This window comes from Ochotona princeps, chromosome 27 (genome assembly GCF_030435755.1).
Source record: "Ochotona princeps isolate mOchPri1 chromosome 27, mOchPri1.hap1, whole genome shotgun sequence".
Classification (NCBI taxonomy): Eukaryota; Metazoa; Chordata; class Mammalia; order Lagomorpha; family Ochotonidae; genus Ochotona; species Ochotona princeps.
The window spans coordinates 7,205,326-7,277,414 of NC_080858.1; the positions used below are offsets into that span (position 1 = coordinate 7,205,326).

The following is a 72,089-nucleotide window of genomic DNA, read 5'->3' on the forward strand; positions in this document are numbered from 1 at the left end:
ATAAGTATCTGAAAAGGAACTAGAAGACCCATCATCTGAGACAGAAGAATGTCACCAGGTTCACAGGCAATCCACAGCAATGCCTAGCTAGATGCACCACCCTCAGAGACAATGCTCCCTCTTTCCATTGTCGCTGAAGGATTTGATGAGAGAGCGAGAGAGAGAAATGATAACTAGAAAATGGCCCTGCTGGATCTAGCTTGTGAGACCACAACTCCTCAAAGCGTAAATCAAAACTCACAAACAAAGCAACCAAACAACACAACACACAAAGCAGTCCATTCATACCAACATGGGACACTAAGACATGCTGCCCGAGCTCAGGGTCATTTAATGCCACAGCCAGACCCATCCATTTATGATACCGGACAATGGCTCTAATGGCACCTGCACCTAGAACCCTGAGATCTGCTGTGCCAACTCTAATATTATCCCTATAAGCTCATCCTGTGACTAACTCCAGTCTCCAAGGCCTTCCTTGTTTTCCTGCTCTTGAGGTGCTTCACTATTCAACTGTGCCTCCCCTCTCCTGCAGCCACAGTGAGGCCCGACCGTACTAGCTAGGCTCTGTCCTTCAGTCAGTGGACTTCACGTTCAAGCTCACGTGAAAGAGGGCGCACACACTTTGTTTCACATCCAGACTGCCCTGGGTTTAGATCCCTCTCTGTTACCTTAGGCAAGGTCCTTCTTTGTGTCTTTATTTACTCTGCTATGAACTGGAGATCATAACTAGATCTCCTGCATAGTTTCATGATAAAGATTAAAGAAATGCAGGCATATGTAGATGTGAATGTATATGTACATAGTATTATTTTCTTTAGAAGTGCAAATACACTTTAAAAAGTTCATGAAAAATAAAATTCAAAGATGTTTATCTTGATGTAGAAAAATTTTGAAGCCTGTAGTCTTTCTATAATAGGCATTTTCCATAAAATTTTGAAGACTCTTTGCCATGCCTGAGGTTGTTGCCAAAACAAGAGTCTGCAAGTTAAGAATCCATCATTTGGGGGAAATTCTCCAGGCAAAGAGAATAACAACCCCAGGAACAGAGCAAGAGAGGGCAGGAGTCTCCCTGCAAGGCAGCCCCTTGGCCTGGACCAGATGGTGTTCACACAACAGGTGTGTGAGACAAGTGTGTGTTCTTTGGGCATGTGGCAGAACTCTCAAGAGACCACTGGGACACCTGCATGTATTTGTGTCCAGGCTCCACTCCCAAATCCAGCTTCCTGTTAATGCACACCCTGAGAGCAAGCAGAGAATGGCACAGGGAGCTAGGTCCTGCCCCCCATTGGGGAGACCTTGATGCAGTTCTTGGTTCCTGGCTTCAGCATAGTCCAACTTCAGCTGTGGCAAGCCACTGGTTAGTGAATCAGCTGAAGGCAGCAGTTTCTTGTACTTCCTCAGCTTCTCCCTGCCCCATCTTCCAAAGAAATGAAATATTTAAAAAAAAAAAAACTCATTTCCGATCCTCTTCTCAGTGGACGCATCCCACTGCAGAGTCTGCAGACACGGCTACCTATGCCTTGCTGCCGTACCAAGTTCTGACCAAGAAAGAAAAACAAACTCTCTTCTGTGGGAGCTCGCAGTTGAGATTTTTCTTTTTAAGACAAAGAGTTGAGGCGTGCCCACTTTATCTTGCCTTGAACGTGAATGTGAGGCCTGACACTGCGTGGGCTTTATGCAAACAACATTCCCAACAGCGGGAAGACAGTAAGCCTGAGATGACGGTGGAAGATAAGGAAGAATTCACCTGGCTCCTTGGTGGCACTGCCAAACTGCTGAACCTACGCCGGCAAACACCGAACTCCAGAGTTCTTTGTTAGGGAGGCAAGAAAAGAAAAACAACTATTGTTTAATCTCCTGTTTGTCAGGTTTCTGTTGTTGCCTGCCCCATAAGCACTGCTCCCAGACACAGTGGGATACAGGCCCGAGTGCGCACGCAGGTGAGAAGTCATCCAACGCTTGCTCGAATCCCATTGCTTCTGCCAATGAGTCCCTCACACTCTAGCACTGCACACAAGTGGCCACTTCTCAGAGTTGCCCAGAGATCAGTTAAGCAATCACATTTCCTAGAACCAGCAGGCAGGTGGATGGCTTCAGAGGGTCACAGACACATCGGATCTGCTGCTCCTGGCTCAGGAGCCACATCAACAGGCTCCTGAGTCCACAGGAGAATGTGAAAGCGATCTTGCTTTTGCATTCTCAAAGATGTCATCCATTCATTGCTATTGTGCCAGAAAATTCAGCAAGTCAAGTGAGGATCATACACTTTGCTTCTCAATCTGAGATCCTTGGGTCTCATGACAAAACTGTTGAAATAGCTTCAGAGGCTGCAACATGGATATTTTAAATAAGGATCCCAAGGGACTCTGGGACCTCTCCTCATAATATTTTTCACACTTCTGTTGATTCCTTCCACACGGTTCACTGAGCTCCCACCAGGGCCAGACACTGTAGTAGAAGCTGGACTTCCTGCTGTGGCAAGACAGACCAGGCTTCCACCCCTGGGTGAACCATACAGGGAAGGGACAAGAAAATCAAGGGGGAAAGTAGACACCTGACAGGAATTTCCAATAGAAAGTTCAACACAGAAATGAAACATGGTGACATGATGGAATAGGGCATGTGCATTTAGTGTAACAGAGGGGAAAAAACAGCCACAGAAAGCCCCACAAAGAAGAAAATGTTCAGATTCAGTCCTCAATGAATGGACAGGCTGCCTGGTCATAACTGTGAGAAGAAACCTCCAGAAAACCGCAAGGCAAGGCCTGAGGTGGGCATGGGTGAGAAAGAGGAGAAGAGAGGAAAGGGTGGCCTCCAGGGAGGGGTAAGAGATGGGTTAGAGCAGATGCAGATCTTGCTGGCCAGTGTAGGAAGTTGGAAAGAAACTATTTTAGGGGAAGCTGGTAAAGGATTTTAAGTAGCAGGGGAGAGATATATGTGTCAAGGTGGCATAGGGCTGAGGGTTCCCTAGAGAAATTGAGCCAACAGGAGAGAGAGATGGAGACCAAGGCATGAGCTCATAGAGCTGGACAAGCTAGGAAATCCAAAATGTATGGAGCAGGTTGCAGTCAGCCTGCACGTGGGGAAGAGCTGATGTTGGCGTTTTAAGGGTGAAATCTGCAGCTAGAAACCCAGGCAGGATTTCAGCTTTGAGGCAGAGCTGCTTCCTTATTTTAGGATACCTCAGGCTTTACGCTGAGGGTCTTCAATGAAGTGAAGCCCAGCACATGCTGAGAAGGAGTTATGCGCTTTGCTCAGAGGCTGTGGATCTAAATCCCAATCACATCGAAAATATACCTTTGCTGCAATCTACAGGCTGGGTCTGCTTCAAACAGCTGGGCTCTGCGGCTTAGCCCAGTTGCTACATAAGGTTAACCACCAACCCTTTTTGTGATGAGTTTCATGCAGTACCAGAGTGTGAGAGGCCTACTGTTGGAAGCAATGGGATTCGAGGGGTATGTATCGAGTCACCTGCTTTTCAATCGTCAACCTCAGATGCACAAGACCCCAGGCTTGGCCTCATTCCTGCATGGCTCACTCAACCTCAGAGCTCCATGTGCCCTTTGCCAGCCAACCTCCCGTCATGAACTCTGGCTGCTTGTCACTCCTCCAGTCGGCCACCATTTCTTTTCAACTGTCCACTTGCTCTGTTCTGCTTGGGTAGAACTTCCTGCCCCATTGCAACACTGACAGCCTGTGAAAGCTTTCTTCACTTACATCTTAGCATTTACTAACATGTCTCTCTTTACAATAGTTCAATCAGAAGAAGATCTTTTGGAACAGACCTGTCATGGTACCATAAGTGCATTAACATGGAATTCCATTCAATCAGGTGTAAGTCATGCAATGGAAAGAACCCATAAGCCACATAATGACATTTTGGTCAATAATTCCAGGCATCTATGACAGTGGTCCCATGAGATTACATAACCTAGTGACATCACAGTCATCTTATCTTGTACAAGCAGATGCAATGTTGTTCACATCACCTGACAGGGCCATCACCTGACAGGGCATTTCTCAGAATGTATCCACATCATTACATGATGATGCATGCTTTTCTCTAAGCCCTGGCTATTCAAAATGTGGTCCCTGAATTTCCCATCATCTGGGAACTTGCTATACATACGGAATGCATGGCTTTCCTCCAGACTTCCTAAATCAGAATCACACTTTCATAAGATCCCAGGTGGCTGGCATGTACATTACAGCTTGGAAAGATCGCTGTGAAGCCATGGTCAGCAGCCACAGATGCACAGAGGAATTGCCTTGGAGGTTTACAAAGTGTGATGTTGGAGTCCCAGCCTCAGAGATCTGATCTGATGTGGGACCAGCGGAGGGCACCTGAGTGAAGCCAGGAGTCTTTCTCATTCCCCCTTTTCCTCTTCTTCCCTCTCTCCCTCCTTTTCTCTTTAGAGGCAGACATAGAGGAGTGAGCCCTCTCCCCCTGATTTAATCCCCAGATGCCTGCAGTGGTTAGGGCTGGCCAAGGCTAGAGCCAGGAGCCCAGAAATCAAATCTGGCTTCCCAAGTGGGTGGCAGGCACTCAAGCACTTGAGCCATCCCTGCTTCTTCCCAGCATGTGCTTTGCCAGGAGAGTAGAACTGGATGTGGGGTTGTGCCCTGAACCTGGGCATTCCCATACACCATTCAGGCATCCCAGCTGGTGGCTTACCGCTGGGCCAAACACCTGCCCTAAGGCATGATTCGTAAACACCAGTATGCAGAAGGTCATCTGTGGAGCTTTTCAGTGGCTTTGACTAAGTCTTTAAAAGATCCTGCTACAAGAGGTCTGGGTGGCTTTCAGGAACCTGCATTTTAACCCAGCATTCCCAGTGGACTCAGTGTAGGTGGCTCCCAGAACACACATTAAGAAACACTATATTAAGAAACCGTTGAAGGAAAAAAGAAGAAAAAAAAAAAAACCACTATGAGGATGCCAATTAATTTGGCTGCTGACTGATGTGTGTTGGGCGAATCTACTTAATAATTGCATGTCTTCTGAAAGCACAGCAAAACAATGTGGATTTCTGATGATTATCTTCTAGATCACAGATATCCTCCTGTCAGAAGTTCTGCTGGCTGCAAAGATCCTATAAAACATCCTGTAATCAAACAAAGGCCAGGGTCACGAACAAGCCTGTACTGAGGAAATCATAGACACAGGGAGAAATGTCTTTCTGGGCTAGAAAAGGAATTCTGCTTTGCAACTGCCTGCTTTCTGGTAAGTGAGGACTCAGTCTAGAAGGCCCTTCTTGTTGGGGGGTGGAGAGCGTGCCTAAAAACAGCATGACACCCATCACCACACAGTGGCCACGCCACCGTTGCAGTTCTCTCTCCTTCCTGGCCCCAACTCTCATTCTTGTTCTCCAAGCTCCAGCTGGGCTCATAGTCTGTCTATTGCTATTTCATTCCTCACTAATTGTCTTGTAGGGGATTGCTTCATTGCCCTAACGGGGTTGTCCAACTGCTTACAGACAAGGATGATGTCCGGCTAAGGGCTCTTATTTCCCACAGTACCCAGGACATCACTGGATACACAATAGAAACTTGACAAATAGTTGTGGGATTGAATAATGGCAATTAACACATCACACTGTCTTCCTGAGCAGCTTCATTCATTATGATGAGTGATCCTTAAAATGGCAAGGCCATGGTCAGTGCTGGGAGGTTCTGAGATACCATCTGCCCTTCAGTATTAAAATAGCAACAAGAGAGCAATCAAGTAGTTTAATTGCACTTCAAAAATTTCACAGGAATTATATCATTGGATCCCACGACAATGCTAAGAGAAAAGTTTTGTTTCTTTCATTACTGTTGTGGTAAAAGCATTTCACAAGGGATCTACCTGCTTGGCAAACATGTAAGTGCACAGTATGGTGTTGTTAAGTCTAGGCATCTTGCTGATGGGAACTCTATATGCATCAAACATTTCTCCTTTACCCACTCTCCCAGTCCCTGGTAACCACTGTTTTACTCTCAGTTTTCATCTATGCGGCCATGTGAAATCAGGCAGCCTGTCTCTTCCAGGAACCTTCACCCATCACAATGTCCTTTAGGTGCATCCAGGTGGCCCTGCAGATCAGGATGTCCTTCTTTTAAGGACTGTGTAACATTCCAGGATAAGCACAGACCACACTTTCTCGAGCCTTGCATACATCCACATCTTGGCTACTCTGAGTAGCACTACAATTAACATGAGGGTGTGGCTATCCCTTTAGGAACCTGATGTCAACTATTTTGCATATATTCATGCTCAAAAGTGGGATTGCTGGATCATTTGCTGGTCGCTTTTAAAAACAGAGGAACACTAAATGCTGCTTTTCATAGTGGCTGAATCCTATTGAACATTCCTATCGAACGAGTGTAAGGTTCTCTAGGTCCTCGCCAACCCTTAGTGTTCTCTTACCAACACCTTCTGTTCTGGTTTATGTTTTCCTTGTGATTAGTAATGCTGAACATCTTCCTAGCAAGTGTCTTTGGATCATCTGCATGTCTTCTTTGGAGAAAATGTTCATTTCTTTGCTCATTTTCTAGTTGGGCTGTGGAGTACTGGAAGTGCCTAACATATTTTAGACAGGAACCTATAATAAATATGCAGTTGAAAAAATTTCTCCCATCCTATAGGTTGCCTTTTCACTCTATGGAATGTTTCCTTTGCCAGGAAGAAGTCTTCATTTGAAAGGCAGAGAGACTCAGAAAGAGAGGAAAGAAGACAGAGAAATCTCCTGATCCCTGGTTCACTGTCCACATGCCCACAAGCTAGAGTTGGGCCAGGTTGCAGCCCAAGTCTCCCACCAGGGTGGCAGTGACCCACCTCCTTGACCCATCACCACTGCCTCCCAAACTGAACAGTTGCAGAAAACTGAAATCGGGGTGAATCTGGAAGTCAAAGTCAGATACACTGATGTGAGATGAAGCAGCATGACGTGGGACGTAACACACACCTGCCCCAGCTGTTCCTACATGCGTGAGCCAATCTGGGCCAAGACAATCTGATTTCTTTCTTGTTCATCTGATACCTTTCTTTCTTTCTTTTTTCTTGCCTAGTTCCTCTAGCTGGGACTTCCAGTAGTGTATTAATAGGAGTTGCAGGAGTAGGCCTCTTTGCCATTTCTTGATAGTAGAGAAAAAGAAAAAGTTTTAAGCTTTTCACCCTTGAATATGGTATTAGCTGTGGACTTTTCATTTACGGCCTTCATTATGCTGCGGTAAATGCCTTCTCTATCTACTTTGTTGAGAATGCTCAGCCTGAAAAGGTACTAAGAGGGGTTTTTTTTTTCCATTTAATTTGCAGTTGGACAAACCAGGACTGAGATATCAAGCATGATGCCATTAAGTTAGTGGCACCCAGGTATAAACTGAAAGAATGATCCTTGTTCTGAAAGAAGGTAGCTTGGATGCTGAGCCAGTGAGTGGAGTGCCCCTCCGCCTCAACCAGGTGATACTATGTGGGAATTCCTTCAGAAACTGAGGTAGAGACTTACCTGAGGGAACTCTTGGCACATCAAATCCAAAGCAAAGGCTCAAACCAGGAGAATCAGAAGCAAGGTAAATAGAAGGCATAAAAAAAAAATTCGCCCAGCGTACATACAACTGACAACCTGCAGGGAAAGCAGCACACTCACTGTGCCTCAAGAGACAGTGTCGTGGACAACTGCAAAAATGACTCCAGTATTTTGTAGCTTCTTCATCAAGAGGTGGGCTCTGCTTCATTACCCCCATGCATTTAGTTTATGACTTAGAAGGACCAACAGAATGTGATGGAAGTTACAAGAGGAAAGTTCCATACGTAGGCATCAACAGACCTGACAGCTTTCACATGGTTGGCTGATGAGACGTATGCCCAATCCGCCCCCATCTTCCCAGGCAACAACCAGGCAACCACGAAACATGGAGGGAGGCTGTACTCCTTCCTACATGGGCCTCAGCTCAGCTGCAGACTGATCACAGGCACGTGAGCAAGCCCCGGGGCTCCCAAGTCAGCCTCAGAACAGCAGAAGCACCCAACTAACTTGGAGTTCAGGAGCAACATGAAGTGCTCACAGTTTTATTCTGTTTGTTTTTAAAATTTACTTGTTGATTTGAGTTATAGACAGAAAGAGAGAAGCACATACAGAGAGAGAGAGAGAGAGAGAGAGAGAGAGAGATTTTTCCATCTGCTGGTTCACCTGCCAGACAGCCACAATGACCAAAAATGACCCAGACCACAGCCAGGAGCCAGGAACTTCATCTAGATCTCATACACGGGCACAGGGGCCAAAGCACTTGGGCTATCTTCTGCTGTTTTTTCCAGGCCATTAGCAGCAGGCTAGATCAGATGTAGAACATGAACTGGCTCCCATATGGGATGCTGCCATTACAGGCCCCAAGTGGTTGCAGTTTTAACCAGCTATTTTTCAATTATTATTATTCGCCTACAGGAAAAAGCTAACTGATAGCAATAAGAGACTCTAGAAACGACAGAATGAGATTATGAAGCTGACGTGCCACTTACAAGCAGCAACAGCCACTGAAAATCAGAGCAAAACTAGACACCAGAACGACACTCAAAATGTCAGAGATAGCCAAACACATCAGCTTTTTGTGTTATAAATTACCTGCTACCTTCAGTATTTTTTTTGAAGTGCATACAGCACATTTCAGACAGTAACTTATTTTTGAAAGCACCAACAGACAAATCACAAGTAGCTGAAGCAGTGGCAACCACTTGATTTGTTGACAACAAAGACAGTGAAATTCATCCTTTCTCTCAGTGCACTCGCTGCACACGGCTCAGCTGGTAACAAGCACCTGAGGGAGCTCCTTTCACGCACGCCAGTGGCTGGATTCTGTTCTTTCAAGTTCAACTGTAACCCTTTCCCCATACGCAGCACCCATCACAGTGGAGCTCCACTTTTATCCTTTCCCTTAGTTGTATCATGAAATAAGAGTTCTGGTTTGAAGGCCAAGAAAAGAAGAACAAAGACAAGAGGAAGAAATTGTTATGTCAACATTCGTTCGGTTATTGAAGACTGGCATGCTTGAGCATGTCTCTTCCAACCTTTCTTCCAAACCTCAAACCACCTCAGATTCTCTTGCTAGAGGGTAGAAGAAAGGATAGGGGAGTTCATAAAAGATAGAAGCCACATCCCCATCAAATCCCACAATGACTGTTTTAGAAAATAATCACACAGTGAACATTTCATACTGAAATTTTCCCAGGCGCTGAGGTGTCTAATTAAATATTTAGTATCTCAGAAAAATATATTTGTGGGGGAAAAAAAAATCAGTTTGAGGAAGATCACTTCTAATTTCTCAGAAGTATGGTGAAACTAATTCTACCTTTCTGGGTATGCTGGAGTTTCAGGATTATCTAAGATAAAAGTTAACCTGGAATCGTCCACCCTTCCATGCCTGATGATTCCATATGTGCTTGGAAATACACACAAACTCCCTAAACTGCACTTCTCCCACTTTCTAACTCCAGCATGCATTTCCTATCATTCCCATCATTCCTAAAAGGATGTCACATTTTCTCCTCAGTCATAAGCAGTTGGCCAAAAGCATCTTGCCCATGCATCTCTACATGTAAGAAATAGTACCCAACTATTTGAAGTCCTTTTAAATGTCATTTCTTCATTGAAATCGGAATCCCCATCTCCAGATCGATTTGTGGCTGGGAACAGACATGTGACTGAATCTAGCCAATCAGAAATACCCATTGGAGACTCTGAGTGTGAAAAGGGCAACATGAGAGGTGGCTATCAGAAGAAGGAATCTTCTGGCAGCAGCGGGTAGAGGTACTGCCTGATTCCTCAAGGATACCAGGATCTGGGCGCCTAGCTTCCCAGCTCTCACTGGATCTGAACTGGAATCAACCAAAGAGGCAGCATTATTTCACGTACCTCTGAAAGAACATTTGATACTGTTAATAAAGCAATGAACCAATGTGTTCTTCCAACTTGGAACATTTACTGTACACCTTTTTTTTTTTAAAGATTTACTTTTCATTTAAAAGGCCAAGTTACAGAGAGCGAAGGAGCAAGAAATACCCTCAATCTACTATGGCATGCTTCCCAAATGGCCACAACAGCCAGACCAGGCTGGTTCTAAGCTGTGTGTCATGAGCTGCTTCAGGGTCTCCTGTGTGTTCGCAGGTGGCCAAGCACCTGAACCATTCTCCACTGCCTTTCAAGAGCAGCAGGACTTGAATTGGCACCCATATTGGATTTCTGGGTCATAGGCAGAGGCCTAGCCCACTAAGCCACAGTGCTAGCCCAACAAAGCATCTTTAAAAACTCTGTTAGCCTATCAACATAGGTTGTTATCCTCTGATACACAGGTTAAGTTGTTCACATTCACATCCTGGCTTTTTGGAATGACTCTTAGACTCCGAATCAACCTTGTCCATGTTTTTGCACCTTCTATTATCCATCAGGAATGGCAGTGATACAGCATTTCCTCAAAGATCCCTTGGCTGTCATCACTAGCAATGTATGCCAAGCCATAGGAGTTGGCGCTGTCAGAGGTGATCCAGGGACTGGCTATGACAGTTGCACGTGGCCACCATTCGGCCAGTACGTGAGCTGCTGTCCAGTTATGGAGGTGAACATGTTAGAGGTAGGCATGTGACTGCCAGGATACTGTCATTGCAATGATATGTTACAACTCATCCACCAAAAAAAAAAAAACTAGATTAGTAGTGCCTACCAGACCATGAAATGGAGCAAATACCTTTCTTCCTGGCCAATAGCCTCCAGTATCCACCAGCCTACCACATTAAGACTATAATGTGTGTTCAAAGTACTTTACTGAGGGGGGTGGTTATAATAGGCAGTCTCTGAAGAGATGCACAAAAGGTATAATTTTAGCTAATTTGGATCTTCACTTTATGACAGCAGAGAAGATACTTTAAAACTTAAATTCTCACACACATCATCTCTCTCAAGTCTCCCAGCCCAGGCAGCTTCTGCTCTTCCTTCAGAAACACACCACTGCCTCCACCAGATAAAGCCTGGCACTTGTTTGTTTTCTGAGTTCTCCAGCTCAAACCATATCCTGGGTCTCACTTGGACTGACACTGATATTCACTTATGTTTAATTTCGTGCCCACTGGGTGAAAAACGAGCTTCCGGTACAGACAGAGAGAAGACTATGGAACACCAGTGACAACTGTGGATTCTTTGCATGCACTGGTGATTAAGTAAATCTAGTTGACATGTCTTACCTGCAAATCACAGAAAACTCAAATAAGTAAGTTTAATATTTATTATCTCACTTAACAGAAATGTAATAGATCAATCCCAAGGTGTCACAGGAATGGCTTTGGCTCTAGCTTTCTCTGTAGTCAGGCCCATGGCTCAGGCCCAGAGCTCCATATGCAGATTCAGCTGTGTCTACAGAAACAAGCGAGAACAGCCCGTGCTTCTCTCAGGAGCAAGGAACCTTGGACTAGTCAGCTCTTCACAACCACAACAAAACACCTGAAACCAGATTCCTATGAAGAAAAGAGGTTCATTTACCTCAAAGTTCTGGAGCTGAACTGCATGATCGTGATAAAAACATGCAGCAAGTGGCCATGTCTCCCATGGGAAGCAGAGAAGAGGGGCAAGAGCCAGGCTTGCTCTTGTTGTAACAATCCCCTCAGGAGAACTAACTTACATCACTATAGACCTAAATACCTCTCACTAGGCCCCACTTATTTCAGGTGCTACCACCCTTCAATTCTATCACCTTAAGGGCCCAGGTCTCTAACACAATGGAGAGACATTCAAACCTTATCTCTTCCCATCATTCCCTTCAAATCATCTAACAGAATCAAATGACCCACCCATACCAAACCAACCACAACCAAGGGAATGCAGTCAACATAACTGATTTCAGGCCAGGCATTAGAGTTCTCTGTCTCCACTAAATATGATCATGCAGATGGGGATGGGTGCCAGAATAAAATCAAGTTCCTCTTAGGAGGAAGGAAGGATTGAGCGAGATGAATCTAGGTAACCAATAGTGCCTACTAAGAAACCTCTCATGTTCTTATAGATAGTACAGTCATAAAGGCAGCTGGAGAACTTTATATTTCCCTTATTTCTCCCTGGAAATGGGCACCAAATGTTTTTTCTTCAATGTATTTTTGTGATACATATTTGATTTACCATGGAAAGGAGTGAAATGAAGGAGTTAATGACTTCATGTATTCCTCACATCTCTCAAGAAACTTCATCTTGGATACCCTAACAGAGTCCCTTCAGCAAACAGTTGAATTATTCATCATTCTTTCCAGGTCTAACACAAACCTAAGCTTGAACCACGTGATTTGCATGCAATAACAAAAGTTCTTTGACTTCAGATACTTTCCACAAATGTCACACAAAAGCCGGGACTTTCCAACTGGAATTTGAATGCTCTTAAGAATCACGGGGTGGGCTGAGGTGAGACAAAATTACAGTCACTAAATCAGGCAAGCATCGTCTAGATCAGACCTCAATCAGATCTTCATCATTCGTGTATGTCCAGCAGATGGGTCCTCATTCCTAAAGAGAGGTGGGCTACGGACTAGGCAAATAGCACTGCAGTTAAAATATCACTTGGGACCCAACATCCCACATCAGGGTGCCTACTTGGAGTCCAGGCTGCTTTGTTTCCAAACCAACTGGCTGCCAGTGCACATCCTGGGAGGCAGCCGAGGATGGCTCTACTACGTGGCTTCCCGTAATCCCATTGGTGAGAGTCTGATGGTGTTCCAGACTCCTGGCTTCAGCCTCACCAAGTCCTGGATGCGGTGGGCATTTGGGGAGCAAACCAGTGAACAGAAACTCTGTGTCTATGTACCCCTGTTTCTTTGCCTTTCAAGAATGTGAAATAGATGGAATTTTAAAAGAGCATTAGCAGTCTGAAAAATTTCTTAGGACATCGAAGCTTCAACTTGTTCACACGAATATGCACATAAATACTAAGTATAATTGATATTCTCAATTGTATCTGATCACTTTTCCATCATCCCATTTAGAACATTTCCCCTTCTCATCGTGGCAGGTGTGTTTATGGACTAGCCCTATTCCTGCCCTTTCATTGTTCATCATTATTCTATCACTTTCAACTCTCATCTCTCATTCCTGACCCCAGCCTCGAAGTCTGTTGTTACATCTGAGAAGTCTGAAGATACACAGCTACCCAGAGGGTCAGACTGACTCTCCCCGAAACTCAGCGCTGCTGACTCATGGGATGCCACAGGGATTATAACAGCACAGCTGAAATAACTGTCCAAATAAAGATGCTTGGATAGCCGTGGCTATTGAAAAAGACAAAACCCTGCTGCAAATCAATTAGCTACCCCTGATTTAGCAGAAATCCAGTGTGGCCTTCATGCTGGGAATCAGGTAGACTGGTATTTCCTGAGCTGACTTACACAACGCTAATATGCATCAGATAAAGGAAGGAAAATATTAATAGAGTAGAAAGTCAAACACAAATCTTTAATCTTAAGGTCATTTTTATCGTCTCATTATCCCAATGAGTTATCAAATGCTAATCTAAATGCCTGAGGAGGGAGTCATTTAGATTAAGATCTCTCCTGTCTAATGTAGAATAATGGTCAAGCAGAATAGAAGCATTTAATTAAACATTCCAATAGGGTTTGACAGTTCATGGAGGAACTCCACCTGTGCTGTTCTGCTGGCTCATGATGGTAGCCTCATGCAGCATGAATAAATTCGGACCCGAAGAGTTTCTGTGCCTTTTCCCATTTCACGGAACTAACAGGTCTGTGGAAGAGCCAGCACTAGGCCCTGGACTCACTCCCTCTGCCAGCTGGTGTCAACAGCCATTCATGACCAAGAGGCATACGGATCTCCTGACTTCAGCACATGCAGCACAACTTGCAAGCCAGCAGGTTGTGATACAGAGATGCAGATGCTCCCTGCTTCCTAAGGAGCCTGCCTGTCTGAGAAGCACAACAGAGCATCCTATGGCTTCATTGAAGAGCCTTCGGGAGAATTTAATGAATGAGCAATACTCCCAAAGAGACTTGGAAAGTGCAATGTGCTGACAGTTGGCCGCGTTAAAACAGGGAATGTTCATTGCCTGTGGAAGCAGTGATAGCCTTTGGTTTCCTCCCTGATTTCTGCTATTTTTACACTCACTGAAACTCTTGTCACTGCAGCCCCATCCTCCAAATCCAGCGTGACACCTCGATAAATATAGGGTGGTCTGTCAGTCTCTTTATAAGTGACACGTAAGGTCACGCTGTTCTATGATCTGCAGTTAACAAGATAAAAGTAGCTTCCACTACTCTTGGCCCTTTGCCCAAACATGTTGCCAACTTTTATTTTTCCAACAGCTTCTATTAGAGCTTGAGAAGGGCTCCATTCAAACACTCTTCCTGCCAAGAACTCGAGGCCAAGACCTAAGATGACTGAAGAAGACAGCGACCGTTGACGCCCAAGCCTTTCCAAGGACAGGTCTTTTAACAGGCAGAGCAACGTTGCCCACATTTAGGGCTCCAGCTTTGGGCTGGGAGTGGGAAAGAACACATATACAGATGCCTGAAACACCATGTGAGAACTCATCTACAGAATTGTAAGAGATAGGATGTGTGGATAAGATGTATGTTCTAATGTAAGTCTTTGTTTTTCTGAACCAATATAGCAAATCTATTAAGCTCACAACACCATGATGAAAAGGAAATACACTGCTACCATAAGGAAAACGCAGCATTTAAACCACAGCTATACTAGGTTATTTTGAGGGGAAAATGTGGTTTTTTAAAAAGTGACTGAAAACGCATTCAAAGGCTTTCTCATACAATTGCATGTGGCTATCAAGGGAAGCGAGTGAGAAATTGAATCAGGTTTGACACTATTCTGCCCAGCTCATCTTCCATGACTGAAAAACAGTACGGCAGGAATAAAAGCAAGTTCAAGACATGTAAGGTTTTGGTTGGTTAGTGATTCAGCTATGATGGAACCAGCCTGACTTTCCCATTAACAGGAAGCCTTTTTAGGGTGTGGTAAAGTAATATTCTCCACTTTGGCTACATTATCTGAGAATAGAGCCTTTTCTGTGTTACAGATGGGGAGGTAAAATGAATGCACACAGGGCTTGTTCTTTGATAGCAAAAGTAATTCCTTTCTGATCAAATCTAATTTATGACACAGGATATTTTTAAGCAGCATAATATTTAACCTGGTATTATTTTCACTGTTCAGGAATTTCTTCTATGTATTGTTATAAGATAGCAATAAGCATGTGGCTTTCTTTAAAGTTCCCAGAGTATAATTTGATACAAGGTAGACTTGTGATAAATGTTGACACAGACTCTGAGATAAAGCTGGTTGTTGGACTGCCCCTCAGTAGTCAGACCACAAGGTCTGCCAGAAAGAGGTTGTTCTTTCCCATTGGCTCAGCTGAGTTAGGACACCTTAGAATGAGCATTCCAGGGCAGGTGCTCAGCATGCCAGGATCAGTGAGCCATGCTTGCCCACCTCTTCAACTGAGTGCACAAATCCCAGGAAGTCATGTGCATCCATGGGAGATTAAGGGTCCCTAGCAGACACCAGACACGTTAGCCAGAGCTAACAGCCAACAGCTCACAGTGACCCAAAGTTGTCTCTGACTGAAGAGGAAGCGAAGAGTTTGACTGTAAGTCCCAGTTCTGATAACAACCCCTCCTTATCAGAAAAGTAAGGCAGCAACCTGTTGTGAATGAAAGGATGCTCTTCTGAAGTCATAGCAATGCTACGTTTGTGACTTCAACACTGTTTGCAATTATTATTATCAAACACAGAGGCACTGGGGATGTTTTTGGAGACTTCATTTCTGGGATGCCAACAGAACAAATTTTTAAGAAAATCAATATGGTAAGTTAAAACAACGGGCTTTGAAAGGATATTTTTTTGGTCTTCATTTGGAGAGGCTCTTCAGAAAAAACAGTCATCTCCAAGGGGAGGAAAGGTGCTACACCCAGAGAAGAACTATGTGGTGGTTTCACATGGTGATGAAAAACTGTTAGCCAGGATGCTTTATAAACCAGAGGCACATCGGTCCACACCAATTCAGCTAAAGAAAACACAGTGGTCCCTCCCTCCCTGAGCACGTGAAGGAATTAAAGATACTGTTTTCAACCGGTGACCAGTACAACTCAAGAAAGGACTAACATGTTCCTTCTTTCTTCCATTCTTTCCCTCCCCTCCCTTCCTGGCTTTCTTTCTTTTCTTTGTTGTTGTTTGTTTGTTTGTTTGTTTACTACCTCCTCTTACAAAGATCTAAAAGGGACAGATGTTCATGTTGGTATTGCCACTGGACCCTGGAGAAGCCAGGTGCTGGGAGAAGTTTAGGATCCAATTTGCTTGGATTAGACCTGACGTTTTTTTCAGTCTCTTTCCCCAACACCCAGTGTTGAGGTAAAGACTTGGGGGACCATCCGCACAAGTGCTGCTCTAGCAGAAAAAGAAACTGAACCTGTGAGAACTGCGAAGGGACGGAGAACCAAGGGCAGCACTCCCAAATACAAACCAGATGCAAGCAACCATGAATCCAGGGCACCGCTCTGCCTCCAGCTTATTTTTAGCAGAAATGTTATGGAAGTCATTTCAGTTCCATAAATAAATTTCCAGGATTGCCATGAACCTCACAGCATGAGATTTTTGCATAGGAGATAGGAGTGGAAAAATAAGATTTGGAAATAGTCTGCAGTGTATTGGGCGGGGGTTGACCTAGAATTAATGATTCTCTCATCTAAATGCAATCCATCTTTAAATGACAGGGCTGTTTACAGATTGGGGATGTGTCGACCCCCTCAAGGTTGGAAAGTAACATAGCCTGACAGAATCTTTGGCTTTCATGTTTCGGGAGTACAACGAGAGAACCCATATTCTTCTTAGCTAAAATCAACCCAAGGTATTAGAGTTTGGATGTGAACCTGGCCTGCCCATGCCAGAGGAAATATAAATGCCTTCTTTCAGGTTGCAACTGAAATCATTATGTCAGCAGCCCCAGCAGCACTTTGTAAAGAAGCAAGCTTCTCAATGTTTGGAAATCTGGGGAGATCTTAAAGCTCTGGACTCATCAGACTTACAGCGCATGCCCCACAAACCCGGCCCTCCCTCGATTCTCTGCCTCTTTGGTTTTACCACCCGTGGTTCGAATGAGATGAGGAGAACGGGTAGCAGTACTGCCCAGACTGTGTATTACAGACCCAAAGTACATCCTGGTGCACCTTGACAACGAGATTCTTTCTAAAGCATGGGGTTTTTGCAACTGTATCGACCACATTCAAGTTCCTGTTCATTCACGGCCTCAAGGTCTTTGAAAGAGCAATTTAATTGCTGTAGGCATGTATCTTTCCTATTAAGAACAGTGACCAAAACATTCAACCTTTCCTTAGGAAAAAAAAAAAAACTTCCTTTTATTTAAAAAGAAGAAAAGAAGGAGGGAGATGAGGAGAAGGAAGAAGAGAAAATGATTAAGCAATTGCCACAGGATTGATCTCAAGGTACTTCCAAGAGTCCTCTATCTCTGCTCCTCCCCCACCAGCTGACCAGGCCCCAGAGAGAGAAACACAAATGAAATACAAATAAAATACAGGGAAACTATTCAGGACGGCCTGTCACACTGTATGTGAAGCATGGGGGCAAGAGATTTCAGAAGCCGTATGTCAGAGGGGATTCCAAATCCACCATAAATTTTAAAAGAATATACTTATGAAATATTCCCAGTCAAAGATCAAAGAGTTTTGTATATGAATCTTGGAAAACAGATCTAAAATAATTGAGTTTGTCCTTTCATCTCTCAAAGGGAGCAGGCAGGCACAAAGAATCACAAATCAACATGATTCCACAAATCTCTTCTTCCCGACAGGTGAGCAGAACCCACAGCCAAGATGGATGACTTTTCATTGGCTTGTTTTTTTCAGCTCATGAACAAGTCCACTGGCTGACAGCTCCCCTCTGGCAAGTGGGAAGTAAAATAGCCACCGCTTTAGCAGAGCTGATGGTAGAACGGATTGCTATAGGAATGGAGTGGCTGAACTTTAAAGCTCTGTTTCTGTTTATAATTTTTGAATACAAGCTGAGAAATGAAAAGCAAAACCAAGATGAAGACAGCACATCAGTGATACTAGAATGAAATTTGTTTATTTCCTTCTTTTTGCACAGAAGTCATAGAATTAAACATTCACATCCAAATGGCAAAATTATAGTGAAACACCACAATGCTGGATTATTTCATAATTTTCAAAAAAACCAGGTAGCAATTCAACTCTTATTTAATTTTTATAAATATAGGGAGTAAAAAGAAATAGCTTATATCAATTTAATTGACTTGGGGAAATATTTAGAATAACATGGAAATTTTATATTCCTCCCCCAACTATGTTTATATTAGATCCAAAAACTGAGGAAGGTATTTAAAATCACAGAATAATAACACTTTCTGTTTATCAGGGATTGTCAGAGTTGTTTATCAGTGCACATGCCTATGTGTGTATGCACACACACACACACACACTCCATTTTTAAAATACCACTTTATGATTACAAAACAGCAAACAGTATGCTCTTTATCTGATATCTTCTACAAAAATAAATAAGATTCTCTTGTGTACTGCTTACTAAATATGCCCCCATAAAAAAAAAGCTCAGACCACAGTAAAAGTTCTAAATGTTTACACCACTCTGTAGTCTTTTGTAGCATTTAAGATAATTAGTTATTCTGGAGCAGATGGGATCTCTAATAAAAACAGCTAAGTGGGAGAAATGGAAAGACAAAAAGGTAAGGTGCAGCCGTAATTAGAAAGGCAAAAACATCCTTGGCAATACACAAGAGTAAGAGCCTAGTTATACCTAGTTACAAGTCTCCTTGTAAGAATAAGCTGCAAGAACTGGACAGGATTGAGCCTCCTGAAGAATGGACCTCTATAGAACCCTTTGTGTCAGTCTGTCGCCTCCCTGGCCCACAGAGTCCATCAGACCCTGCTGGGGGACAGGAGTTCCAAGACTAAGGGAAAAATCAAGCGATTCCTCTCAACTCTCACAGGAGACAAAGGGCCTCCCGCCAGTCTGGGAAAACAACTGCCCCATGTCCTAGAGACACCTGATTACGGCCCAGCAACAGGCCTCCTATTCTGTAGCCATTGCGCACCAGTCAAAGGGCAAGGGCGTTAATGCTGCGAACAGGCCACAGCAGCAGTAACAGGGCTGCCACCCTGCTTCTCAGGTGGACTCCAGCAGAATCTCAACATAGGGACTGCATGGGACAAGCAGGGAAAAGCAGGGAATTCCACTTCCCTGAAAGCGCGCGAGCGTGCACGACCCAGAGAGAAGACAATCCGCAGTCCAGTCGGGGTGCTGGGTACCCATAGCCGAGATGGCTGGCCCGCCCCACCCCCCCAACCGGTCGCCGTGGGGGGTCTGCACCTCTCAGGGACAGGCCCAGCACACAGGCAAGTGAAGGACCATAACCACCATGGACAGCTCTCTGCCTTCCCCTCGCCAGCTCCACGCCGGCTACAGGCGCCCGGGGAGCCACCCAACAGGCTGCATTTTGCGTCCTGGACACAGGCCAAGTGTGCCACAGGCTGTACCTCCGCAACCACTCAGCGAGGGATGGTGCTGCAGAGACACAGCGAGTGGGCACCTGGCTGCACAGCCAATCCCCTCAGGGAACCACGGGATTCTCCTAATCCCACAGAAGGAGTTGGCTGGCGGGAAGATTGGGCTCTGTGCCTCTCCCTTTTCTCCGGTCTCCCGCCGCCCCCTATTCCAGTTGTGGCTTTGCAGGTCGCCTTAAAGGAAATCAGACAGACTGGCCCGAGGCTCTGGCAGCAGTAGGCTTTGTGCGCTCCTGAAGGGGAGCTGGCTGGGAGACACCGAGTGCCCGGGCTCCAGCTCCAGGGAGTGGACGATCCGCACCCGCACTTTTGAGTCACAAACTGACCTCAAGGCAGAAGGGAGGAGAGGAAGTGTCCGCGCCCACGGGCCCTTGTCTTCAGATCACACAATCCCCACAGTCGGTTGCCAGCTCTCCGGAAGGAGGGGGCGCTGGGTGGGGATTCTGTTCCCTCTACCTCTGGCCTCAAGTGCTACGCTGGGGCAAAACCCACTCAAAGAGGCAATCAGGCATGCACTTTTCGGAGCCCGAGAAGACCCAGGAGAACTGCCGAGAAGCTTCCAGGCCTATGTAGCAGCCCAAGACCCCACAGAGTTAAGCCCTCTTCTTCCCTCATGGTCTTTGCCATTGGCCACCCAAAGTCTGTCCCAAGAAGTGGAGGCTGGGAGGCTGATGACAACTATCCTGTTACCCTAAAGTCTCCCAAGACTGCTGTCTTCTCCCTGATATATGGTCAGAGGGCACCAGGAGGTCCCCCTGGGAGCTTGGGGACAGCGACTTCCAGGCTCAAATGGAAGAAAGGACTGTCAACTCCAAGTAGAGGCTCCAGCGGCTGGGAGTGGGTTAGCAGTAATAGGTCCTACGCTGATTGAAGAATCCCAGGGGAAGACGGATGGGTGGTGGGGCAGCCTGATTGGTCAGTGGATACCAAGCACAGGCTTTGCTGCATCGCACCATGTCCCATACAAGGATTACATGTTAATGGGTACTTTCAAAACAAACAAACAAAGAACTGAAAAAAGTTTGAAGAGATGATTCCCTTCAGCAGGGGGCCGTGCCAGGGCCAAGGGCTTCTGTGGCAGCAGTCCAGGTTGGTTTTGGGAGCATGGGTTGTTGTGTGAGCCATGCAGGACTGGAAACTCTTCCTGGGGTCTCACACAAGTCCCGCCCAGGTGCCTATGTCAGGGAAGCAAGAGCTTGGCCCAGCCAAGAACATCTGGTGGACATCAGCCCAGCAGATCAGGAGCAGAATATGACAAGTTCTCTCCCTCATGCGCACATACACACACACGTATATACCATGCATATGAACACACAACACACATATGTACACACACGCACAGGCCACCACAGTGGGAAGATGACTCAGGTTTGTTTTGACTATTGTGAACTTGGGAGGTGCACAACCATGAGACTTTGAAGAATTCATTCCCTAAAAGGGCCTTCTCAGGCCACTCTGGTTTCAGCTCCTCCCATGAAAACTGCTTGCCTGCCAGGTTTTCTGCTCCTATGCTGTGTGGAGAAAACAGAGCATCACCCAGGACCCAAGGAGGGGTGAAGGGTGTGCAGCCCATGGCCCACTTTCCCAAAGACAGGCTGCCCCAGGGCCCATGATAATCCAGGTGCTCCTCCTGGAGGCAAAAGCAGACAGCCCCTGCTGGATTTTCTCATTCCCACCTAACTACAGAGACTCCAGAATGAAACACACCCTTTCCTATCCATCTTGGCGACTGAAAGGCCTTGCGGATCTTTTTTTGGCCACCCTAGAGGTGAGCTGGCAGCAGCCTCCTCCCAGCGCCCAAGGCAGGTGTGTGATCAGAGACACGTCTTCATGAACTCCTGGTTGGATTGTGCAACTGCTCCCTATGGCCCAGAAAGAAGTCTGGAGAGAGAGCAGGCATCTGGCTGCTGGTTCCTAATGCCTTTCAAAGATATGGCTTGCAGCTAGAAACTGGCAAACACTTCTTGGGGATGCTTCCAGGTGCACTGTTTAAAACACAAGACACGCATATTTGGTTTCCAGTGGTTATCTGTTGCTGCTGTAGGGTGAAAGAGGGGAGACAGAAGGGTGAAGACAATAAATGGAAATGATAGCTTAATAAAAGGAAATACCCCTGGGGAGGTGGATCCAAAATGCATTTAAGAGGAATTCCTTAATGTTCTAGAGAACTTCTTTGAAAGCTGGGATTTGATACATTGTTACCAGGGCTGGGAGGTCAGAAGACCCAAGTTTCCTCACCCACTAGCAACACAATTGCGGAGCTGGGGCTCTTACAAGCTGTCTTCACTTGGAAATGCTTCGGATTAAAGGGTGTCCTTCAAATCCTTCCATTTGCTAATGTGCATTTACATGATTGCAAGGCCTAAGCCAACATTTCAGTTTCCTGGCACTAGTTCGGTCTCCTAAGCCTCCCCTGGTGTGTCCCAAGTATTATCATGGGAGTCTTGCTCAGTTAGACTAGGATCTAGGATATGATGCCAGAAAACATCCAATTCAGCAGAGGCACAAAGTCAGGAACCTGGGTATATATTGCAGGAAATTTTGACTGTAATAATCAGGACAGCTGTGAACCAGCACCTGGCTTTCTCATAACTGCCCGAAACCGGCACAGCCAGGGCTTCTTAGAAGTTCATTTACTGTGGACTGGGTTTTACTTTCTCGAAGAACAACCAAACTCCCTCTGGAAGAAACAGCTGAGGAGGTCTCCCTGCTTTGGCCAGAGAAGCAGAGAAAAGACAGTAAAACAGAAAAAAAAAAAAAGGTGAAGTATTCCACTGTGAGGAAGCTTTGGGATTTTGACTATGTAAATATTATTTATTTTTCCTGTGTCCATATTTTCTATTTTTGTGGAAGAGAGGAAATTCTAAATATAGTTGATAGATGTTTGGAGTTAACACTATGGGGGACGAGGGGGGGAGGGAGATGATCTTGTTTAATTAGTAGCAACAGCCACAGAAATCAAGGCAGCCCATTGATGCCGGTACTCACCGTGTTTTTGCTAGTGTAATGAATTTATTTACAACTGACGTGACTTCATATTTTCAATCTGACTTTCTGTCTTAACCTTTATTGGAGGAGTGTTGATGTTTAGAGGCTGCGTAGTTTGCAACTTGGCTAAGAACTCCTGGGAGTTATTTATTGTGGAAGCAAATAATATTATTTTAATGTTAGACAACTTGCAAGTATTAAATGACTCATTTGTGATTTACTCTTTTTTTTTAACAGATTCATCCCTCACCCCCGCCCCTTCAGATCTACTAATTACGTTAAAGGCTCCTGCATCTTTGGGGGAAAGAATTCCTTATAAATCAGAAGGTGTTAGAGTTCAAAGGGTGACATTTCTAAGTGCGGACACCTAGCCTTGTCCTGCTGTGCAAACAGGTCCAACATTTAGAAATTCCTCAATGTTCAAGGGAAGCTGTGGAAATTCCCAGTTTTTTTTTTTTTTAAGGTGGGAGGAAGCCAAGTTTTTGAAAGTATGGAGTTTAAAGGAGATAGTAACTTCTGAGCAAAGTGCCCCCTACATCTCCCCAAACACCTGAAGTACCCGGCAGATGTTAGCTGCTAATCAGTTCCAGCGCGCCAGGGCAGAAAACGCAGGTCGGGGAGAGGGTGTTATTTCAACTACCCTGGGCAAAACCCCAGGGCATCGGCAGCAAGCCAGCTCAAGAAGGGTTACCGGGTCTCTAAGCCCCACTAGCTTTCCAGACGGCCACACAATGGACCCAGGGGGCTGTCTTCAGGAGCGAACGAATGCCTCCAGCGGTTCCCAGGCCCTGATGCGCCCAAGAGAAAGATCAGCACTGGGAGCCACTCCCGCTACAGACCCCACTACCCAGCACCTAGTCTGCGGGCAGCGACCCGGTGTCGCAGTCTTAGAATCTGCAGCAACAGAGGCAGGGAATGGCCGAGTAGGGAGTCCGAGAAAGAGTAGGGGATGGGGGGCATAGGTCGGTGGGCACATCAGTGGCCTCAGCGGGTCCCACGGGGAAGTGGTGGATGGGCTCCATCCCGCGCGCTATGGTCCTGGACGGCACCAGAAGTCCCCAGCTGTTCCGAGACAGCGAGAAGCGCAGTCTTCCACTCGAATTCCGAAACTGCCTTGGCTCATACAGGCACTCCGCTGGTTCCAGGAAAGCGCCCGGGAGCTGAGTTCCCAGGCAGATACTAGAGCTGCAGTGAGAGCTGGTGGGGCTCCTTAGACTCACAGGCTGGCGCCCCGTGTCCTCTTCCCCTCGGCGCCCGGGTGCCCCGCCGCCCGTGGTCCTCGGCCCTGGTTCCTTGGCCGCCTCCTCCTCATCCGGCCGCCCCCGGCGTTCTCGGCGCCCGCGCGTCCAGCCGGGTGCACCCGGGGCCGCCAGCTGCCCGGGGCGGTCCGCACGCCCTCGGGGACCTCGGCTCGGGGATCCCAGGAGCCGGGCCTGAGCCAGCAGGGCCGGGAGGCAGCGGGCAGATCCGCCCACGTCCCCCGGCGGGGTCCGCGCTCCGGGGTGGGGCTCCGGGCAGCGCTGGGGAGCTAGGGGGGGTGGAGGAAGAGAAGGGGGACGGCCAGGCGGGAGGAGGCAGCTTGGTCACCGCCGCCCGCGGAGCAGTCCCAGCTTCGGGCTCCTGGTACGCTCACTCAGCAGTTGCGCGGGGCCCTATCGGAGCCGCCCCAGTGCCCCCGCCTCCCCCCCTCCAGCGCCCTCGCTCGCCCCGCGCGCGTTCCTCGGGCGCCACCTCTTTGCGACTCGTTCACTTCCCCGGCAGGTTTGCCCGCAAGCGTGTGAATCTTCTCCGGCTGGTCAGCCCTGCAGCTCGCCGCCAACCTGCCCCGTATGCCCGCCCGCCCGTGAAGCGGGGCGCGCCGCCCCTTCGCGCTGCCGGATCCCGCCCTCGCCGCCACCTGGCCCTCCTGATCGACGACACGCGCGCTTGGAACGCGTGCCTGGGGCGTGTGGAGTCAACTTTCCGGAAGCAGCCAGCCCACCAGAGGAGGTAGACGCACGGTTATGTATATATACGCGGGTCTCGCTGCAAGTGGCTGTGGAACTCAGGAGCCGGGTGCGCGAGGACGCGAACTTCGGCAGCGGGAAACTTGCTTTGCGCAGCAGGGGTCCGCCTGGCTCCACGCAAGCAAAGAACCCACTGCTGCCTGCACTCATTAGGCATTGCTATGGGAGACGTGTAGACAGCCCAGGCATCATTGATGCATATATAAAACATCTCGTTTTCGCTGTTATCTAAAAGGAAGCGCTTCTGATTTTTTTTTCTTTTTCGTCTCCCCCTTTTTTTTCGCCCTTGTGGTTTGGAAAAAGCACAGTTGGACTAGCTGATTCCTAAACAAGTAAGTCGGAGCGCGGCTCCAGGGAAAGTTTTGGGTTTTTTTTTTCTTTCTTTCTTCTTTCCTTTCTACTTTGCAACTTTGGAGATGCCCTGTGCAAGTGGCTATTGGGAGATGGGGCTGGGGAGGAAGCAGGGTGCGTGGGGAGATGGAGAGGCCCCACTGACCTCGGCCCCTCGCCTCTGTTGCAGGTCCCACGGCGACTGGACACGATGCTGCGCAAGTTGCTGCCGCAATGGAGCGTGGCTGTGTTCCTACTGAGCTACTCCGTGCCCTCCTGCGGACGCTCCGTGGAGGGGCTCGGCCGCCGCCAGTGAGTGTCGGTCCTCTTCGTGGCGCCCGCGGGCAGGGAGGCCAGGGCGGGAGACTGCCAGGCTCGGCGCTGCCGAGGGCTCTCGGTGGTCAGCCGGGCTTCTCGCCCTGTAGCCGGGAGGAGGAGGGAGAAGGGCCATCCAGCTACCTGCTGGGGGGAGGCTGGGGCTGGTGGCAGAGCTGGTGGTGCCTCCAGGGATGAGCAGGAACAGGGGACCAACCAGATATTCTGCAGAGCAACACAACGGTTGCTTGTGGGACCAGACGGGGTTTTGAAACTCGGAGGCTGGTGCGCCAAGTGTGCCTGTTGCATGTGAGTGGCGGTTTGTGTGTGAAAAAGCAGAGAGGTTTGCGTCTGATTTTACTATGAATGACATAATTTTAGGCATATCAAATGGGAGCCTATTACATAAGCAGGGCATATTATATAATGAAGTAGTGGCAGCTTGACCGTGGCGTCCTTCTAGCTGGAGGACCCCTCCGTACCTTGGAGGAAAGGCTGCAGTTACTGGAGGTGTGCACAGGCTCTGCCCTGGCCTCTGGAGTCCCAAGTCTGTGCTGTTGACCAAATGCTTGCAACTTGGCATTCGCTGTGTGGTGGTTTCTTTGAGGGAGAACTTTGTCTCGGCGAGCGCCTGTGCCTGTCTGAGAGGCTGGGAGTAGGAGCGCGGTGTCTAGGCTATCTTCCGATTCTGGCTGTGCGCTAACCTGTGGAACAGCATCCTTGAGTGAGCTGTAGGCTGCGGACCCAGTTTGTACAGGATGAGTAAATCGTAAAGTTCAAGTTCTGAGAGAAGTTGCACTCCCGAGGAGGAATGAGGGAGAACTTTTACATGAACAATTAAAAAAAAAAAGAAAGAAAAGCCCTGTCTCCTATTTACAATCAAGTTCATGGCACTTCCTTGTGAATTCCCGAGGGTGCACAAAAAGGCAACTGTTTTATGTGAGCCCTTGGTCTATTATTACTCGAGCAGAAAAATCCTTAAATGAAATTACTTGAGACATGTCTGAACCTTGGCACCCAAAGGAAAATCTATTATGAATCTCCTAAGGCAAATTGTGTACAACATTGCAGGGCAGATAAAGCGGCATTGTGCTTCCGGAGTGCACAGTTCTGCTGATGTGTTTCTGAAAATTGTCTTCAGACTTTTCGCTCATCTGGAAACTCGTGTTAAACGAGATTATTTAAAATCCAAATGTAAATATGGGAGAAGACCGAATTTTTAAAGGCACACTTAAATACTGTATTTATTTGACTAAGAAAGACTCTTGGAGGAGAGCCAATTTTTTCTTTCAAGTTGCTTAAGAAATACCTGTTTTCTCTTTTGAGAAACAGTAAATGAACCATGATAAAGTCAACAATTGGGGCACAGAAAGACTGTGAAGTCGTCCTAAAGGCTATTTTTAACTCTTTCTTTGTTGTAACCTTTGCAAAATACACATCAGAAAACCATGCAGCAGCCAGGGACTCTGTTATAGTTTTGTTTGTGGGTGAAATGTAATATTGTAGTGAAATACTCACACTCAGCAGATGGTTATAAAACTGCCACAAAACGCTCTCATAGCTAATGGCTAATAGATCCTCACATTACAACCAGGACTTTTCATGGAGACGGAAGTCATCAGTAGATGAAGATGTTTCATCAAATTATTACAGCCAAGTGGAGTTTAAAAAAAAAAGCAAACTCTTGTTTTTGTGTTGCTGCCAAATAGCAGTAAATTTTGTGTGCTAGACAAAACATCAGACTACTGTTACACTCAATCAAGCGTGCTTCTTGAAAGAGGTTTTAGCATATAATCAAGTCACAGTGTTCCATGGATTTTCACACCAAGCACTTGGGAAGAATAGGAGTTGTTCTGTTTTCTTGTCCATGCAGAGCTGACTTTGGAGGGAGGACGCTGCTTATTAAGGCATGCATAGGAGGCGGTTCTGCACTGGGAGGTTTGGGAACCTGCTCATCCAAACGGTGTGACTTCAGGGCGCCAGGGCTCCAACAAGGAGGAGACAGGAAGGAAGGCCCAGGGTGTTCTTGGGCAGATGACCTTGGCCTTTGGCAGGTGTCTGCTTTCAAAAGGGAACCCCAGCAGAGTCAGAAAGCCAAGCATCCCTAACGGATGGGCTCGGGAGCCAGACTGAGTCCCTGCCACTTAATGAAAAGCATAGCTTGGGCTTGAGTCATTTGGGTTGGAAGGGACTTGGGGGTGAGTCATCTTAACTCCAACACCCTAGCCCTGTCTCTTCCATGCACCACAGAACTTTCTTCTCAAATCAGGACTCCATCCTCCACGGCCTCTCCTTCCTGCCATCATGCCTTAGCTTTTCTGTCCCTTTCCCAAGCCCTCCCTGGAGGGCAATTTTGCTTTAAAAAGTAGACTATGTTGTCACTCAATTTTGTGCTGTATGAAGTCTTGTTGCTTTTTTTTTTAACCATAACCAAAGGAGACAGTAAAACCATACTTGTTTTCCATGTGAGAGCTTAGGCAGGTAATAAATGCCATGTGAACCATTGTGCCTTGTAATGTTTACAGATGTATTGAGTAACAGGCTATTACCAAGGCCATATTTACAACTTCAGTGTTTCGGGGTTATCTGCACTGAAAACCTCCTTAATGTGAATTCATGGCTCACCACTTCTGCCTGTCAAGTTTGGACATGCCAGTCATTTGCTCCCATGTCAGTTCATGTCTGATTTTGGAAACAGACGGCTTTGTGGACCTTATTCTTTGCTGGTGATACAGATATCATTACGTTCCTGCACTGTGAGGCAATTTCCCAATCAGGAAATTCGTTTCTCACGAGTCGACGGATCACGCACTGAAGCCCTAAGAAAGCGGTCTAGCTGCGTTTCCGGTTCAGCATGTCAGAAACCCTGTGTTTCTTAATAGATGAAGATTCCCCCTCCCGCCCCCCTCCCCCCCAAGAGGCAGAGGGAAATCTTTGAAGCTCAGGAGAGACCAGCTACTCGAAACTGGACAAAGCTGTGCCATGTCATGGGCTTTGGTGACGCAGAGGGAGAGGACAGTCCAGTACTTCCCATGAGAATCCTCCCAGACAGTGAGTGACTCAGTGCACAGGCTGGCCAAGGTGACAGGCATCTGTGCCAGTCTCAGGGGCATGAGCAATGGTGACTTGAGTGGAACAGACCAAGCCGTCTGTTCAGCTAGGGTGGGCTGTGTTACACATTGGGAGAGCCGTATCGAGGGGGACAGACTGTGTTAGGAGTCGAGGAAGAAATCACACACCTCCCCCACTGGCTAAGAATTTCGTCTTAATGTGACACTTTGCTAACTAATATTTATTAAATACTTAGTATATATGTCATTATATCAGTCTCCTTTCAAAAATACTATTCAAGGATATAAATATATAGTACCAAAGCCTCAAATGTGCAGATTATTAAAAGTTTTCAGAATATCAACTATGGCCACAGTCTTAAGTGCATGTAGTACCTTCCAGAAGGAAGCAAGACCCCTTCATGCCTCATTTAAGCCAGGCTCCTGTGAAATTCCTTTCCGTGAAATCATGTCTTTGAACATGATGCATGGCTTGAAGTCAGTGCACACATGAAAATACTAGAAGGAAACTGGCATCTTGCCTCGAATCCCGACCGGAGAAAAGGATGCTGTTTGCCTCTCTCGCACTCTTGTTCAACTCATCCCTTTCAGTGATGATATAACTTTAGCCATCCGAGATCCTTCTTTTGATGGGCAAAAGTAGACATTGGGTGTATGGGGAAGATACCGGCTGGTTCTGTTTCTGACCAGCCTGCCACTGCCATGGTGTGGAAGCTATGCCCTGCTTGCCATTTCCCCCTAACCGCCTACCCCCACCCCCAAGCCTGGGCTTTGGCTTCAGCAAAATAGTCAAGGAAGCTGAACCAAAAACAAACAAACAAACAAAAAAATCCTGATTCTAGAATCAACAGGTTTGGCCAGTTCTCGCTCTGTGCAGGAGAAAGAGTCATTTCATCTCTGCACCCCAATTTTTCCATGCATAAGATGAGGGTCATGGTGCAGAGGTGTTGGAGCAGTGGTGACTGCAGGGGCCACAAGGAGCTCAGAGATCACCGCCCCCAGCCAGGACGGAAGCCCGGGTTGGAGCGCAGATGACGAGCCCGCTTGGGGGTTCTGCCAAAGTCTACAGCAGGCAGGTTCCGACTGGCTCGCACATGGAATCCTCCAGTGTGCTTAGTCACGTGCACAGAGAACAATGAAGGAATACACGACTGGACAGCTAAGCCAGGAGCGTGGATGGAGCCTTACTTTGCTCCCACCGCATTTCTTGAGGGTGTAGCTATTTACCCCAGGAGATGGAACAAAAGGAGAGCAAACAGGGAACAGTGAGCTTGTCAAGGAGTCACAGTGAAATCCTGTGCAATCCCAAAGGAGAACTCAGCATGGAGCGCAATAGGAAAAACAAAGCCATCTCACAGAATGTAAGCTTACAAGGTAATTCACACTCCCAGGCCCACCCCACCGCTTTCTCAGGAAGTCTGTGTGAGCCAGGCCTCTCACCGCCTGCCTGTCACAGCTGCTCTTCCTCAGTGGGGCGAGTGCTCAGAGAGCTCACAGAAAATGTGTTTTACAGGAAAACTGTACCTGGATTTCAAAGTGGGTTTTTCCCCCATCAAAATAACCTCACCTTTTAGTTTTCGGTAGGTCTCCATGACCTTTTGCAAATGCTCTGCTCTAGGGCCTTGGCAGGCCAGAGAAGAGCGTGTTGCTTTCACGTCTGTTGCCAGTGTAATGGGCCCTCCTCTGCTGTGGCTGCTGCTGTAGCCTTCACTGTCAGGATTTTCCCCTGTGTGTGCAGGTGCACCCATGCGTGCGTACCTCCTCCTCGTGATGTCCCCAGTCGGGGTTCTGGATGTGTTCCCCCCAACAGAATTCTAAAAGTATAAAGAGAACCTCTGCGCCTTTTGTCTATCTCTGAGCCATGAGGGTAACAGAGCTTTGGAAAAGAGAAATCCTGAATCCGACGCCTTTGTTTCAGTCTCCTAGCCATCCGCCCTGCCCTTCCCTTATGTACCCACCCCTGCACAGCCAGCCTGTCAGCTTCCAGTGTTCTCTGGGTTCCACTCCATCAGTCTAATCGCCTCTCCCTCTCCTCCCCACCCCTATTGTCTCTTGGCAGCAAACGGGCTGTGTCTGAACATCAACTCCTGCATGACAAGGGCAAGTCCATCCAGGACCTGCGGCGGCGCTTCTTCCTGCACCACCTGATGGCAGAGATCCACACCGCCGAGATCAGAGCTACCTCCGAGGTCTCCCCGAACTCCAAGCCCGCAGCCAACACCAAGAACCACCCAGTCGGGTTCGGCTCTGACGACGAGGGCAGGTACCTCACTCAGGAAACCAACAAGGTGGAGCCCTACAAGGAGCCGCCCCTCAAGACGCCAGGGAAGAAAAAGAAAGGCAAGCCTGGGAAGCGCAAGGAGCAGGAGAAGAAGAAGCGGCGAACTCGCTCTGCCTGGCCACTCTCGGTGGGCACCGGGAGCGGGCTCGACGCCTACCAGGTGTCTGACATCTCCGAGCCAGAGCCTGAGCTCAGCTCATGGTAAGCGCCACCTGGTCCCCTGCCTGGGGCTCCCAGCTGCCTTGCAGCATCCCATTGGAAGCCTCCATGTGGCCTTGACTTACATAATCTAGAATGTTCCCTCCCCTCGACACTTCTGCATTTGACAGGATATTGTGTGCCTTGAACTAGTGTTGCTCTGCCTCGAACATCAACACACACAAGCCCACACATGTGCACACAAGCACACCCCCACAGAAGCCCACCTTCACATACACGTAAGCATGCTCACTGTCTCTCTCACACATACACACAAGCCCACAAACACACTAAACCTACACATGCACAAGCCCCCACTCTTACACACACAGAGTCCCTACACGTACACACACACACACACAAGCCCATACTTGTGGGTTCTGTGGCCCATTTCTCTGTCCCCATCTTCACACCCCCAACACCAACTCTTTCCTGTACTCTGAATAGCTGCTTTTGGAAGTGAAGCCTGTTGAACTAGGGAATGTCTTCCTCCAGTGTGGGAGATGTGTATTTAGTCCCTGTACTTGCACACTTGAGCAAACTTTCTTGATCATTTCAGACTTAGCCTCACTACAGGAGAGAATCGGGAAGGCTTCGATGTTATCTTCCAGCATTGCCAGACAGCATCTCCCCGTAAACAATTCGGAGCCATCCAACACTTTTTTTTAAATTTCATCCAACTAATTAAATTGTATTTTAATTGAAAGAAATTAGATTACTTTGAAACACACACTTTCAATTTGTGTAATTAAATTTCGCGCTGGTTTCTGCCAGATCATGAAAAAGAAAGGGTTTCGGAAACAAGCATCGGTTGGGGAGGAATCGCAGTCCCGTGCATCCATTTGTCCACAGGGAGTAGTTAGTGGTCCCAGGGCATGGCGGTGGGACTAGGGCAACCTTACCCATCTGTGGCTCCTTTAGCCTTAGCTCCTAGCTGCACAGGGAGGAGGAGCACTCCCAGAGCCTGGAGTCCAATGACACAGGTTCAAATCTTGGGTCTGGACTAACTCAAGCTCACCACCACCTCATGCAAGGGTATCAATCTTTTCAAGATTCACTTTCGTCTTCTGTGAAGTGTAGGTAATCACTACACCAACCTCACAGAGTCTGGAGAAGATTAAATAAGATTAGCTGGGTTAAGTGCCCATTATATACTAAACACTTGAAAGATATTGCTCTGATTATACCATCTCTTACCAGTGTGTGAGAGATGGGTGTTTCTGTGAGGCAAAGAGGTGGCACATAGAAACCTCATTTTATGAATTAGGAGATCAGGGTATTCTACAGTTAAAGGACCCTGAAGGCCTAGAGTATTCTGTTACCATCCCAGTCCTATATGCTGACTAATGCAGAAAAGATAACCAAGTGATGTTTCAAAGGAGAGCTTGAGCTTGCCATCATTTCTTTCTGTAAGTTGTCAAAGATGTCCTTAAACAGCATATAAAAAGTAATTATACTGGACAGGTGATACAGCTTCAGCAACCAGTGGGCTGTGACACTAGAGGAATCCTTAGCACAGTGGTTGACTTTTTCTGCAAATACCTAATGGGCCCGTAGGGAGTAACAATCCCTCCTCTACTCCTGGCCTGTGATACATATTCAATATGCTTTGAAGATGCAATTCTAGCTTTACATACTGGTATTTATATTGAATGCAGGGACTCTATTTTATCAAGCCTATTCATTGTTCCGCTGCCTATGCATTACAGTTCTAGAAACAGAAGAAGAAATAGGCCTCATGGATTTTATTCATTTACATTTTACGATGCTTTTGGACCTGTCTGGGGAATTAATGAAAATCAGCACTTGTTGCTTGCTGTGCCCACAGCAACTCCTCTGTTAAAGGAAGGCTTGGGAAAATTAGGCAGTGGCCTAATCAAGTCCAGAGCTGTGACTGAACGAAATAGGATGTCTCTGTCTTCACTCCTCCACCCCCTTAGTGACAGATGTTCATGGATAGAGCTGGTTGGCAGCCAGATGTGGGCCCCATCCGTGCTCATGCAGGTCCAGGGAAGAGCTAACTGACGAGGAGTGGTTCCCAGGGCACCCTGCAGGGCCATGCAAATGTCGCACTCCAAATAAAATCTCTTCAGATTTCTGGCTATCTTTCCTATGGTCTCTGTATAAATCTTTTGTGTGATCTCAGAGACCTGACAAGACAGATGTCAGGTGTGAAGTTTGTCATGGGAAGTGGTTCTGAAAAAATCAAGCCCTGACTTCAGTGTTAGTTTCCTCCCATACCCACTGGGGAATACAGAACTTTCTGGAAACAGCATTTTCGAATTTTTGATATTGAAAGTGAGATATCTAGATACCCCAGGACTTGTTAGTGACCAGTGACTTATTTCACCCTGACAATACTGATTTTGAGAACTGTGAAAAGCTTTCCGGTCCAAGCACTGTCGTACTCACACACATGCAATAAGCATACACACACTTTGTGTTTTAAGCCGGCTAATTTAACACATGCCTTTGTTTAAGGGAAGTTAGAAGGACAACACAGCAGCTGGACATCAGGAAAGAGAACGAAAATATCTCCTCCTTAAGCAGATCCTCAACATACTTTACATCCTCTCCTTGCCTGCCTTCTTACGTTCAATGCATTCAGTACGACTCAGTATAAAACAGTTCCTATAGGTTCAGCATACACCTTATGGAATTGTGATGTCATCACTGTGGCGTGACGGATAACATGCACCACGGCTGCTTACCAGCTGAAATTGTAATCTTAACATTTTCTTCTCAGTACAATTGTAGCCTTTTTTAGCATTCCAACCAAAACTATGGGTAAATAGGTCACTCCGGTTTTGTTTGTTTTTTTTTTTTTTTTGAGATGCACATAGCACCCCAAAGTTGTCAAGAATTTGCTTACTTGTAGTTCTCACACCATGTCAACTTTCAGTTACAACTCTGGCTATTGTTTTAGAAATACATTTCCTTTGAAATACACCAGACAGAAACTTTCACAAATTCTTCTTAAAAGGCAGTCCATACAGTGTTTAGAGAGACTCGAAAGTTTCAATCCCAAGTGCATCCTAAAACTAAGATCATGCTCCTGTTTTAAAATCAGTGTATTCCTGGTTATTCTCTCACTGAAAATAGGCTTTCTTATTGTCTCATATAAGATCCGTTCAAAACACCAGGAAAGCAAGAGCAAATAATCCTCAGGTTTTTTTGCCCTAAACACTGAAATGCAGAGATGGTTGCATTCGTGACTGTGTGGGGTCAGCCAGACATGCTCGAACATTCACCCAGCATCCCTTACTCTTCCAAACCCATCACAGCCCATTGTGCTAACGAAAGAGTGGCACCTAAATGAGCACCTACACACCAGAGCCTGACCACTTCATGGAGTCCTAGCTAGCCAGCTGAGCCGCTGGCACCTCCAACGGGAGCTCCTTACAACAGTCTCCCCTCTGAGTCTCCTTCCACTGTGATTGGAGGCTAATTCACGTGTTGATTTCATGTGTTCATGTGTAAGGAAAACTAACCTGTCTTCGCCTCTTCCTGTTTTTCTTTTTTTGCAGGAGGCATTGAAATCTTCAGCAAAGATCTTCTAAGGACGTATTACAAACTTCTGTAATAGTGAACATATGGAAAGTATTAGAAATATTTATTGTCTGTAAATACTGTAAATGCATTGGAATAAAACTGTCTCCCGGTGGCTCCAGGAAACTGCACATTGGTCATTGTGAATATTTTTCCCAAGGCTAATCCAATTATTATTATCGCATTTACCATAATTTATTTTGTCAACTGATGTATTTATTTTGTAAACGTATCTTGGTGCTGCTGAATTTCTATATTTTTTGTAACATAATGCACTTTAGATATACATATCAAGTATGTTGATAAATGACACAATAAAGTGTCTCTATTTTGTGGTTGATTTTAATGAATGCCTAAATATAATTACCCAAACTGATTTTCCTCTGTGCTTGTAAAAATAGCAGTATTTTAAATTTGTAAAAATGTCTAATAAAATATAATCTAATGACATCATAACTCAGAAGGTGAATTCTTTGAGATCCCTCATAGAAAGAACACTATATAGTCCTTTTTAACTCTGAATATAATTTCAAGTATAATGTGTTTACATTGGTACATATTCCAACATTTCTACATTAGCATCTAGTTAAAAACCACTTAAAATGCACTTTGTCCAATTCTCCCGTTCAAATCGAAAGAATGGTTCAAGTTTCTAGACATCATTTTTTAAATACATTGAATTTGAAGTGAAGACAGGGGAGGGTGGAAAAGAAGCGGAGAGAAGTCAGGAGGAAGGATTAAAGAAGCTTAGTCCAAAGGATTGGCCAGAGATGAGAAAGAGAGAGGGGAAGGTCAGGGACTTGAAGGCCTGGTAGCTGTGACCAATGTAAAGTTTAACTTGGGAGGTCTGGGAAGGAGAATGAGAAGCATAAAGGAGCTATTGGAATATTCTGGCTGCTCGGTTTTCCTTCAGGGAAAAAAGGACAGCCTCAGGACTGGAAGACAGATGACCACTCCCAAAGCCTGCAGAACTCAGGTGGGAGCCTGATCACAAACACAACAGGACCAAAGGCATCCGAACCTCTTTGCCACTTTCAATATCCTGCCACCTGCTCTCCATTCTGTGCCCAGATAAAAACATATATACACACACATTTCCTCCCATATAATTTTTCTTCAATTATCTTCAGCTTGGGACATAAGAGTTTTAAAAAGTATAGCTCTGAATTAACCAAGTGCATATTCAGAAAGTATTCCATGTGTACCCTGTGTCCTGCTCAAGTCATTTGGCCCTAGGGAAGGTGCATAAGCAGTGAAATGACACAACTGCCTTTAAGATTCTTTCACTCCAGCTGGCAGGTCTCTCTCTCTCTCTCTCTCTCTCTCTCTCTCACACACACACACACACAAAATACACACATGCCACATTTGAGACAGAATGACCCAACTGTCTATGGCTCCATTTTGAAGAGAAAGAAAGAAGTAACAGATTGGTGTAGCTCAGCTGAGGTAGAATTAGACTTCTGGAAGCAGCATGCTAAGACCAAACCTGCTCAAACTTTCACTTCACCCACATTTTTTAGCGGGAAGCTTAAAGCTGAGTAAGCAGGAAACAAAGACTTCTTATTAGTTTCATGTCTGAGCTCGTTGAAGATGCTCCATCCCCAAGGAAGAGTCCCAGGTTTAAGGCCAGCACACCACCCTTGCACAAAGCTGGGAGTTAACAATGTCTTGAAAACAGATGTAACCACGTTTGGCAAAACTGTCTGAAACACTACATCTGAAGACTGCACCAAATCCTAATAAGCTGTGAATAGGAACAACATGTTTTTAAACATGAGCTTGCTAAGTGCTGGATTATTAAGGCGAAGAAGCGCCTCTTGAATTTTTCCTCCCACATGCAAGGCATCTCAGGTTTTCCTTCATACTTATGCCCATTCCTGAAAGGCAGGGAGCCCTGGGCCTCAGGACTCCCAAGTCTTACAAAACCCCTTCAGCACATCCTGAATTCCCTAGTGGGGTTAATTACAAAACCATGAGATCAGGAATGAAGTGGCAGGATGAAGGCTGCAAAACGTTTTGGGGAAAATGCCATATTTTTAATGAAAAAAAAAAAAGCCTGAAATGCATCATTTCAGGTAATAGGTGTTTAAATGTAAATAAACTCACAAATTACAGTCTAAGTGAACACAGCTGATCCTTAACTTGTGTTTATAAAGCAGTAACAATTTCAAGCAAGGCAAGTTGGACTAAGTGTTCTGGAATTAAGATAAAACTTCACCTGCAAACATATCATTACCTTTCTCAAATTCTCTTCGGAAAGCTGGTATTCGATGTAATGCCTCATATATAATACTGAAGTGTGAAAGTCTGTCCTTGTTCCCTGGGTTTTCTTAGCTATCCCTCTGCGACCAAGTGCATTTTCAAGCATGTTCTTACAGCAACCACTAAGATATTCAGCACTGCACTAAGTTATGACCCAAAATCAGTGTTGACATTATTGGTCCTGAAAATATTTAAAGTCAATATTGGCATCTCCCTACCTCATCACAAAAAAATTTATTTGGAACATAGGCTCCCATCAATCCGAGAAATATGGAAAAGAATCAGATTTTCTCTGGAAAGAGTGTAACTGCACATGTCCTTCATGAAAAATTTTAATTTTTTAAATCCATTGAATGCAGTCATTTTAATACACTCTAGAGTGGACCCGGCAGGAAAAATACAGCATTACTTCAATTTCACAGTCAGTTCATTGAACAAGTAGAGCCACGCACCATATAATGACACTGGGTTCAACAATGGATCCCACCTTGGTTTGCGGAAGTGTGCTCCACGATGTCTGTACAAGGAAGAAACTGCCTAATGACACATATCACAGAACATTGCTCCATTGTTGAGGGATGCCCAATCGTACTGAAACACAGCTTAGGAGGCACCAAAGTGTGCTTACAGACGTCAAGAGACTCACATCATCACCCAGTGCTGACTTTGGGAGAATTCAACGTTTCATTCTAAGAAATTCTCCCATTTATCTGCTAATGTTCCCCCTTTGACCACCAAGTCCATGCATAGAGAACCAGCCACAGACAGAACAATGCCCACGGAGTTTATTTTCTCTAAACAGTTCGTGCTTTCAGTGAGAGTTCTAAGTAGAAAAGGTTCCTACCAGGGAGGGCCATCACTCCATCCACATAAATGGTAAAAGACATTCCAAGCACAAATGCGTGTTCTGCGCTGTGTTGAATAACCGTGAAGGCAATACAAGGCTATGATGAAAGAGTACCTTCAAGAGTTAGCAAAATGCAGCTGTCTGGTGAACTATTCCCAAAGACCCCAGCACCGGCCACTTCATGAGAGTGATGAAGCTGGCAGGACTGAAGATTCCCCAGATCAAAGATAACAGTTTGATCGCTTTTGCTCCCGTGAGTCCTGGGGTCCACTCCATTAGAAAATCTGTCTTCCTTCCACTTTGCCAAAGTCACTTCCCTAATTATCTTGAGAACTTCTGAAAGACAGGTGACCTTGTCTTATTCAGTGCCTACCATCCAGCATCAGTGCACAGCAGGTGTTCAACAAATAATTACTTGAACACAACACAAAAGTGTTCTCCATGCTGGGTGGATCAACAGAGGGCAAAGCTAAACAAGAAACAGTCCTGCTGGAGATGGGAGCCGGAGCAGTTTCAGGACACGGCTGAGCCAGGCGAGGCCCTTGTCTCCTACCCAGAGCAGGAAGGCTAGAGAATCATGGTGCTGAGCAACCAGCTCCCACCAGGCTTCCCTTTGTTCAGAAGCCTCTGGGCTCCCAGGACCTTTTGCCTTCCTGTAGGTAGAAAAAGCAAGGGTTTGTGTTGAATATACAGTGAGCTCCCAGAGGAAGGGAGGAGAATTTAAAATATCAGGTTTTCTTCTATGAATACGCTGTACAGAATTCACCCACAGGGACCAGCTGTGCACAAGAGGCACGCAGCGACTTTGGCAGAAGATGAATGTACAGTCGCCAGCCAGAGCGACCTGGCATCGGGATGAGAACATACACATCTCTGTCTTCATTCTTCATTCACTCCTATTTACAAGTGCAACCTGTTGGGGAGACACCGTCCAATCACATTGGAGCTAAACCCCGAAACACCCCCCCACCAAAGAGTTTCCTTACATTCTCCTCTCAACATGCACAAATGTACAAACTGGGAAAAACACAAAACCTGCCCCCTTTTCTCTGAAAAATGGGTTGTTTTGATGGTGACTCCTACTGCCTGCCAGAGATACATGTCTTGGGGGTGTGAGAAGCCAAATACTCATTTATCTTCCGATTGTGTCAGGTAACTGACTGATGGGCGCAGCTCATGGAGCCATCGTTGAAGAACAACTGGGAAGTGGCCCTGCTGAGGCTTCTTGTTCTGCGACAAGAAACGCCAAGCAATTGCAGACGGTGCTGCATTAAAGTTGGTAATTCAGGGCCCGGCGGCGTGGCCTAGCGGCTAAAAGTCCTCGCCTTGAAAGCCCCGGGATCCCATATGGGCGCCGGTTCTAATCCTGGCAGCTCCACTTCCCATTCAGCTCCCTGCTTGTGGCCTGGGAAAGCAGTTGAGGACGGCCCATTGCTTTGGCACCCTGCACCCGCGTGGGAGACCTGGAAGAGGTTCCTGGTTCCCGGCATCGGATTGGCGCGCACCACCCCGTTGCGGCTCACTTGGGGAGTGAATCATCGGATGGAAGATCTTCCTCTCTGTCTCTCCTCCTCTCTGTATATCCGTCTTTCCAATAATAATAAAATCTTTAAAAAAAAAAAAAAGTTGGTAATTCAAGGTCAGCCTCCTTGTCATTTATCACAACTTTCACCAGAAGCCTTGAGCCAACAGAGAAGTCAGACGTATCCTAAAGAGGTGTATTGTGGCTACTGATGGACAAACGAAGCCGGAGGCAGAATGGGTTCCCTGAGGGAGAAAATTGTTTTCTTCAGGTGACACCATAAAAAAAAAACCTTAATTACTACATTCCACAAGAATTGGAAATCATGTTTCGAACAATGCTGTTATCACAACTGCTGTGTCAGAAAGAGCAAGCTAGCATTACACCAAGCCAACACACATCACAGCTAGTATCTGCTGTTCCTCCTGAACTTAAGTCTCTCTTACCCTATGCCCACGTGCCCTCTAAGAGGTGACTTCCTCCACGCACTCCATCAGGAGGATGTCTTTGTCCCTATGTCACAGATGAAGCAAATACGCATGAAGCAGATCAGATAGCTTGTCCCAGACCACAGTTTTAAGTGACAAAGATGAGATGCAAAAGGAGCCTAGATGAGGGTATTTGTGCACATTCCATCTCAGAAGGCCTAGTCTGGGTCCTGGGTACTCCATGTCTAATTCCAGCTTCCTGTGACTGTGTGCCCTGGGAGGTTCAAGTCCTTGGGTGCTGCCACCCACCTTGGGAGACTCAGATGAAGCTCCTGACTTCTCCTGGCTTCAGCGTGATCCAGGCATGGCAGAGATGGCCATCTGTAGAGTGAACCAGCACGTAAGAGATCTCTTTCTCTCTTTGTCTCTCTGTCTTTCCCTAAATACGCACGCCCTCTTCAGAATCTGCACTCTGGGAATCGGGGCTTCCAAGAGTCAGAGTGAGCTTGCAGTCAGCAGGAACACCTTTTGGATGAACCACACTTGTCTCCTTTGCAGCAGGTTCTGGGAATTCCTGTTTCTGAAAGCATTCTGGTTTGCTCCATTCCTCAACTTCCCTGGGAGGGTGCGATTTTACCAACTTCTGTCCTCCCGAGCATCTTCTAAAGCTGTTACAGCCTTGGATTCCACAAAGCTTGTAACATGTACGTGTTCTCTCTTCTGCGCGCACACACACACACACACAAACCCCACACACAGCCTGGAGCCCAGGTGTTTGCATAGCCCCATGAATGAGCAGCTGTTGCCGGAGAGGGAGGGTGGCATGGGAGGGCAGAAGCGTGCTGGCAGGCGGGTGGATAAACGTGTACAGAGAGCCACTTTCTGTGAGGAGGCTGAACCATATTTAAAATGGGACCACCTTGGAGATGAAACCCTTTCCCTCCTGTCACCTCTCAACCTGCTCCAAAACTCCCAGATTCAGTTTTTCCAGGTCTGTGCTCCCTCCCCTGTTCCCCGGGGATGCTGATTTTTCTCTCTGAACACTGGGCTGCTGCCGGGCCATTTCCCTTCTTCTGCCGCAGTCCAAGGCATGTAGGACTGCATTATTTCCCCCAGCCCACAGTGGTGCATGCCACACACCTGCCCCTCAAGGCTCTGCCCACCACGGCACCAGCAGCTAGGGTGCAGCCTCACTTACTTCAGCGGATTTTCATCTCAGCCTCAACTGTGGGTAACATTCCCAGGGAACTTTAAAACGTTCATGAGAATGAATTCCTACGTTTGTGTTGGTGCAAAGCATTTTGGAAAGCCATGCCCTGGAGGGAGGTGGTCTTTGAAAAGTCTATGAAAAGGAGGAATCAAGATGGTGGAATAGGGTAAGGACATGTTTAAACGGACAGAAAAACATTTAATCAGGATGAAGCAGAGAGGACACATTCCAGGCAATAGGAAAGGACAGAACAATAGCAGAGGGGTACCTGGAGACTGACAGACACAGGAAAGCAGCAAAAACAATGGTGTGGTGTTGTGGTGACTGATACTCCAGCAGCATTCAGCTAACAGGCGATCTGAACTCCACCAGCAGCTGGAACTCCACCAGCAACCAAGTGGGAAGGGATTTTCACTGGGAGCTTGGGAGGTAAACCCAGACAAAGAACTATCCATTCTGCTGGTCCGTTTGATTTGACCAGGAGCAGAGACAGAGCAGCAGATCCCAGATGGACAGTGCGAGAACAGGGTGGATTTCACAGCCCGGTCAGCCCCCTAGAGCTGAATTGGGTGCCATTTTGTGTAAGGAGGCAAAGGCAAGGGAAAGGACTGAGTATACGCTGAGCTGCGAGTGAACTCATTTCTGACTCAGTGAACTGCAGCAACTTGGCATTCTACAGGTTCCACCCAAGACAGGTCTGGGTATCCCTCAGATCTGACAGAGCAGATTAAGAACTCTAGTAGTGGTACATCAGGCGCCATTTTGTACACTGTGGCAATAACTTTAGGACTTCAGGGGACAACAGCGAACTGCGCATGTGCTGAGCTCACGAGAACTCACTGAGTTTCATGGATTGCACTGGTCCCGCAGGAAAACAATACCAACTGTGGCGTCGTACTGGCCAAAATAGGTCCGTGTGGCACCCAGACCTAACCTCCAACAGATTCTGACAAGATCAGCGCCACCAACAACCTAACTATATAGGACACCTGGTGTCTCTCTAATCCTGGGACCTGCTCCAACCGGAAGTGGGAGAAAGGTTGCAGAGACAACAGTGCAGCCTCAGCACGGTATCACAGGAGGTGGAGAGTGGTGAGCCAGGAGCTGGGGCTGTGGAGACCACAGTGAAAGTCTAACATAAGAACCCAGACCTGGAACTCGCTGGAGGTTGTGGCACAAGTGGTTGCAAGCAAAAAGTTGTGTACCAACCGCAACAAGTAAAATCACATTGTAGACCTGTGGGTGACACAGCTTAGAAACCTGCCCCAAGGAGAAGACTCTGCTAACCAGAAGTACAATGATTAACAGCAAAACAAGAGACAAAGGCACAATGAATATTACCGAAAACTCCCCTGCAAAGGAGCAAAACCCTATGCCAACCTCAGAGTTAACTGAGGAAGACATCGAGAAAATGGGGGACACAGAATTCATAAAACTCATTTTAAAGCTTCTGATCAAAAATGAGAAGCACATGGAAGAGTTCAAAGAATTTAAGGAAGCAATAAAGCAAATCAAGGCTGATATATCAGAAATTAAGAACACAGTAGAGCAAATTAAGAGTACAATGGAAAGTCTCCAAAATAGAATGAAGCAAGCAGAAGAAAGAATCTCAGAATTGGAAGATATTTCCTGTCACCAGGGGGAAGCAAACAAACGCTGGAAGCAGAGCTGGATCAGGCCAAAAAAAGTATTCAAGAATTGAAAGACACTATTAAGAGGCCAAATATAAGGGTTATGGGAGTCCCAGAAGGTGCAGAAAGAGAAGCTGAGTTTGCAAATGTATTTAATGAAATGATAAAGGAGAATTTCCCTAATCTAGAGAAAGAATTGGGAAACAACATCCAGGAGGGGCACAGAACTCCCAACAGGCTTGATCAAAAGCGATCTTCACCAAGACACATGATCATCAAGCTCTCTTCAATTGAACATAAGGAAAAGATCCTGAAATGTGCACGTGAAAAAAATCAATTGACATATAAAGGACTGCCAATTAAACTCACAGGAGCTCTCTCATAGGAAACTCTACAGGCAAGAAGAGAATGGAGTGACATATTCCAGATTCTAAAAGAAAAAAAAATTGTCAGCCTAGGATAACATATCCAGCAAAGCTTTCTTTTGTTTTTGAAAATGAAATAAAAGTCTTCCACAGTAAAGAAAAGTTAAAAGAATTTGCCTCTTCCAAACCTGCCCTACAAATGACACTTCAAGATGTTCTCTTGACAGAGAAGAGGAATAGCACCAAACAAAACCAAAGGCAAATGGGAAGAACATCCCAGTAAAATGATAACAGAAGACTAAACCAATGAACAACCCATTCCTAAAATGAAAGGATCAAAGTACCATACATACATATTAAATTCTGAATGTAAATGGCTTAAGCTCAATCAAACGTCATGGATTAGTAGACTGGATTAAAAAAAAACAAAACCCATCTATTTATTGTCTAGAAGAGACACACTTCACCAACAAAAATCAGCGGAAACTATATCGTATAGGTTTTGTTGTTTTCTGTTAGTTTCATCTCTACAAAACACTTTCTTCTGAATAAATCATTCAATGACTCATAGATCATACAGTAGCATCATTTTCTGCAAGAAGGTTCTTGATTTTCATTTCTTCAGCTACACATTAATCATTTAGTAGCATGTTATTTAACTTCATGGTGTTGTTAATTTCTTTTTTCTCCATGATGTTGATTTTGTATCATGACTTTTCATTTACGGGGATGTATAGTAGCTGTATAATGGAGACTGTCATATCTAGTAATATGTCATTTAACTTCATGGCATTGCAAATTTCTATTTTTCTTTCTATTGTTGATTTTGTATTATGACTTTTCATTTAAGGGGATGTACAGTAGCTGTGAAATGGAGACTAACATCCAGATGTGAGGATGCAGTGTGGTATGCATTTCTACTTCCAGACAAAGATGGACTTACAATGAAACTGTTTACTCTATCTTGACAATAGGATGCTGGACTCTCTGCCATTGTCCATGCCTGCAATGATGGACATATGACTGAGTATGAAGAACTATTTGTTAGTAATGATATAGAGGAACTAGGTGGGGAGGAGGGAATTGGGGAGGGGATAAGGGAAATGCCAGGAGCCTAAGGAACTGTATCATAAAATGATAATAATAATAATAATATGTTAAAAAAAGTCTATAAAAAAACACATCCTAGGAAAAAGTGTGAGATTTTTTCAGAATTTTTTTACACGAACAATGAGTTTATTTCTGATTGCCATAATTTCAATTTTAAGTTATAAGTAAGGAAGAAGAGGGTTGTGCTGAAATCAGCTTGAGATGGGAGGGGGGGGAATGTCTTCTGTCATAGAAAGGTGTTTTAGAGGAAATGGGCCACTGGCAACAGGAGAGGAGGGCTGTCAGGATGCTGCTGGAGTTGGTGGGGCCAGGACTTGGTTTTGAAAGTACCCTCTGCTAAAGCCACCTGAATTGTCCTCAGAGGGCACTGCCACAGTCTGAAACTGTCACAGTGGGTTCTCCTAGCATTCGTGTGGGCAGTCAGGAGGGCTGTGCTTGGGACACCCATATCCCATGTCAGAGCACTCGATTCAAGTTCTGCCTCCCCTGCATCCAATCTAGCTCTCCAAGAATGGGCCTGGAGGCTGCAATTGATGACCCAAGTACTTGGGTCCCTGCCACCCACTTGTGAGATACAGTTGGAGCCAAGTTTTCGGATACTGGCTGGCTCCACATTACTGACTCACCATGGAGGAATGAAAACAGTCATTTTTACCTTTCAGGACACTAAAAGGCTATGACCCTGAGGCTGGCTAGTTATATTATTGCTCTTTGTTCTACAATTTCTAAGAATCATGGTGACACACCTGCTCAAGCAATGAAGGCTGCACTGTGGACAAAAGGCAGGTTAAATTCCAGCTGTTCCTGGGACTACTAGTGTGCTGTCAGTCTGATTCTCTCTTGAAACCCTATCTGCTATGATGTCAAAATCAAGAGGCAATTGGGGTGGAAAATAAATGTCAAACTGGAATAACGGGTGGACATTCGGGGCAGCAGCCTACGTCGCTGTTCAGGATACCTGCAGTCCCTGTCCAAGTGCCTCAGTGATGTCCCAACCATTCTATTTCTGATCCAGCTGCCTACTGATGAGTATGGTCGGAGGCAGCTAGTGGTGGCTCAAGGACTTGGACCCTGCCACTCACATGGGAGACCTGCATGGGGTTCCATGCTCCTGGTGTCAGCCTGCTCAACTCTGGCTGCTGGAAGTGTCTGGGGAGAAAACCAGTAGGTGCTCACTCCCTGCCTTGCAAATACAACAAAAAACAAATACAATTTAAAACATTTTAGCAAGCAGATAAACTGCAGGCTACTTGCTTTCCAAGGTCTGAGGCTGGGCTTGTAGTTTACATTTGCTTCACGTTGAATGTACAGTTATTCACTTTTTTTCTCATCTTGCTCCCTATACATTCATAGCTCCTACTGAGCTGATCTTTTTCTTTGAGAGCTGACCCTTGGTCTAGTATCTTGTCTCATTAGCTCATTGTTTGGAGGCAGTGCTCATTCACTGGCACTGGGAGTTGCATTTACTTGCATTCAACACAGAATGTAGGTTAATGCAATCCCAGTTTTGATCCTGTTTTACTGTCTATTGTGTTTTCATTAAAACTGTGGTTATGATGATGTTTGGTCATGATCAAGTTCACTGTAGTCATAATGCAACAACAACAAAAATTCTTCATGTTTGTTTTGTGTTATTGTAGCCAACCACCACAGAAATATTACAAGGGGTTTTCAAGAGTTCACAGAAAACACATACTATGAAAAAAAACCTGCATGGATTTCAAAATTTTGTGGGCCAAAATAAACTGATTTTTCAATTCAATTTTTTGATGCATTATTTTTAAGCAGGGAATTGTCAACTTTACTGACTCATTCATTTTGATTTGGAAAGCAAGGAGGCAGAGATATAAACAGGGACTGAAAGATCATTGATCCATTGGCTTATCCTCCAAATACTGGAACAGCTAGAAGAGCGAAGGTCAGACCAGGCTAAAGCTGGGCGATCGGAACTCAATCCAGGACTCCCATGTGGGGAGCATGGGCCCAAGCACTTGAGCCATTACCTGTTGCCTCCCAGGATGCACACCAGCAGGAAGCCAGAATCAGGAGCTGAGCCCAATCACAAAGCAACACAAGAACCATTGCATCAACACCCTGCCCCTAATACCACTGCATCAACAACCTGCCCCATAACTTCACTCATTATGAGCACTTTGAAACCCTCTCGTATTTACACAGTAACCGACTAACCTTGAGTCAACATAACAAATAATCAAAACATCCAAGATTCTCAGATTTTACATACATGCAATTTATTTCATAGTAAAGGCGAGCCCTTACTGCTGGCTGAGAACGAGGGGCCCCAGAAGTGGTTCTGGGCTGTCTGCAAGCCACACAAAGGCAGGCAGACATCGCATGGTTCCTGAGGCAGTACAAACACCAAGTGCCCTCTTCAGCATCCTTCTCGTAGTCACTCAGTCAACACCTCCCACAGGTAAGACTCACATGACTCAGCCACAATTGAGGCTGCAGACCCTAATAAGGGAATCAATGGATTACTCGCTACAACCGAATTTTGTTAAGCTTTCTGCGGGTGCCACCTGGGATTAGAATGGGAATCACTTTTTCAAATACTGCATCCCTTGTTGAGAGAGCACATGTTGTTTGTCTAGTGGTGCTTTCAGTTGAAAACTACACTACTAGAATTGAAAGGAAATCATTTCAATGATCAGATTCTGCTGTGCTGGAGAAATCTGATAACTGTATGACATGTAGGTGGCTGATAGAAAAGCCCATGCCTTCAGTCTAGTTCCAGCTCCAGCCCTCTGTATTTTCCTCCAGACAGTTTTTAAACTGTGAGTGGTTTCTCTATGCCCTGACTGACTATAAGCTCCATAGCCAACTCTATTTTGCATTCTACCACCAGAACATGACATAACCCAGACAATACTGTGTGTCCTGTGACAATCTGCTGAAAGCTACCCACATGCTGCCTACAGATCCTAAGTGCCCTGTGTGAATCAGCTTTTCATCATGACAGTGAGACAAGTGGGGTAGGAAGGGACAGATACACATTCAACTCTCAGTTTGGGAGGCTCAAAGTCCAAACAGCTTGACAGGGACTCCAGCCAAGGCCACACGGCAGAGGGTGGAGCAAATGAGGTGGGATCGGATAAGACGGGACCCAGACAGAGATGCTGGGCCCAAACTCAGGCTGTAATAATCACCTTTCTGGACAACCTCCTTCCAAAGTCACACCCCAGAGACCCTCCACTGGGATCCCAGCTCCTGCAGTTTCCACTCACTCCCAGATAATGCCGCCAAGGGACCAAGGCTGGAACACAGAAGCCTTTAACATCAAAAGCCCAGCACGCCTTCAAAGCAAGGATCTTAACAACTTTACCTCTTTTACTTACATCAACACAGTACATGAGGATTCGCGTATGATATGAACTCACAGAGTACCAGAATAATAGTAACTGTGACTATTGCTCCTCTTGGCTTTCACACAGGGAAGTCTGGCAAACTACTTAGCCGATCATGGGCATAACCATTTGTGAAGCATCATCCACGCATCCACTCATCCGACGAGCACAGTGTGCGGGTGCGTTTTCCAGCAGGTTCTATATTTTCTGGTTCCGTCCCTCACTCCCAGGAGGCTGGAGTTTCTAAAGCGGTTGCTTCCCTTCCTGTTTCCCTTGTGCATCATCCTGGCCATATCCTCTGATGACCCAGAGCCTTCCATGTATTTCCTCTCACCCTGAGCCAAACACACATTTCCAAGTGTCTCACAGGCCTCTCCCAGCTCGCCCCACCTTCTCCCACTGTTTTCGTCTTCTGCCCTAACCTTGCCTTCACCTTCCACACCAACTAAATTTATTGTCATGTGGATCCTTCCACTGGTTCTTCCTCTCTTGGCTGCACGCCTTTCTCAATTTTTTCCATATCTATGAAACAACAACCAAAACCACAACTTTCTCCTCTTTAAATCACAGCTCAAGGCCCAACTGCTCCAAGAAGTTTTTCCCACCCATCTCCAATCCATCAGCTCATCACTGACCCAGACTTCTACCGCAACATAACCTTGAAACGACTGGATTTATAAGCCTGGTGTGGCTGCCATCCAACCGCTGGCTTACGTCAGTACTGAAGGCTGCATCTCAGGACTAATTAGCGTTAAGTGTGGGAAGACTAAAAGAAATACTCAATTGTCAATAAGTCGGCACTGTAAAATACAGCATTTTCGAGTAGAGACAATTGAGTAGACTGCATCGAGTTCATTGGCATATTCCCTGCCTCCTCCCACAATGGAGGTCACAACAGCACAAAACTTGCAAACACGATGAACAGTAAGTGAACATCAGAACCAGGACAAACAGACAGAAGAATAGAACAGGACCACGGAGAAGGTTACAAAGTAAATAAGCCATACAGTTCTCACTGCTATGAAAGCTGAGACACCCATTTGGCTCTGATCTTCTTGGCACTAAAATTACCAATCTATTTTTTAACTCAACATTTGAAGAAAATATATCCTATTTGAATGATGCAAAAGTTACTAGTGTTTTCATGCAGTTTTGTGTGAAACGGAATCTCCTCAAAAATGATGTAAAGGCTGGTTTCCCATGAACGGTTGGCAAAGCTTTGAAAAATCCTGTAGAAAAGAATTTGACTGTGTCTAATCAAAACCCAGTACCTCCAAGATAAGTTGAACCACATCCCCTTCTTGGTTGCAAGGTGTCTGCCAACACCCTGTAGACACAGCTTCCAAAGCAGTTCACTCGGAGTTGAAGCAGGGTGTCAGTTCTTTGACCAGGCCGGGGACACACAGGCGTTCAGGACACAGGGGCACTTCCCACATGGAAAACCAAATGATGAAAAACCTGTGCATGATTTCAACGTTCCTTGCCCTCCAAGGACAAGAACCTTTTCATCTCATTTTGCCTTGGATATTTTGAAGTCTCCTCACATACTTCTATGATTTCTCCATGGGCTTGAGACACCTCATTATACAAACCAACAACAGCATAAAAGATACCTACGCCGTGGAGCTCCAGATTCCACGCCACTCACTGAGTGATGTGCAGGTGGTAGCGGGCACCTCAGGCATCCCCAGGAACAGCCACAGCAATGGCTCCAACAGCATCTAGTGACTGAGCCCACACAGGTGCCATGCCACCTCCTCCAGGCCCACTTCTATTTACTCACTGAACCTTCCTGACGGCTCAGTACATCTCCTTCTACCCAAGAGGAAATGGAAGACAAGACTGACGAGTGCACTTGCTGCTAGGATGCAGCCAAGCAGCGAAGCAAGTCCCAGCACAGCTGGCTCTAAGGTCTATGTATTCGACCACTGCTGTGCGCTGCTGGACTCTGCTCAGCAAGGCACCGTCGAGGAAGACTCTCCCTGGGGTGGAGGCATTTGAACAGAAGTCTAAGGGAGCTAGGCAAGTGGAACTCCCAAGAAACAGCATTTCAAACTGAAGGAATGCCCAGCCCAGGTTCCGAGGTATGACCATGCATGGTGCTCAGGGACTAAGATGACAGAGTCCTTTCTCTCCACATTGTGTCTATGGGTCATGTGCCCACTGTCTCGGCTTCTCCAGCTCACCTATTATTCTCTCACTCCAGAACACCTGCTCTTCACACTTCTCCATCTTCCCTACTCCCCGTGGCTTTGCCTTCACCTGGCTAGGTCACAGCACCACAACTTCTCCCCCGACCTTAGCCACAGTCAGACTCACAGTTTCTTCTGGGTTCCTCCTGACAGCCAGCATTTAGAGGTCCCTCGCTGTGAATCAGGATTATGCTAGCAACTTGCCCTGCATATCACACTATTGCCCAACACAAGTAGTGTTGTTGGTTCCTCCACTTCCCTGACAGGCAATTCTTCCAAGGCTAAGGTCCCAATAATGCTGAATCACTTTTTGTTGTTGTTGTTGTATTACATATTTTTAAAAATTTTTATCTGTATTATGATTTTTCTTAATTTTATGGTACAGTTGCATAGGATCTGGGATTTCCCTACCTTGTCCCCAAATACTCCCCCACCCACAACTGATTTTCCCCATATTATTACAATAGTATGGTCCATAAAAAGTCATAAGTCCATCAGTCTGTTATTTAAGTCTGTCCTGACATTGCTGGTACAGACAATGCTATAGTCCAGCATCCTACTGTCAAGATATATCCAACAGTTTCATTGAGAGTCCTTCAATGATTTGGAAATAGAGAGGCATACTGCATCGTATGTGATAGTCTCCATTACACCATCACTTTACTTTGCCTCAAACAAGAAGCCATGAAACAAATTCAACAACAGGAACGAAGTGAGCATGTAGGTGCCAATAATGCTAAACCCCTCTTTTTTTAAAAAAGTTTCTTTTTATTTGAAATGCAGAGCTTCAGAGAGAAGGAGAGACAGAAATCTTCTATCTGGTTCATTCCCCCAAATGGCTGCAATGACGAGAGGGAGCTGAGCGAGCTGAGCAGAAGCCAGGAGCTTCTTCCAGGTCTTCCACATGGCTGCAGGGGCCTAGGCACTCGGATCATTTTGCACAGCTATTCCAGGCACATTAGTAGGGAGCTGAACTGGAAGTGGGGCAGCTGGGATCTGAATTGCCACCCACAGGTTCGCTGTACCACTGCACTGGCCACCGAACCTGTCTGAAGCATTCTGCCGTACTGGCTGTATGGCTACTACACATTATTCTGCACTTGTGACTATCACACAAGGAGCCCCTTGAGGCAAGACTATAGCCTGGTCCTCCATCTGGAACAGCAGCTGCCCCGGGAGCTGAGTCAAACTGTGCTGACAAAGGAGCTGGACACAGTGGCCCTCCAAATGCTTGCAGTGTCCCCGATTGCAGGGACACTGAGCCTGGATGGGAATGCTTGGATCCCAGGCTTCATTCTGACATCCAGCTGCCATGACTGCACCTCACTGACCAGCCAGGTCACATTGTGTGCTTTTGGGATTCTGCGTTTCTGCTCATTCCATCTCTGCTGCCTGGACACCTTGGTGCCCGCGCCCTGGGTCTTGGGGTTCTTCATGCCTCCCTTGGCTAGACAGATCCTGGGTCAGAGTCTGACTTACTGACTGCCCTCCACAATCTCTCCAACCATTTAGACCTCGACTACTGTTCTGCCTTCAGGAACATTCCATAGACAACTCCCTCACTCTGCTCTTAGTTCTGAGATGTTCCCTGCATCTCTCTGGGTTTTGCATTTGATTTAGAACATACGTATCTTGATTTCTTCTCACCACATCACAAATATCCTTCAGCCATTCTGCTCCCCTACTTAAACAACAGGGTGTCAACAACGAATGCCTTAGAAAAATCTTAAATCATATTTAGAAATTTGTCACGTGATTTTTTTTTTAGTTTTTAATTCAAGATCTAATAAAGCTTTACTTAGCAGACACTGATGTACAAAAAGTTTTCTTAGAGTAGCAATTAACTTTTAACTCTGTGATGTTTGAGTTATTCTTTTGTTTTGCTAAGCTTACACTAGAATAGATCGTTTTTTGAGTAAAGCTCATATCACTGTTTCTCTTCTGAACAGTCCGTGTACAATCAACAGAACAGGGTGGCAAGTGGCCTAGTCTTTAATACCCCCAAACCCTTTCCATATTGGAGTGCCCAGTTTGATTTTTCCAGCTCTTCCTTCCAACTTCCTGCCAATGCAGACCCGGGGAGTCTTCAGCAAAAGTTCAAGTAATTGAGTCCCTCCACCCACACACAAGGCCCGGACTGAGTTCTTGGCTCCCAACTGCGGCCTCATCCCTGCCCTAGCTGTTGTAGGCAGTGAGGGTAGGAACCAGTTCATGGGAGTGCTCGCTCACTCGCTCTCTCTTTCTCTCTCTCTCTCTCATCCTGTCTCTCCTCTTAGTTTCTCTCAAATACAAAAAAAAAAAAAAACAAAAAAACCAACCCCTTTTTAGTGTTTAAAAGAATAGCTGTGTCATGTAAATAAGACAATACAGCTTCAAAATAAAACTCCTAACTAAACATCAGTCACCGGACACACACTCTCATCTGGTGGCAGACATGTGACATCTGAGCCCCACACCTTGGTCAGCATAAGCCTGTGTCAATCGGCATAGATTCTATCCACAGAACTGCCCCCGAAGGCCAAGCATTTCTTGGGTACCAGGCACCACATCAGATGCCTTTACCATGACTGCACTAGCTCCTTCATACCCCTGGGAGTAAGTGGGGATTGCAGGGATTTTCATGCCATTCTGTAGCTGACAACTACTCATACCATTGGCTCAAAGAACATGCACCTAGAAAGTTCCGGTCTTCTGAGTCCGGTGCCTCCGTCTTACCCCAGTCTGAGTTAATTCCAAAACTGAGATAGCCTTTGGGAATTCAAAGAGAAGAAAACTTGGTTATCTAATCTCTGTAATTGATAGGTAAACAGGAAAAGGCAAGGAAGGAAGAAAACAGATGCATAAGACAAGATCTGGAAATTTCTGACATGATTTGATGTGTATGGTCTACTCGTTTTTCTGCAAAGGCATTAACATTCCCATTAATTATGTTTCACGCCACATTGACTTAAAATGTAAAGCACCACAGACTGTCTTATATTAAAATGTTTTCCCATTCTGCATTTCAACATTTGCCATCTTTGAGCCCTGAAGATTATTTGGCCACCTACTTTGAGAAGGCTGTTATTGAAAACTCACAAGTTGGCAAAGAAAGCTTTAAATTTGCCAACTTTAAAGTGTTAGTCATGTTATCTGTGTCTAAAGACCATCACTCTTTGGCAAAGCCTCCAGAGTCTTTTAATCACTGTTAAACATCAAGCCAACAGAATTTGATTGTGAATTATGCCATGTTAGTATAAAATTCCCAGAGCTGCAAACACTGTTGTTTTGTTTTTCCAATTTAAACCACATGAAAGAAAGCTGGATGAATTTTAAGAGATCACAAGGTTCATCCTCTAACCACTCGCAATAAGTACTAGTATTTAAAAAAAAAAACAGACTTGCTTTAACGTTGTTTACTACAGTAATTTCAATCACATCCCCAAATTGTGTTATGAGGAGCTGACATGTTGTTGGCGTTGATGTAAATACAGCTGCTAGTCTGGGAGTGACCACAAGGTGGCAGCACAGGAGTCACCTAGTCTTGAACTTGGAGGGGTAGCTCAGACAGAGAGGTGCGGAGGAGTGTTGCCCGGGGCTGCCTTTTCTGCTTGCTGAGGACGCTGGCCACCTGCCCCCAGGCTCCACCGTCAAGGCTTAGGAGAGAACAACTGTTTGACTGGAGGAAAGAAAGTCAGCCATGAACTCAATACTTTAGAACACATGCTTTCACACTTTCTAATCCCATTTACCCTGCAGGGGCACTGTTCTTTTCAAAAACAGGAATTGAACTTTCTGCTTTAAAGTCTCACGCCTCCCCTTGCCTCTCCCGAATGGATCCCCGGATGTCCACCTGCCCTTAATTTTCTTAAGACTCACCTCATGCAGGCTACTGTAACTGCTACGGTGCAAAGTACTCCAGATATATTTACTGAATCTTCAGAATTTTTTTAAAATTATGGTAAATATATACATATATATATATATAATTTGCCATCCAGACCACTCTTAGTGTGAAGATCTGCGTGTTGAGTGTATCCATGCTTTTGTGTAGCAAATCTGCTGAGATTCTGAAAGGCCACACCCACTAAGCCCTTTCCCCAGATGCTGGTCACTGCCATTCTGCTCTCTTTCAACCGACCACACTACTTTAGACACCTCATGTAAGTGGGGTGGTAGGGTGTCTGTCTGCTCAAGCCTCGTTTATTCTATAAGACATCTTCAGTTTTTCCCTACATTGTAGCAGGTGGCAGGGCGTCCTTCCTTTTGAAGGCTGAGTAATATCCCATCACCTGCCCGCGCTCCACTCTACCTGTCTGTTCACCCATTACTTGGGCTTCGAGTTGCTCCCAGCAGCGAGTTATTGTGAGTTAAGTGTCTAGGAACATGGGGTCCAAACACCTCCTGGAGATTCTCCCTTCCTATGCCCACTCCTGATGTTGCCATCTTTATGGTAATTCCATGCCTCATTGTTTTAGGTATTTCCATACTGTTTCCCCCAGCACCGCACAAGGGCTCCAGCTTTCGCACACCCTTATCGATCTGATCCTGTTTGTGGACACTAGGCATCCTAACTGCGGGTTTGATGTGCAGTTCTGGATCACTGGTATTAAGCGTCTTTTCACACTGGTTGGCTATTTATATATCATCTTTGGAGAAATATCTATTCAAGCCTTTTGACCACATTTTAGTGAAGTTATTTATCTTGTCATTGTTTAATAAGTTCTTATTTTTTCAGATATTAACTTCTTACTAGACATGATTTGCAAATTTTTTTTCCCATTCTATACATTGCTTCTTCACTCAGTGTGTCCTTTTGGTCACAAAAAAAAATGTTCCAAGACATTTTAAGATGACACAGCACTCAAAATTATTATTCTTTGTGGAGAAGACATACCATCCTACTGTTCTGTAAGCAAGTGTCAGGATCCGCTTAACCATTCCTCTATTACAAGACTTTACTTCCCATTCTGGACAAGGTCATAAAAATCAATTTTGTATATAAGATTTTTTTCCTTTTCCCAATGATTATTTTTATAACCAGAAATTGCTAAAACAAGCGAGCACCTTATGGGTTTTGATCTATATTGTTAGATGTCACTTTCCCTCATTTGTTATAATTTCTCCTGTGACGTTAACACTGGTAGTGTTTATTACACAAGCTCTCTGTGCCACAAGCTTAGCGTTCTTTGCACACATCCTCAATCCTCACATCAGTACTCCTAGGAGAGGATCATGACCATGTTGCGGAGAATAATAGAGATCTCAGGGTGACCCAAGCGCTTGGGGCCCTTCAACACATGTTAAAGATCTACATGGAGCTCCTGGCTCAGGACTCCTACCCTACCCAGTCCTGCCCAGTGCAGCCGTTTGCAGAATGGACTCGTGGAAGACTGACGCTTATTCTTGCTCTTTCTCTCCATCACCCTGCCTTTCTACAGCTTTAAATGTATAAGCTCCGAAAGACTGCCTCTGTGACAAAAGCTCACACAACCAGTGAGTGGTGGAATTAGCATCATTTGCAGCTGATTCCAACTGACTCCAAGACCCGTAGTGATCTTTCCACAACGTGGCTCTGTTTGAGAACAGAGCAGCCTTAGCTTTCTTTCATCCCAGGCTTCAGGGTGAGGTTTGCTAAGTTAATAGAAGGCACTGATAGCCAGCTGCTGATTCAGGGAGGTCACCGCCGATTGGCCTGCAGGGACAAACATTCTCCCACCTCGTGAGACCCCGGCCCCTTCCCATCCTGCCACCCCGCACGGTTCCCTTCCTCTGTACAACCACAGTCCACTGGGTTTGGCCAAGCACACGTCAACAACCTACATCTCAGCTTGAACCACATGACCTTCTCTTATGAGTTATTATATCTTCTGCCTTTATTTCACTTTTATGTCCTATCAAGTAATTTTCCAAAGCTATTAATTCTTTATCAATCTTGTCTGCTTTGATGTGCTTGTTGCACATAGCCTTTCATTTTATTATTATCACTGACAGTTCTTACTTTTTACATCTTTTTATGTTGCTCATTTAATGTGTATCCATGTTATGGCTTAGCATACAAATTCATTCTCTTGAAATACGTATTTCTATTTGTTTCTATTTAAAACCCATTTTAATATTCAAATCTGGAATTTCCCTAAAACTATTATGCAGTATAGTATATATGTTACTTATTACTTCCTTTTTTTTAAAAAAAGATTTATTTATTTTTATTGGAAAGACAGAGTTACAGAGAGAAGAGACAGAGAGAGAGATCTTCAAACTGCTGGTTCATTCTCCAGGTAGCTGCTACAGCTGGAGCTGAGCCGATCCAAAGCCAGGAGACAGGAACCTTCTGTGAGTACAGGGTCCCAAGGCTTTGGGTCACCCCCTACTGTTTTCCCAGGGCACAAGCAGGGAGTTGGCTGGAAGTAGAGCAGCCAGGACACATACCAGGGCGCATATGGGATACTGGCACATGCAAGGTTAAGATTCAGCCACTAAACTACCGTGCTGGGTCCAATTTATCACTTTTTGAAAATCACCAATAGCACTAACAGCTTCTATGAAATGTTTCCCCACTGTAGGTAATGCCTTCCTTCTGCATTAATGAATTTAGAACTCTCTTATGATACAATCTAGATTAAAGAGGACAGCACAGTGGTTTTAATATATCCAGAGAGTCATGCAACCATCACCACTGCCTCACTCCAGGACAGTTAAATGGTTCTCAAAGGAGATGACCCTCCCATTGACAGTCACTTCCCATTCTAGTCCTTTCTCCAAGCCCTGGCATCTGTGACCAACCTTCTCTCTGTCTCCATGAAACTATCCATCGCGGGTGTTCAATACGCATGAAAGCATACAATACGTGCCTTTGTGCAACAAGTTGCTTTCACTTAAAGCTCCATCCATGTTGTAGCATACATCAATACTTCGTTGCATTTTATGGTAGAATAATGTTCCAGTGATGGACATACCATGTTTTTTATTTTCCCATCTTTAGTGGACAGACTTGGGTTGTTTCCACATGTTTTCCACTGGAAGTTACACACCATAAACAACTATGTGACATGTTTTTGTGGTTATTTTGTCTCTTGGGCATATACCCAGCACTCAAATATCTGGATCCCATGGTAACTCCATGCTTGACTCTTTCCAGCTACTTACACACTGCACTCCCAAGCGCCCTATCACTTCTCGTGACCACTGAGCACGCAGCAGCAGGTCAAGTTCCTCACACCCTTGTCAGCATGTTATTGTCTACCTTTAGTACCACAGCACTGTAAGTGTGGATGTGAAACAATGGCTCCATTTAGTTTCTCTATTTCCGCAATCGCCAACATGATTGGGCACCTTTTTGTGTGCTTGCTAGCCTCTATGAATCCTTGAGTCATTTTTAAATTCAGTTCCTTTTAGTGTTTGAATGGTAGGACCACATACTTTGGGAGCACAGTTTCCTATCAGATATTAAACTTGCTGATATATTTCTCCCATTTACCAAATCATCTTTTCACTTGCTTGCTGATGTCCATCGAACAGTGTTTTTGTTTGATTTGGTTTTGAGCTGGCTGCTCTCCTCTGATGGCTTCTTTGATTTGTGCATTTGGGAAAGAGAACGAGGAAAGCTCAGCACGTTGCTCACTTTATCTTTGAGGGCGACGCGCTCTGTTCTGGTCTGCATGGTCCACAGCTTGCCCTGTGAGAAAAGGCGGGGAGTACTGTGCCAGAGGCCAGGTTTCATGTGGAGGTCAAGTATGGGTGTTTAGCTCCAAGCCCAGAGCTAGTTCTCTATGAGGATGTATCAGTTACAAAAGGACCCTTCTTGACCAAAAAAGAAAGGGAAAGGGAAAGAAAGGAAAGAAGGAAGGAACAAAGGAAGGAAGGAAGGAAGGAACATTAAACCCCTAATTTTAATATTATCTAGTCAAATATATTAGGGCTGAAATAAATATCACATTGGAAAAAATAAGTGGAACAGAATAAAACTCTAACAGGTCAAACTTGAGTTGGCACTAAACTGTTCTGTACTTGCGCAGGCTTTCTTGAGACTCTAAAATCACAACAGGAAATCCACTGCCTTGTAAGATAGACGATGGCTAGGCTCGGAAGCAGCGACGGCCATCTCCTATACGCTTAGCTTTGGCTCCAGAGGAAGATGAGACTTCTGGGATCGGTCACGTGGACAGCAAGCCAGGGGTTTCCCACTCCGAGCTGGGAATGGCAGTCTGTGACCAGCAGGGTCTCAGCCCACGGTGCTTGCCTTCTGCGTGTGGCTCAAAGGCGCTGGAGAGCCAGGACACATTCCCAAACGTCTCCAGTACTGGCTCCCTGGGAGGTAACCACACTGAGCATGCAAAGGCCCTGTGGTCAGACACTTCAGGCTGGATTTCTGTAGCCAAGGCTTCCTGGAATTCTTAATATGCGTGCCATAATCCCAAGGGAGACTCCTGACACACAAGCAAACGGAGCACAGAAAATGGCTTACTCTCTTATTTTTAAGATGTAAACTAATTTCATCGAAATAAAGAGAACAGATTTCATGTAATTCATGGATATATTTCTAAGAATTTAAGAATGCGTTAAGATGTATCTGTTTGCGTGAAAGGCAGTTAGAGAGGAAAGGGGAGAGACCTTTAGTCTCCAAATGGCTGCAATGTCTAAGCTAAATACAGGGGCTTGGAACCCTATCTGGGTCCCCTAGGAGGGTGGCAGGAGCCCAAACACTTGGGCCATCTTCTGCTGTTTTCCCAGGTGCGTTAACAAGAAGCTGCGTGCGATGTGGAGCAGCTGGGACTCGAAATGGCATTCATATGGGATCCTGGCATCACGGGCAATGGCTCATCCCACTACACCAAAATGCTGGCCCCTACACACAGATTTTTAATTAGGCTTTATTTTTAAAAAGAATTCTAGGTTCACAGTTCAATGGACAATAAGGTACAGAGATTTCCCCTAGATGCTCTGTCCCCAGACATCACGTGTGTAACTTCCCTATATGCACACAACCCTCCCCACCCAATAATGGTACTGTGGTACTACTGAAACTCCCCGGGGTCCTTGCTTTCCATCTGGGTCTGCTCTCAGGGTGCAAGTGTGAAATGATGGATTTCCACTGTTACCATTTCAACTCAGCGGTTTCACTACCTGGAAACTCCTCTGGGTTTGACCTACCCTTTCCCCCGTTAACTGAACTTTCTGTTGTCTCAATGGTTTTGCATTTTCCAGAATGTCACATACAGTTGGAATCCTGTATCACGTGACCTTTGCAGATGGGTTTCTCACATGGTAACAGGTGCTCAACTTTCTCCCGCATCTTGTCATGCTTTGACATTCCAACGTGCCTGTTTATTTATCCATTCGCCTGCCGAAGCACATCTTGGCTGCATCCATGTTCCAGCCACCATGAATAAACTACAGACCAATGCTACGCAGATTTTTGCATGAGTATGGGTTTTCAACCTCTGTGAGTCAATTCCAGGAATAAGTTTAGTTTTGTGACACACTCTTCCAAAGCGCTGCACTGTTCTGCACTCCCACCAGCCACGCAGGAGTTCCCGTGGCTCCATGTCCCCATGGCATTTGGCACGATCACTATCCTGCCTTCGGGCCACTCTGATAGGCTCGCAGAGTGGCTCCTTGTCGCAGTTATTGGCAGTTTCCCAGTGGCATGTGATGGGGCAGTGTTTGTTCACGTGTTTATTTCCAGTTCAATATCTTCTTCCTCGAGAGTCTGCTAAGGTTTGAGACCCCTTGTTCAACAGTTCTTGTATCCTTACTAAGCTGTAAAGAGCTGCCTGTACAGTTCCATCAACACCTGTCCTTCACAGTCAGCTCCTCCTGATCTGTGGCTTGTCTTTCCATTCCCTAGATTTGCAATCAGAAGCAATTTTTATTTCTTTCTTTACAGGCTTTATATTTTAAATTATTCTCTTTTTTGCATTGGCTAACATTTTGAGTACAATTCTGAGAAGTTTAAGTTGGAGTTCTTTTTTCACTTTTATGAAGACCAATTTTCTTTTTAATTTAATTGTGCTTTACATATCATTTCAAGAAACTCATGCCTAATCTAATGACTATTACGCCTATGTTTTCCTCTAAGAGTTTCATATTTTTAGTTCTTATGTTTAGATATAATACATATGAAGGGTCTCCAAAAAAAGTTCACAAAAAATGCAAATTGTGAAAAAAAAAACAGTCGGGCCTGGCACGGTAGCCTAGTGGCTGAAGTCCTTGCCTTGGATGTGTGGCGATCTTATGTGGGTAGTGGTTCATATCCCAGCCTCTCCATTTCCTACCCAGCTTCCTGCTTGTGCCCTGGGAAAGCAGTCAAGGACAGCCCAAAGCTTTGGAACCCTTGCACCTATGTGGGAGACCTGGAAGAGGCTCCTGACTTTAGATGGGCGCAGATCCAACTGTTTTAGCCACTTGGGGAGTAAACCAATGGATGGAACATCTTCCTCTCTGTCTCTCCTCTCTGTATATCTGACTTTCTAAATAAAAATAAATCTTTTAACAAAACAAATAACGTTAAATCCTGTTTCTTGACAATATCCCAATTTCTATTAAGCTTAGACTCTTGCCAGTTACATCTCAGTAGTTTTTATCTATAAACACGGATTTTTAATTCACATTTCTATATTTTACTGAACTACAAAGGGAAAAATTTCCCATCTACTGGCCGAGTTCCTAAATAGCCATGGCTATACCACACCAAAATTAGAGGTCATAAACTCAGTCCCACATGGGTGGCAGGGACCCATGCACCTGAACCACCACCTGTTGCTTCCTAAGATGCACATTAGCAAGAAGCTAGGATGGGAGTGGAGCCAAGACTCAAACTCAGGTACTCTGACATGGGATGCCGTCACCCCAATTGCTAATGTCAAATGTCTACACCAGCCAATGGTATTGTCCAAGAAAACTGAAAGTTGAATTCATCTATTTTCTTATCCATAGAGTTCATTCTGTATCATCCCACAGATTAACAAGGTGACCCTTTTTGCCCTGTTAAAGTGACTACAACTTAGATAAAGCCATTAGCCATTGCTGGTGTCCAACAGCTGTGTCTGTTTTGATTTACAAGAAATATTCCCAAGAAATAATAATCCAAGATGGTAGGCAGAAATGTACAGTTTAAGAAAAGCATTGTTTTGATTGCTCTTAATATACACTATAGTTAGTAAAACTCAGTAAAACCTTTAAGGACAAGGACACAGACCAAAAATAGAATGAGAAAACATTATAAAAAACAAAAGTGAGGCTATTTTAAAGAACAACATCGCAATATCTTCTAGCTCTAGGGTGACATAAAAAAAAACCTTATATAAATTCATACTATATGCCAATGACTGAGCAACCCACCTGTTGCTTTTGAATAATGAAAGGTTCTCCTGGCATCAAAACACCATATATGCACGCAGCATCTAGATCAGCCATCTCCAGGAAAGACATGAAGTTCATAGGGAAAACCACAAATCTTTGAGGTATAGCCACATTGTGAAACAATTAACAGAACCAGGAAATCTAAAGTTACTGGTAGATGGTATTTATCTAACATAATGTCTAAAGTATTATAGCAACATAAAATCAAGCTAAAGATTCTTAAGTTTTTCACATTCTTTTGTCATGTGGATGATGTCTTTGAGACCCAGTGCTCACATCACACCATAATTTGGATTTGTCATATCTCCAATGCCACAGGAGTGCCAGGAGGCCATTGACTGCCATACTGCATGGTGACAGAAGAAACCTCGAGAACGCTGAGAGACCCGTGAGCTACCAGTAAGACCCGGGAGCTACCAGTAAGACCTGGGAGCTACCACTAAGAGCCGGGAGCTACCAGTAAGACCCGGGAGCTACCACTAAGACCCGGGAGCTACCACTAAGACCCTGGAGCTACCACTAAGAGCCGGGAGCTACCAGTAAGACCCGGGAGCTACCACTAAGACCCTTCTGGGATAAGATTTCCACTTTTAAGTGGACAGGTAGGGCGAAGCCTCTGGTTCCGGATATGGAGAGGCCTGAGGTGCTGCTAGGAAGAGCAGAAGCTGCCGTGCAGGCGTGAAGGTGCTGAGCTGGCGGGCAGGCAAAGCCACACGTGGGGAGCATGAGCAGGGCACAAAGGTGGGAGACTGCAGAAACAGGCCCTGATGCCCTCAGCTCCTGCTATGTCCACGATGGCATTTGTACCTATAGCCCAGTGTTGCCAGCCTCCACAGAAAAGCAGGCCTGGAGACATTCGCTCACACTTTCAACATACCCAGATGTCACCCTGGAATTTGAAAATGGGTGAAAATTAAAGAGGAATGGGAAATTAGAACCCTGTCTGATTTTAGGATGTAAGCAAATTTGTGTCGATTTGGAACAGACCTAGATTGTGTGGCTCACACAGACTCTGCCTCTTCAGCACGTGTAATGGCGCAGCTTCGTTCCTGGCTTGAATGGCCACCACGGGTCTGGCTTCTAGATCTAGACCTAAGGAACTCCCCGTGACCGTGGGAGCACATGGATTTGAGTATCATACAAGGCACAAAGGAAAACAGCCACTGACCTTTTTCTGTCTGTGAAGACGGTTCCAAAAGCAAGAGGAAAAATCCCAGTCATGGATTCAGGAAAAGCGAGACAAGAACCCACGTGCAGGTCGGCAGAAGCTAAGCGATGGGCAAAGAGGAGCACACTCACGAGGCAGGGCCTGGAGGCTGCCATGTGCTTATGGGAAGAACTCTGGCTGCGTGCAGGAGGGCAAAGAGCTGGGCAAGGAGCTGCCACCAGGTCCCAGCTCAGCACCACAGATGACATGTGTATTGCCAGCAAGAGTGTTAAGTATCAATATGAAGAGATGCTGTATATTCACCAGAAGTCTTGGGATGAGCTGCAACACATCTCCCAGACATCTGCTCTCACTGCCCACACAGGTGGGGCACAGTGAATTAGACAGACCCCAACTTTCCATCCCCATTTAAATCAGCTCTGGCATCTGGGTTGTGCCTATTGGGAGGATTAGCGCATTGTAAATCCATGTTATTTTTGCTGCTCCCTCAGCTGGAGTCATGCTCTTTCCACCCTCAGCCAACTCCAAAACGCAGAGGCCCCTCTCTTTCTCAGACCACCCATCCCAACAGAATGAGCCAAAGCACTCCAGCTCAGTGGCTCCAGAGCTTTACAAAATAGAACGTTATTCATAATATTCACCTCTGTTTTCTACTGTGTTTAAGCAAGTTCTCAAACACTGTCAGTTGTTTGCTATCTCTCTCCATGGAGGACATGGCAACTCTGACACTCAAGTTTCCATAAACCACCAATGGCCAGAGATCTCCCTGCTTGCCTATCCCCACCAATGCCACTGCAGACAAAGACCAAGCTTGAGTCCTAGGGCCTGCCTGCAAGGTGGGTGCCAGGGTTGTGAGCCCCAGGGGTGGGGGATCCGGTGAGGCTCATGCCATCTGGCCCTGATCGTTTGTCCTTCTCACAAGTGAAAAGGGCATGGTAGTGGATGAAGATCCTGACGTACATGGAGAATATGGCAGCCCATTTGGTACCACTGCAGAGGAAGGAAAACAGAGCAAATTGGACAACTACCCCAGGAAACAATGACAGCAAAAATCAGGGTGAATGGAGACTTGAGGTCGACTATGGCAGTCAATGGACATTTGGAGGGTTGCCTCACCCTTGGATCGGCAAAATTGACAGCATTTCAGAATGATCCAAACCACTTGGTCAGAACCCTCAGAACATGCACTATAGTGGAACCCTAGGTTGATACTGGGTGGCGGTTCCCAAACCCTGGGTCCTGACACATTTGGGAGGCTGGGTGTGGCTTCCCCCTTTATCCCTTCCCTTCTCCCAGAGACAAGAAGGAATGGAGAATTAGGAAACATTCATTTCACCCACTTTTCTCTGATCCTCGATCCTTCCTACCATGGTCAACCCTGTAATCACTATCAAATAAATACAATAAGTTTTTTTAAAGCATTTTAGTGAAACTACACACTCTGCCATCTTCTCTCCGCCATCTTAACTGAGGATACCCAAGACAAACTCAGACGGACCCCATAAGCCTGTATCATCACCCCTTAAACATGCAGGCCTCTTGGTACAGAGTCCCCAAGGAAAACCCCTGGTTCTATTCACAAGACATAGTCAGACCAACACACGTTTCCAAACATACGACGGTGAAAAAATTTAATGTGCAATAAATTCCTAGCTTTTATGGGAGGGGGGATTAGATAATACCATAAGGTTTGTATAATTACCACCAGTACCATACGGTTTCTGTAACTATCTTCTGGAGTGATGGACTGAAGGTGGGGAGTGTTATGCAAGAAGGAAAAGAAAAAGAATGATGATGTAGTATCAGAACAAAGAGAAAAGCAAAGGCAAAACAGTTGGGCTTTGAGTCTTGTTTTAGATACAACAGTGGGTAAGACAGCTCACACAACCCCTCAGGCTTGCTTCTTCCATTGTAAATGAGGTTGTTGGGAGATGAACTAAAATAATGCATGTCAGGTGATTGCTACATAAATTCCCAGCACATAACGCGTTAACAACACATAGTCTCAATGGTTACCATCAGTGGCAGTAATACAAAGGGGTTTAACAGAGTGAAATCAAATCTATGCTTGCTTCATCCATTCCTGCCATGTCACAGGCTGATTTTCCCCCTAGCTATCCAGAGATCTACTAATGGATACTGCGTGGATAGGAGCATTGGTTGAGGAAATGCTACAGACTGAAAGCTTGTATCTTCCCACCACCCCTTCCCCAAATTAAGATGCTCAAATCCTAACCTCCAAAGTGATATTAGAGGAGGCATGGCTCTCAGAAGGTCAGGAGGATGGAGCCCAACTGAATGAGATTCATGCCTGAATAAAGATATCCCAGAAAGATCTCTCTCACTCCTCCCAACAAAAGAACGCAATGAAAAGGTGACCGACAGGTCACCTGGAAAGAGGTCTACATGAGACACCAGTTTAGCTTCATCTTAGACTTCCTAGCCTCCAAGAGTCCAAATAAATATATCAGTTTCTGTTATTTATAAGCCCTCTGGTTTAGAGTAGCTGCAATAGCAGTTCAGACGGATGACGCCTAGGAATAGATTTACAAGGTCATGCAACAAGTACGGCAGGACTACATATAACTTCAGAAGTACACCATGGCAAAGGGGAAAAGCTAGTAGAAAAACATGCCTCTTAGAACTCATTTCTCTGAAATCTATTTTCAAAAAATGGGAAGAAAATGTAAATTATACACTTGCTTCCACTTTAAACCTCCCTGTCCCTGATGGTAGCACCCTTCTACTCATTCCTCGCGACAGCTGGGACAGGCTGTTGTCGCTGTCCCGCAGCGATGGACTTGGTGCACGGAGCCGATAATAACACGCGTGGACCCTGACTGATGGTCAAAAGCTGAGGTTTATTAGTAGCATCAGACTTTATACACTGAGGTTCATACAGGATTAGGGAGGAAGTATTGAGCACATCAACAAAACCATCAATGCTTTTGTTTGGAACTCTTTTGTCTTGTATATTCCACCAGGTGATCTCATATACATACTGTCCACTCAACTGTTCTTATGCAAATGATATCCAATAAGGTCCAACCAACTGTAATCCTGTGCTCACTGACCTTCTACGGTCACAATGTCCTCCTACAGGCTGTGGCCCCGAGGACTCTTCCACAGGCAGATTCCTCAAGACGTTTGCAGCTCATCTTACCTTCAGAAGATGGAACCACAGTGACACACCCCCCCAGCCCAATGCACTCCTGCTGCCTCTGACTTTCCCTAAACCTATCTTGGGATAAACTGGCAGAAGCAAGCAAAGGCTGGGAAGGGCAAGCTGGCTAAGAATCTTCATCCTTCTCCAGAAACTTTTCAACTTTCAAGCAAGGACAAATTCTACGTACATCTCATTCAGATGTTAATAACTATTGGCAGTGATATTTTGCCCTGCAGAAAGGTGTTGTATAATCCTAACAACAACAACAACAACAAAAAAACAGGGGACAGCCCCCCTCACTCAACGGATGACTGCATCATGAGCTTGGCCAGTGTGAGTGTTCTGTTCAAAGGGAATGAAGCAGCGAATCTCTTCCATTTGGGTTACTTAAAAATATTCCTGATTCCCTCTTGGGGTGTTTTTGTTCCTGGCAGGGCCACATATCTGTTGGAAGACTGAGACAGACCATGATAAGCTAAATTCAATCAAGTGCTAGAGAGGTGGCAGGTCACCATTCCACAAATATTGCTCAACTTTATTTCAGGCATACATACACACACAAATACGTGGCACATGCATGTAACAATGTGCCTATTCAACTTTGCAGAAGTGAGAGGCATAACAAGTGTCTTTGCAGTATCATGTAAAACACATCTTAGGAGATTACAACATACACTTGAATATCTTGTAGACTAGAACTAGTGTGTCAGGTTTACGAGGCAGGCCTAGCTCCCCATAGCAGGTGCTTGATCACCGCTTAGGGAACGGGAGAAGGACTGCAATCCATTGTTTCATTTGGTCCTCCAATCAACCGAATGAGTCAGGAATGGAAATGAACATCTCTGTGTGCAAGTCGTGGCCCGAGCGTTCCCAGTGGCCATGGCTAGGGTCCCTGGGACAGGGGAGCAGCAGAGGCAGACAGGTGTCAGCTCATGTGACTTCTCAGCCTCTATTTGAACAGTTGTAACTTGTATGACAAGAGAAAACTCAAGTCACCTGTCATCTTCTTCCTCGAGTCATCTCGTGTCGCTCTCTGAACCACGTTTGCTTGGATTCGGTGTACATGGAGCCTAAGGGTGTGAGACTTGTTTCCTTATTCGATAGGTCATTTCCCTTCTTCCCTAGATCCGAGCCACTCAGAGGCCTTTGGGCCCTATCTTCCCTTCTCCTCTACTGCCACTTAGTAAGAGAAAGTGCACAAAACTCCCCAGGCTGCGAATGAACCGTTTACACTCCTTTCTCCTGTGTTAAGCTGGTCACGCTATCTCCCCCTTCCCCCCAAAAAAAGCCCTAGTCCCATTTTCAGGCCAGGAGGTCCCAAGTGGAGCGGAGGTCCCTGCCTCGGCCCATGCAGGCGTGTTTGCAGCCACACACACCTGCTTCACCCTCAAAAAACCTTCATCTTGGGAGAGATGTTTGGGCTCTGACGGATTCACAAGCCTTCTGATCCTGTCTGCTTTCCACCAAACAGGAGGGACATTGGAGACTGTGTCCAGTCAGTGGCTTCCTTCATGAACCACTGGGTGTGTTTTTTCCCTCAGCAGTCCACGGAGAATTCAGCAGCACAGTGGACACGGACATCAGATTTTCTTAAGAACATTTCTGATTTCAGGGGAGCAGAGTCGGGGTCCGTGTTCAGCAGGCGACACCAGGACGCAAACGCTCACTCACTATTTAGCTTGTTCATTTTCTTGCTTCCGACTATCCTGGCCAAATTTATGGCCCATGGCTGAAGAAAAGGATTTTTTTCTCCCCATGAAACTTGTTTTGGCTTGAAGTAAAGTTCAAATAATATTTACCAAGATTATTAAAAAACTCTAAAACGTTTTTCTTCTTCTTCTTCTTCAGCATTTGGGGATGGAATGTCAGGAAGTGTTGACATTAATTTTTAAATTAATATTTTTGGAAGAATTTTCCTTAATAAAAGATCAAATGATTGCCACGATGCTGGAAATGGGCTGCCACTGTGGAACAATGCTGGTCCCTGACTGAACGCAGCACCCAACGCTGGCTCGGAGCTGGGTGCACACCCAGTGCGAACACACAGCACCTTCCTCAAGGGGACCAGCTCCTCCTCAGCCGCTCAACTGTGCACACCTCAAAAACCTCTGTGCTGCTGTCAGGGGAGGGAGCAGTTCTCAACAGATAACTGAGGTCCACATAAGTTCCCCCTTGTCGCAGGGGAGAGAATTCCACTGGGCTCGCTGGGCTGCCCAACTGGAGACCAGTTGGCCCTACCCAGGCTTTGTTTCACCTTCCAGCCAAGGCAGAGGAAAACGCAGACCAGAACAAGCTGCCTTCAGAGAGACCTGGTGTGGCGCTTGTCTGCCCCAGCAGCGAGTCCAGGAGACAGCACCTCTTCACCTCGCTCTCCTTGCCTGGAAATTGAACACAGTACACTCCCTCCTGCTGAGAGGCGTGACATCACCATTTCCTAGTCCCACTTTTGTTCCTTTTCCTCTATGAGCATTAGCCATTTCTAAGTGTCCTGACCCTCCTGAGCTCTTCCCATTGGTTCATCATCTGTCCCCTCCCTGTTAGACTGTGAGCCCCGTCCCCTGAGTCCTACCTGACTTGAGCAGGTGCTCACTTGGTAGCCAAGTCAGGAATGCGGACCTAAGGCTGGGTCAGACCTCTGCACCGGAAACAGCAACAAGCCCAGTGCTGCTGTGGCAAGGCAGGTGAAGGTAGAACAACCAGATGAAGAGGCGGCGACAGGCCTTGTTTTATTCCGTCATCCTCTCCACACCTGCACAGCAGCCACCTGTTTTTTTTTTTGTTGTTTTTTTTTTTTTTTCAGCTACTTCTCCCACATCCACACTTAGGAGATAGAAGATCCCTGTAGCAGGGCTGACCCATCCTGGGAATAACACAAGTTCAGCAAACAGCTGGCCAGACCCCGTGACCTCGGCTGACCTGAGTCTTCCTCCCTTTCTCAAAACGGAATAATGAGCTTTCTGCATCTTTCTTATAGTGCAGTTGTGTGTGCAGAGCCCAGCTGCCCTGCTTGGCTAAAGGCCTGAGTTTAGACCCCATCACTCCCAGTGACACTCGCTCTCTAAGTGGCCAGGCACCAGCAGTGCCCAGGATGTGTTGGCACACAGGTGGGAGACCAGATGGCTCCTGTTTTCACTGGGGCAGATCTAGGGTTATGTGGATGGAAGTGAAACAAACCATCAGAGGAGATACAAACCTCAAACTCCCAAAGTCAAAAATCTCTTTTCCATTCCCGAAATCAGGGTTATTTTTGTTTTGTTTCATTAGAAAAAAAAGTTTCTGAAAACCTAAGGAGTGGATACAACCAGAGCCTTCACTTCCATCCTTCCTAACAAAATGAAAAGATGGTGAATTTCAGGGGTGGCCAGATCAAGTCAGGGCCCCCGTCCGCTCAGAGACTCTGCAGCTCTGCAGAAGTTCACTTCTTCACGTTAAATGGTAACACCTCTCTCCTAGGACACTTGCAATTCTCTGATGAACACCTGCAGGGCACCCAGTGCAAAGCCTAGCACACAGTGTGACCACAGCAGTCACTTGCTTCTCACTCTGACCTGGCCCACCTCTCTCTCACCAGTGAAGCTGACTCACTAATTCCCCCGCATCTCAGTCCCAAAACAAGCACAGTGTCTATGTCCCTTGCTGTAGAAAGTGAAGACAACCTGATGGGTCAGCCACAGCCCAGGATCAGAAAGAGCCAATACATATTGGCTCTGTTCCTCTGCATTTTCATTTTATGTTACAGCTGTAAGATTTATGCTCAAATATATAACAGCACTGATGATATAATGGCCATCAGAGATGAACAAGAAAGCCAAGGAACCTAGTCACAATCACACAGAGAGACATGTCACACCTGGTATTGGGACTCAGAGCTTTGTGGTTGCAAAATCTATGCCTTTGGGACTGCTTTGACAGTGTCATCTGTAACACTGCCACTCCACATTACGGCACCAGTTCTAACCCCGCCCACTCTGCTATCCATCCGGCTCCTTGCTAATGTGCCGGAGAAGGCAGCAGAACATGGCCATGTGCTTGGCATTCCTACCACCTATGTGGGAGACCAAACAGGAGTTCCTGGCTCCTTGCTTCAGCCTGGCCCAGACCTTGCTGTTGAAACCATTTAAACAGTAAACTAACTAGCAGATCAAAGATTTCTTGATCTCTCTCTCCCTCTGCCCCTGTCTTCCTGTCTCTCCATCACTCCACCTTCCAGGTAATCAACAGATCTCTTCAAATACCTGTGCTCTTCCTGTGGCCATGCCATGTTGATTCCTAGGCTATTAACTGCTAGTAGTAGAACGTTGACATAGCTGCGGCCACCTTCATTATCATCCCCTCTATCCATCCATCCTTTGCTAGATTAGACCTACTGGATCCAACCATGTCAACCAAGTAGTCTACACAGTGACAACTCACAGGGCTTAGAGCAGCAGACCCCAGTGTGGCTGCGGATGGCGGCAAGGTCCAGGCTACACAGTGACTGTATACCTCATGCATTTTTCATCTCCCACGCAGAAACGCACATTCTGTACAGCTTTGGAAATACAGAATTACAGAAAAACATAGACAAATCAAGCAGGGAGCTTCTAAATGCCTGCAGAATGGGCAGAAACTCAGAGTGGCCCTCATTTGCAGTAGATCAAAGCAACAGTCTAAAGTTACAGCCAATTTCATTCATAGTGCCACATGACAACTCCAGGGGAGAGACAACTCCACAGCAGGGTTAGCAGAGCAGGCAGGTTGGTGCTAAGCAGCAGCAGCAGAGGAATGGCTGAAGAGAGGGGAGGAGGGCTGTTCATGTTCAAGGTAACAGTTGGTGAGTGCTAACTTCTAAAATCACACACACAGGACAGCGAGATCCTGGAGGCAGCCCATCCTGAGTTCCCCTAATCAGACCAGATCAGCCTGTCCCAGAGTCCTCAGAGCTGACAGCCAGCTGCCCCTCTGGCCATGATCCCACTGCTGAAGGGGACTCAGAGGCTATCCATCCTCACTTATGACTTCCTTGTCTGCTTTTTCCAGTTTCCAGGTCAAAACTGCTGCCTAGGCTCCAGAAGGAGGGGAAGGAAGAGATCACCTTTCTTGGGGAGGAGGGCTGAATGCCAGCGCCTTCTCTTGGCTCTCCATCCACACTGACCATGAAGCCTTGTCAGCCTCTTTGGCCGCGTGCACCTGCAGGCCCTGGCACACTGCTCCCTGTGCTGCATTTTGCCTTGGCTGCAACACTTGTCTTGATTTCAAGACATCCCTGCTGCTGGCTTCTGCTTCTTCCTGACCCTCTCCCCCCATTCCATTTAGCCTCCACCTCGTGAACCTCCAGTTTCTTGGCTGTGGTCTAATTCCTGGCTCCAAGTCCTCACATGCCTGCCAGACCCTGGGCACTCTCCAGGCCAGCCAAGTGCCTCGCCTGGCCCTGAACTTTCCTCCCAGGCTTCTATTGGCTCCTTTAGCGAGGCTTCTCCATCTCCAGCCGCTTAGGGCCTCTCTGTCCTGTCTTGCTCTGGCTTCAAACCCATTCATCAGGAGGCCAAGACCCTGCATAGACCCCACAGTGATGTCTTCCAAGAGACCTGTGCAGACAGACATAGCACAGTGACCTTGCTTGTTACACTGAGGTTAGAGTTAACCTAGAGGTGACAGAGTTTTGTTATTAAAAAGATGGGGACATTTTGGGAAACAGATCCCTAAATGTTGAATCCTTCCTAGGAAAAGCCTCCATTGTCATCCCCCATAGGTATTTCCTCTTTCAAAATGCCACCATTTCATTACAACCAATTGTAACAATTTCACACACACAAAAAAATCCATTGTCTTCATCTTTCAATTTTTCTGACTACTCTCTGCACAATACTTTGACTATTTATCTACATCCTTTTGCTCCTATCCACTTATGCCACATACAAAACCATTTGTATAAAAACAAAAATCAAGTTTAAACAACCATGGTGCTGTCCAGCAACAGGGGATAGTGATACCAAGATCAAAAAGCCACATTCAGGGAAGGACAAAGGAAAAATCCTGGAAATCCATTCCTGCATGCAAAGACATAGCACAGTCATAAAAGTGCTTCCCAACTTTGTAATATCCTGAGATACCTGGCACTTATACAAGCTACCTTGGGGCCAGTGGAGGAGGAACACTGCAACAGACATAACTTTCCAGATATTCAGCTGCCCCAGGGCTGACCAGCAGCCTTGCGGGTAGAGGGGGTCTTTATATCATATTCATTCTTGGCATAGCAGAGAATAGCACACTGGGAACCTCTAGTCGACAGCAACAGCTGTTCAGGCACAGGTATTTTGCCTAAAGTTTAAGATCTAGTTAAGGCGCCCACATCTGAGTACCCAGCTCTTGTGCCCAACTGCAGCTTCCTGCTAATGCAGACCCTGGGGGAGGTGGCATCAATAGCTCAAGTAATGGGCTCCCAGCCACCTACATGGCAGAGACTTGGATTGAGTTTCAGGATCCAGCTTCTGCCCCCTGCCACTGTGAGCATTTGGGATAGACTCAGTGGAAATTCTCTCCTCCACCCCCGCCCCTTTCCTCTCTTTCCCCCCTCCTCCCTCCCTCTGCCTCTCAGCCAGATTTTAAAAACAAATCTATTGGGACTTCTGCTGTGCTGCCTTGGATTAAGCTGCGACTTAGGGCACCCACATCACATGTCAAGGTGCCTGGGTTCAAGACCCAGCTCCGCTAATGACCCCAGCTTCCTGCTCAGGTTCACTCTGGAAAGCAGCAAATGCTGGAGTTCCTGCTGCCCACCTTGGGGACCTGGGTTCCAGGCTCCTGGTTTGAACCTGACCCAGTCCTAGTTGTTATGGGCATTTGTGGAGTGAACTAGTAGATGGAAAATCACTCTCACTTTCTCTTTCTCTCTCTTCCTCCTTTCTTCCCTTCCTCCCCTCCCCCAACTCCCACCCACTTGTGCCTTTCAAGTAAATAAAAATAATAAGCTTCAGAAAAATGAGTAATGTTAGAAGTTGAAAAAGTCAAGTCTGTCCACTGAGATGTCTCTGAATTCCTGCAGATGTTCCCATGGGTGCAGCGGTCACCATTCTAGGAACTTGGGATACAACAGGTGCACACAGGAAGAGCTCTGACCCTGTGACTTTTAATTCCAACGCAAAGAAGGGTTATAAACCAGTACTCAG

General features: G+C 45.9%; 1 protein-coding gene across 2 annotated transcripts; it reads left to right on the forward strand.

Moving 5' to 3' along the window:
- Window positions 1-24,384: 24,384 nt before the first annotated feature.
- Window positions 24,385-34,446, forward strand: PTHLH (parathyroid hormone like hormone). 2 transcript variants are annotated; one of them, XM_058655852.1, is made up of 5 exons: window positions 24,385-24,568; window positions 24,894-24,917; window positions 25,106-25,227; window positions 30,361-30,783; window positions 34,308-34,446. In XM_058655852.1, the coding sequence occupies exons 3-5, from the start codon at window positions 25,127-25,129 to the stop codon at window positions 34,315-34,317; spliced, it is 534 nt and encodes a 177-aa protein (XP_058511835.1). In that variant the 5' UTR covers window positions 24,385-24,568; window positions 24,894-24,917; window positions 25,106-25,126; the 3' UTR covers window positions 34,318-34,446. The 2 variants fall into 2 exon arrangements, with proteins under 2 accessions (XP_058511835.1, XP_004592696.2); XM_004592639.3 differs by lacking the exon at window positions 24,894-24,917.
- Window positions 34,447-72,089: the final 37,643 nt, after the last annotated feature.

Bases quoted from the DNA above. Each gene is read 5' to 3' on its own strand.
- PTHLH (XM_058655852.1), top strand. From the start codon at position 25,127: ATGCTGCGCAAGTTGCTGCCGCAATGGAGCGTGGCTGTGTTCCTACTG. The intron at 25,228-30,360 runs GTGAGTGTCGGT...GTCTCTTGGCAG, and splicing joins GAGGGGCTCGGCCGCCGCCA to CAAACGGGCTGTGTCTGAAC.